At 38.3% G+C, this 72089-nt stretch overlaps 1 protein-coding gene across 1 annotated transcript; it reads right to left on the bottom strand.

The window, feature by feature from the left end:
- Positions 1 to 47545: 47545 nt before the first annotated feature.
- On the bottom strand, positions 47546 to 64365 carry Gm14596 (predicted gene 14596). Its single transcript, NM_001359701.1, has 6 exons — positions 64307 to 64365; positions 62674 to 62808; positions 56684 to 56809; positions 56310 to 56373; positions 50699 to 50798; positions 47546 to 47758 (listed from the first exon to the last, which is right to left on the bottom strand). The coding sequence occupies exons 2-6, from the start codon at positions 62780 to 62782 to the stop codon at positions 47690 to 47692; spliced, it is 468 nt and encodes a 155-aa protein (NP_001346630.1). The 5' UTR covers positions 62783 to 62808; positions 64307 to 64365; the 3' UTR covers positions 47546 to 47689.
- Positions 64366 to 72089: the final 7724 nt, after the last annotated feature.

The following is a 72089-nucleotide window of genomic DNA, read 5'->3' as shown; positions in this document are numbered from 1 at the left end:
TAAAGGCCAAATTTTGGATATTGCATTAACTGTGGTAGAATTAGGACTGTCTATATTATAGATGTCAATGAAGTCCAACTTGGAGGACCCATGAGTATTACTGGGATTCCTTACAGGAATATGTGTGAGGGCTTACTTACAGGAGCACAAATGACTCAGAGGCAGCGACATCACCAAAGGTCACCCAAGGATGGGTGAGAGCTCACAAAGACTGGGACCTGGAGCATACTGCACAGCCTGCAGAAAGCACAACAAGTTGGACAGAGTCTTTTCCACGTGTCTCAGTGGGTCTAAATCTCTTCCAGGCATGTTAGCTCCAGATCACCTGATTTCTTCCTCTTTTGGACAACTAGTCTCATCTTCACTGAGACTCCTCAATTGTAGGTCAGCTTTCTGCATCTGTTAGGGACTCTCAGCTCTTAGTGACTATTGACAGGTTGGGGGACTCCTTGAAGCTCTTTGGAGACATTTGCCATCTGCTTAAAGAGCTTCCTGAAGCTCTTTTGAGTTGTTTATCTCCCTGCTTAAAGAGATGGTGGAAGGTTTCGATTCTCTGAGGACACTATTATACAAAAGTTTATTAAGAGCTTTTGGAGTTATATTAGAAATAATTTCAAATGTACTTGTATTTTACACTTAATAATAATTTTATATGTCACAATGCAATTTATATTAATAATTATTTCAACTGTGCCTTACCCTGATAACATGGTTTCTCATATACATGGGAGTATGGTAGCCTCAGGACCCATCCTCTGTCCAGGTAGCTGGACCATGATAATGAATTTTATACTCTAAATTTTATTTCTAGTTGTCAATTTGTAGGGCACACCATTTACTTTGAGACTCCCAGTACTTAAGATTTCTAAATGGTTCCCTCTGGTAAGATGGAACAGGAAGAAAACTATACAGCTAGACCCTAACACACACAAACCTGATGAGTTGAGCAGAAGTACAATCTAGGCTGTGTCCCCCATATATCTAGTATAGTACACAGAGGGCATGGTACCTGATATCTGCAGTGACATTATTTCTGGCCATTCAGAGATGAGAGAAACTAGACAAGGGAAAGATGTTTTGTTCAAAGTGGTTTGGGGATCCACACCATTGGATCTCCTAAGTGACTAAATTATAGAATTGTTGGCCCAGGCATGTGGGGCTTCCAGAAGAAGTTTAAATCACACTTCCACTAGGTAGGACAGTTTCCCTCAACAATTGATATATTATTTCGGTTTTGGTTTCAGTTTTGGACAGGGTCTCTTTATGTACCTCAAAGTAACCTGGAACACATTGTGTAGACCAGGCTAGCCTCAAACTCACAGAGGCCTCTGACTCTGGGTTACTAGGTTTAAGGCTTGTGTTATTACCACACCCAGCCCCAATAATTGAAGTTTTAGGGAGTCAAACCTTTGTAGCAAGACTGGGACATCTGGTCTCATACCAAGGATTGCAGGAATCCAGTTCTTTTTTGTTTCTCCAGTCCATTGAACTTCCATATTAGTTTCTTCACATACATGCCCAAAATAGACCCTTAACTTCTGGACTCTAGTGTCTACCAGGACCAAAACCAGATTTCTTGCTATGGCAGCGATGAGAAGTGTGATAATTTTTATTTCCTCATAAAAAGAATGGAAGGCCTGGATGTGGCTTAGTGCATGATAGAAACTCTCTTGAAATATAACACAGTCCCTGTATTCATGCCCTTTCCAATCTGCCAGCCAGTTTTGTATCAGGGGTTTCTTAAGTTAGGGATACTGAAATTAGAAGGTTACCAAGTCCTTCGTTGACAATATGATGCAGCAGGCTCCTTTTGAAGGAGCAACATTTTTGCACTTTTCCTGCAGGGTGATTTATAAGATGTGCTCCCAGTACGAACAGTAAAAAAAAAAAAGGTTTTAGGGGTGCATCTGACCAGAGTTGAAGGATGTTCAGACATGCCAGACATGCAGTTATCATTTTGCCTGAATTCCCACTCTGAAACTATATGTCTATGGTTGCACAGACATTTAAAAATATTTACACTGGTTGTCCTAGGTTAGAGATAGTATCTTTTTGATTATTTGTCCTTGATTTAGGGGATGGCTCTGGTCTTCTTGTCATTCCACTGTTGGAGAGCAATGTGTATCAAAACATAGTGTCTCCCATGTTGGTAGATGTAGTAGGTGATTTTGTTACACTTGAAAAGTGGATGTGGTAAATAAAGCAGGGTCCACGTAACTCCTTGGCCCAACTGAGTCATACAAATACAGTAGATAACAGAATAATCAGGCTGGGCCCACAAAGCAGGGCCAGGTCAAACCTAGCAAGTAGTGGCTATGTATCCTATCCATAGAAGGTAAAGAAATGCTGATAGATACTTTCAGAACAGGTCCAGTTAGCTGCCTATTTACTCCTGATAGGGCAACAGTGACAGAGATTGTTCTACCTAAGTAAATTACTTTGTGAAACAGTGAGTTGGTTTTTTGTTTGTTTTTTTTTTTTGTGGGAGGGGTCATTTCTTTACAGGAACAAGGCTGACTATAAATGCAGCTATATCACAGAGAAGGAACCACATCATGAGTGCTAACTCATGTGACCTTGGGCCCCAGGAGCTCTCTTCTCAACCAGCAGGTAGATATATCAAAGAGATAATCTATTCATCACAGCAATTGTTTTAATCTTTCCCAGCCTTTTGTAGGGCCCAGCAAACCTTACAGCTTTCTGAGCTTCCTAAAACTTGCAAGTTTTATTTAGTTCTGAGTTGTAGGATCCTCCATCCTCCTTATTGGTAGGAATGTGTGATTAATTTACTAAAAAAAAAAAAACACATTAATATTATATGAGTAATATGAGTACGTTTTTGTTTTGTTTTGTTTTGTTTTGTTTTAATCTCATGTGTGGGATAAGAGGCTGCTTCATATTTTCCCCAGATGCAGATACTTTATGTTTAAAATTCTAGGGACTCTTGAGAGGATATGAATGCAAGAGCTCCTGAGAGGACCTGGGGCAGCTGCTGCTCCTGCTGAATCTGCTTTTGTTATGGCTGGATTAAATGAACAATGCTCTAGCTTCTGGAGCAAGGTTGTGGATTTATGTGTGTCAAAGGGCAATGATAGACCTACATTGTTGCAAGGAGAAAAACAAGTCTGTATTTCAGTGCACAAAATAGGGTATGACTTTGATATAAAAACTGTTTAATGTTAATTAAAAAATAGTTTAATAAGGGCTAACAAGTTGGCTAACTGGGTAAAGTGCTTGCACTCACAGTAAATGCTAAGTTTGCCAGCACTTCTCTGTAACCCAGCCCTGTAGGAGTGAAGAGAGATAGATACCAGGGCTTGCTGAAGTACCAGTGTAGCTGAAAGGCCAGCTCCAGGTTCAATGAGAACAACTTCCTCAAAATAAGATGGACATAAATAGAGGAAGTCACTCAACAGCTTATCTTGAATGATTAATTCATTTAAGTAAGGTTAGAAAAAGTATGATTGATTTAAAAGAAAAGTTTAAATACTGAATATTTTGTAAATCAAATATTTCAATAATTTCTGTCTATAAATGAATATTTCAAATAATGAGGAATGAAGATTAACAGCTTAAGAATGAATCTAAATAAATTGAACAGACCACTGACTCAGTGTGTACATATTTGTGAGTTTTAATTATGATAATGAAAATGATTAAATATGTTTAAAATAAAGGAGTTCGATTTTGACTCTAAAGGTATGCCTCCTACTTATCTTTGTAATCATTTCACTGGGGGTTAACTTCCTTCTTAGAATCATCAGAATTACAAGGATTAAAGAGCCTTTCAAACTGTGTTTCATATGAAACAAAAATTTAGTGAACTTTTTATTTGGTTGCAAATGTACCAGCATGTGTAAAATATGCATGCTTCATTAGTCTGAAGATGGGAAAGTAGAAGAGTACTTCAGAGCATGCTTCATGAGGTATTTTTTAAACACTGTCATTTCTTTTCTCAGTTCACCTTCTACATCAAAATGCATATCGTAGTTGTTGGTCTCCAAGTTCATCAAACCCTAAATCAGAGAAGCATTTTTTACTAAAAAAACTCCCAAGGATACAAACGCGAAAGATTCTGTGCAAATGGTGTATAGACTTGCTATGTTTAGTTAGGCAGGATAATTGTAGAGTTAATAAACTATGAGGTACATCTGAGGTCGAATTCCCAATTTATCATTTCAGGTCTTGAATAATTCCTACAAAGTCATAAGGATGTTACAGATAATATCAGTGACTTCAGTCAGAAACAATTGAAAGTAGTAAGTAATTTGTGTCTGTGATGATAAGGAGTCTCGCCAGAGAGGTCACACAAACAGGACACACTCAGATCCTTCTGCAGCATAGCTTTAATGCATCTTGAGAGAAAGATGATTAGCTTCTAGGGGAGGAGGACCAGAACACAGGAAACTCGGTCCTTAAATAGACCACAAGAGGGGTTGGAGACATATTTCACCCTGACTGGCTGCTCCCAGATGATGCCACGGGACAGGCAGGGCACAAGGAATGGAAAAACACTACAGCACATGCGCAGACTACTTGTTTACCAATTAGAACACCAGATATCAGCACCATCTTCTAATGGTAATTGCAAGGCTGGCTCCTCACATCTTTCCTTTTTCTTTTATTTAAAAGGCAACAGACCACCCAGTGCTGAGAGTGGAGATAGAGGTCAAATCCCCAGTGTGCAAAATAGGGGCATTACACAGAACCTTCTCCCAGGCTCATCACCTGGAGGGGTCTTGGTCCGCTCCCATGTCGTTTTTCCTGGCGGAAGGACATTTGAACACTCAACCTTCATACAAGATGACATGTCTCCCTAGAATAGGCTCATTTTATGCCACAGAGCCTTTCTACTGCAGTGCTTAGCTGTGCAACTCTCATGGGCTGCTGAAGCACACTCAATCTATCCCGTGCAATGAGACTAGGCTCATGGGGTGCAAGAGCTGAGCGGCCAGCAACCTATTGCTTAAGTATAGATAACCATATATCTGGAGAGGCACCGTGTTCTAATGCTGCAAGTGCTTGGGCTATCACCATCTTGTCCCTTTTTGTTTGGACTTTAAGTTTACAGACCATCTAGAGCAAAAGCAATGCTCCACCGCATAGGATCACGGCAAACAAGCCTACCCCCACCCACTCCTTAAAGTAGGAAATTGCAGGGGAAATCTAGGTGGAGAAGCCCTTCATCAGCGAAGGGTCAAGATGCGAAGAATTCACTTGTAGAATAGCAACTCTCAATTCTCGAAGCGTTTGCTCAAATTCCATGGTCCAATTTTGTATCATATAACGAGACAAAGTTTTTGACAAATTTGCTGCTCTTGTAGAATTTTCAAACTGAACAGAAGTAACACAAAGGCCAGGCATCTTGCAATCACAGCCCAATTGAGCCAACTGCCCAAGAATATCCACTTGCTCTTGGACTAGTTTGATGCATTGATTTATCAACATTAACCCTCCTTGTATATGTGAGTTGGTTGTGGCCTGTTTATCTAAGGTCATTGTTACGGTCATAGAAAGCTCATTAATAGTTTGTGTTGTTTGAACAGTATTTTATAGAGCGAGTGCCAAGGCCATGACAGAGGCTGCAACCACCGCTGTGGCCACCAGTACAACTATGATAGCAGAAATACCAAAATTTCTTTTCCCTTGAAACAAAGTCAAGCTTTTAGGGGCGTCTACATGAACAGAAACAAATCTAGGCCTGCGGGTAACCAAAGCAAAAGGATATTTCTTAGCATCCCAGCATAAGGCATTAAAACATTTTTCTTGTGAGCAATCTATCTCTATCTGATTCTGATTTAAGCTTGTGTTACTTACCACCCACAAAAAAGGGGGCCATACACATACCGGGGTGGCGGTAAAATTTACCTCTCTCTGTTTCTTATATCTAACGTTGGAGGTGGTCCATTTAAAAGAATTTGAACTCTGCTTATCAGACCAACTGGTCTTCAAGGTACTTTTCCAATCAAAGTTCAATTCTCCTTTCTCACTAGAACCTCCTCCAATCATTTCCATGGGGAGAGAACAGTACAGCTTCCATTAACCCCACAAAGAAACCACTGATCAATAGGGTTAGTATTAGTTCGGATGGGGGTCCATATTACTAAGATTATATCCAGCAAAAGTATCATTATACTCTCTACTAATATATGGGGAAAAGGAAAAAAAAATCCTCTACTGTCCAAGTATATTTTTCAGCTTGGCAACCTGTCCAAGATAACATTAAATCTTCCATGGACACTTCCTTGCAAAAGGGTGCCATTCTTGGTTGTGAAGGCGGCTTATTTCCAGGATTTCGGCTAGGCCAACATCCACTAATAACTATGGTATCAGCCTTTATATCAGATGTTATGCCCAAGAGCTCTTTCTTAACCAGGCTGCTGATTGATAATGCAAGGATATACATTGGCTCTTGTCTTGTAATGAGGAAATTATCATAAAGCACAGGCTTCCGTGTAGGAAGAAGGTTCTATTTTCTAGTAAAGCCTGAATCTGTTCATCTAAGGATAAATAAGCAAGTCCCAGTTCTTTATCTGCAGTGCAAAAGAGTGGAAATATTTGTGCATTATGCATAACTGGCATAGGAAAAGAGAAAGTTGACATAATTCCCCATCTTAACTCCCCAGATATACTAGGAACCAGAATCTCCAGAATGAGAAGTATGATCCACTGATGTCGTGGGATCTTCTTCTTGTGACTCATTGTCCAAGAGCTGGATCCTTCGAGTGAGGCGCTCCAGAATCCAAAAGGGATTATCTTCCTCCTGTGGAAAAACACATATAGCTCCCCTGGATCTTATTAAAATCGGATCCGGGCCATATCATTTATTATCAAGGACATTCTTCCACATGATCATTTCATAGAGTGATTGAAGCCATTGTCTGTGCCTTTCAGCTGGTGATCTACCAGCATTATCCAATTTTAAGAAATTAAGAGAAATTAAGAGTAAATATTATAAGAAATTAAGAGTAAATATTATAAGGGATAGAGCCATCTTTGGCGTCATAGTCTTTATCCCCCCTTTTTGTTTAATTAAATAGGACTTGAGAGTGCGATGGGGACCTTCTACAATGCCTTGTCCTTGAGGATTATAAGGAAGGCCAGTTAGATGAGTCACATTCATCTGATGGCAAAACTGTCATGAATGTTTTTGACTAACAAGAACAGAACATTTGTTTCTAGGATGGCTATTCAGCCCAGTCATATATACTATTTAGATTTACAAAATAAACAGCTGGGACTTATCTGTTTAGTCTTTCTTGTCACTGGCTAACTTCAGCTTAGGAATTTTTCCCTTGAATAGGAGCCAGGTAATGATGCATGTGCTCTAATATGTTGAATATAAAAAGGGTGCTCACGCATCAAAATACAATCTTGTATTTTCATCAAAATTTTAGAACTAAACTGAAGGTCAGTTTTAATATAACATTAACAGTGACTAATTACACTTTCAGTTGTTTCTCTTGAAGTTAGATTGTACCTAGAATGCTTGAAAGGTCATTGTAGTCACATGTGTAAAATTTATTTATTTATTAATCAGAAATTAGAGAAAGTCTTTAAATTGTCTCCCCAAATAACTACCTTTTAAAACCCAAATAAATATAAGAAACATAATTAGTATATTTTCAGGAGCTATCTGTAATCTTTATTAGTTAAAGCTTTATGTAAACCTCCATAACAGAAAAGCAAATCCTGGGGGTCTTTTCCAGGCAACTTAGAATAATTTCTTAACTGCCCAAAAAAAATTTTCTTAAAGAAACAGTATTTTTCTTATAAGTTGCATAAGTGCCAGTGCACTCCGGTAGAGTCAGCTTGTGAGGCAGAAATGCCAGAAAGCTGCTCATGAGAAATGAATTTCTAGGACTCTCCTCCTGGAAGTCTGACGAAAGTCAGCTCTCCAGTTTGGGTCACTTTGACAGGCGAAGAGCCTGGAAGCTGTTCACGAGGATAAGAGTTCTATGGAAATTCCCCTCCCAGTGTTTGGCGTTTTCCCCTAACCCATAATAATCAAATATCCACCGGGTTAGTCTAATGTATAGATTCACATGCACTCTATTAAGCATTACCTTATAGTAAATGCCTTTTAAGATTGTATTCTAACATAGCTAAAGCCTTTTCCCAGTGTTCTTAGGTTCCAGATAGTAGCAAGGAGTTTAACCTATTCAGTAACTAATTACGTACTACCATAAAACAATAAAGCACTAGCCATTGATTCAGTTGTCTGTACAAAGAGTCTGGAATTCTCACTGAGATAGAAATTCATATTACAGACTACATTTCATTCCAAGAGCAAATTAATATACTATACTGATAAATGGGAATTCTCCAGACATAGATAAGAATTAAAAGGCCTAAGAATTCCAAGGTTCATGACACTATTTTATTCCTGAAGCCAGGCAATAGTTTATACCCCCCTAGTCCAATTAACACTAAGGTGTGAAACTCTTGCCTGGTGCAGGGCTGATCTGAAGCAGGTGCTAATCTCTAGTGTAAACACAGACCTTTTGAAGTCACTCCTCTTGCATCTGGAGATATACTAATCCCTAGCGTAAACATTTATCTGGTTCCTGCAAATTCTTTTTCTAGTCACTCCTCTGGCACCTGGAAAACTTCATTGTACCGTATCTGTTATGTTTTACAATTTATGATATTCGCTGTAATATAATTAGTCTAATCTCAACCAGAAAATTACATTCAGATCCAACACCACTCTTGCATGTTTGTCTATTTGTCACCCCATCCGACTCTTTGCACATCTGCTTCAGAGATCCCGCTCCATGCACACACAGGGACCCAGAGTGTCTGTGGCAATTGGCGCCTGAACAGGGACATCCCGGCAGATTAGTCTTTTTTTTTTCTCTTTCTTTTTTCTTCCTATTCTTTATTTTCTCAGGCAAAGATAGGTACTTGCCGTGACCATGCTGTAGACGGGCAGACCTGTGTAGGCGTTAAAAAGACGAGTAAGTTTTTATCATGGGGCAGTCAGAATCAAAAGGGAAAAATTGTTCCTCTCAGTGTTTAAGCACATGTTGTCTGGAAGAAGCCTAAAGGTCTCGGATAAATTTTATAATTTCATGCAAAAAATCAGTTCCTGGTTTCCACAGGAGGGAAGCTTAACATTGCAGGATTGGAAGCAAGTAGGTAGAATGCTTCCTCCCTCAGAAGGGACTAATATATTAATAAAACAATTGGCTTGGGGATATGTGAATACCTTGTGCCAAAACCTGAACAGACCAATCCATAAGACAAGTTCCCTACCAGATTATATTAAAACATGTGTAGATGCCTTACCGGCCATAATGCAGGAGATTGCTTAAGCCACAGCAAGGAAAGGGAAGAAATTAAGCGCTATGTGTGGAATTACATGTTTCGGTTTAAAAAAACCAGGGCACCTGAGAAAAGATTGTAAGAATCTCTCAGGAAATAAGAAAAACGTTCCTTTGGGTCCCTGCCCACGATATGGCAAAGGAAGACATTGGAAAAATGAGTGTAAATCAAAGTTTCACAAGGGTGGTACTCCACTCACTAAAAAAGCAGGTAAGGCAAAAAACTAAAGGGGCAGTCTCTTAGCACCGTTCAGGAACTGTGGAGCTCATTATAGGACACAGCTCCAGTTATAGGAAAAACTTCAAGTTGTGGATTCTGATACTTTAGATAAAATTAAGAGTTATGGTTAAATTATGGTCAAAGTATAAAAAAGAGACTTCATAAAAGTCAAAATATAGGTCACTTCTTACTGTTACCTTATTTACAATTTCCCAATCCTACATTGTGCTAAAAATTCATTAAAAGGCTTTATTAAAAGTTAAGTCATCTCCAAAAACATATATAATTCATTCCATAAATGGTATTTTTGTTGGTTACAGAAAATAGCATTTTTAGAGATGACTATAAAATATCTGACTTATTGTGGACCGATGATGGCTTCAAAAAAGCTTCAGCATGGTAAACCTTTAGGCTATTTGAGACATTCAATGTATAGTGATTGTGTGTTTTCTCAAAAAAATAGCCCTCAGATTGAATAAATTAGAAGTTTGGATGCTTGACAGAAGCTGTTAGAAAATTTTGGATTTTAACCTTGGTTTGACAACCTGTCTCTTACAAGCAGAAAAGGAAAAGAAGGGCTAAAAGAAAATGGATTTTAGAATTTTCCCAGGGACAGAGAGAAATCGGGGGATGCCCTGTTTTATTCTCTCTGGCCCCTACAGGAGGAATTCTCTACCCTCTTTAAATTGTCTAACGTTTGGTGCACCAATCACGTGTCAATTTGTGTATGTCTTTTGTTTCATTGTCTGAATGATTGTGTCGTTGTCTGAATTATTGTGTTGTTGTCTGAATGACTGTTTTATGTTTCATGTTGAAAAAATAAAACAAAAATAAATGGTTAAAACTTTACCTGCTGATTCACTCTCAGTTTGCACAAAGGAGGCTGAGACAGAGCCTTCACTTTAGCCAAAAATCAAGCACAGCAAGAAAAGTACTACTGAAAAACTTGTTCTAAGGCAAATAAGCTAAAAGTGGTTTTTCCTAAAAAATTCTCTGCAAGTTTGTGATTATTGTGTTTTGCAAATGACAAATTGTTTTTTTATCATATAGTACAGCTATAAAAAGTAAAATTCTTTGATTAATCTAAATTTATAAGATTCATGTAGCCACTTCATTTGGTTTTTGATTTGTCTTAAAAGTATAAAAATGATCTGCATATCTTAGTCATAGAAAATTGGTTCATAAGTTATTTGGGTATGATTAAAAAGATGTAACACTGGTTACAAAGTTAACTTAAAAGTAGTAACTCAGAGATAGAGTCATTTTCAAACAAAAGCACCTGGCATAAACCAGCCCAGAAAACTAGTCCTCTAAAGATACTTCTAAATTGAGATAAAATTTTGTTTAATTCTTATCCTAAAAGGTAGACTTATAAAGATAAAATTTTAAAACAATGTCTGTTTAATGAAACATTAAAATTTAAACTGTCATACATTAGTGAATTGGCACCCAAATTTTGTAACGTGGTAGTGATGTTTTTAGTATTGATTTTAAGGAGAATAAATTGTTTAAAATTGGGTCCTGCTTTCTAAAAGTTATAGATATATTCTAATATTTCAACAAAAACTTAAAAATTATGGTTAAAATTGCCATTGACTACAGTTTGCAGTTTAATCAAAAGCTTAAGACTTTTAACTGACCCATAATTAAGTTTATTACAAGAATAATCAACTTATAAGAGTGCTTATGCTGCTCACTTGGACCATTCAGCCATACAAAGCAAAGCAGAATTAACTAAATATATTCATCTTTGTGCAGAAATTAGATCCTCACACAATCAGTTTGACTATGGCTGTGGCCTTGCAGGACCATAAAAAGTCATAAAAGAAAATGTTTATGGTATAAGTCATCTTAAGAAAGATTGTCCAAAATCAGAGTCATGGTCAGACAGTTAAATTGCTGCTCTAGAATCTGTCCTCATTGCAGGAGGGCAAGATGCTCAGATTAGAAAATATATACATTTGGGTTGATACAAAGCTTAGAGCAGCCTCAGGGAAGTTTGTGTAAAGTTTCCTGTGTTTTACAGACTGTGCCTAAGGAAGATCTTAAAACATCACACCTCCCTGCCTTGAGGAAGATTAGCTAAACAATTATTTTTTTCTTTTCAGATCTACCCAGGTGTTGTTCAAGATAAAGTCTAAATTCAAGATTTATAAAAGGTCAATCAGGCTATAAAACTTATAAAGGCATTACAAGAAAACTTGCCTACTTCATGTAAAATTATTATAGATTTGATTGAAGGCCTATTTTTTCCATTTGTAAAGAGTTCACTTCTAGTGAACTGGTGACAATTAAAGATTTTTGTCCCTAGGTATGGCTAACATAGCTTTATATTATGCAAGAAATTTTCATTGTCCAAAAATTTTCATTGTTCATTGTTCTATACAAGAAGCAAAAAGTTTAAATTTTTCAGTATATATTGATACCTAAGTGGAAAATATTTTATTAGCTAATGTCTCTAAAGAGAAGTTTAAACTTCCGGGGAAATAGTTGTTGCTTCATAAGATTCAGAGGCAATATCTTTCTTAATAATTAAAGTTTTATTTTTACTGGAATATTGGTACAAATTTACTTCAAAATTTTATTTTCAAAAGCTTCCAAGAGATCTTAATTGGCTAAGAACTCACCTTAAATTCATCACAAGAGAACCTAAGCTTTTGTTAGGTGCCATCAAGTGAGATTCAAATTAACTGGAATAGAAACAAAAAGGCTTTAACAGAAAGTAAAGGAAACTTCTGTAATCTATTGGTATCGATTGTAATTGGTGGTAATCAAATATTAGCTACATATTCTAGTTATTGTTATTAAAAATGTCCACAGCTATTTTTGGCAAGAATAAACATTAATGTAAAATCACCTTTCTCCACCTCAAAGTTTTAACATCCTGTTATATATAAGGATCCTATGGTGCTCATTTAGAATTAAGAATTCCTTGTTCAAAACAGCTATTAGTTATTACAAAATATTGATATTTGACCTATTGTATACCATTATTTTAAATAAAATTGATATTCATCCTAAAAATAAGTTAATTGCTTATTATACATGCTTTTGTAAATTCATACATGCATGCATCCCATTTACTGTATTTAAAGCAACTCTTCTATGGGAGAAAAGTATATGTGAATTGGATCACATGTTTATTCTTTTGTGTTTCCACCTGCTTCAGTACAGATAATTAAATTATGTGCTATAGATGGTGTTTTAAAATGTTGAAGATTGCCTAGAAAAGACCTCTTAAGGCAATGCCACAGTAGATTTATAGCCCAGGTAGATTATGGATCTTATAAAAAATAATTGGCCATATAATCTCATTCTTTACATCATCAAAATAGTAATGGCTTAAGATTATGATTTGGTATTTTAAATAAATAAATAAATAAATAAATAAATAAATAAATAAATATCCATGTCATATTGTAAAGATTTACTCTCAGTGTCCTCATTTCTACCTTTCCCACACATTGGTGTTAATTCTCAAGGACTTATACTTAATCAATTATTGCAAATGGATACTCCTTTTTTTATTTTAGAAAAATAAAATTATGCACATGTGACTATTGATACCTTTCTAGTCTTTCTAATTACAACTGCTTTAACAAGAAAAGCAACTAAAAGTATAGTTCGTCATTTCCTATGTTGATTTTTTCTTAAACTTGGTGTTCCAAATCAAATTAAAACTGGCTATTACAGCCAAGCATTTGAGATGTTTTGTCAACAATTTAATGTTATCCATATTACTGAGATTTTTATAATTCTCAAGGAGACAGTACTGTGGAACTTTAAATCTATATCTTTTTAATTTATATGCCAAAAAACTCTCTGAGTGTCTATGATACCCTATAATCAGACATACTCATGAGATGAAGGAATCCACTTATTGGCACATGGCATGATCCTGTTCAGATACTTAATATGGGGGAAAGGGGGAATGTTTCTGCTTTTTCACAGACTGCTGTAAGAGCATGCTAGCTTCCAATGTGACAGGCTAACCTGTAACCTGTGAGTGCCCTGACAGTGGTGATGAGAAAGCTGTGTTGAGCGTACAGAGAAGGAGAAATCAGAGAGCAGCCACTTACAAACAAATGAAGAAACTCTTCCTATCTCCGCCATGTGCTACAGCAAGGAGTGCCGACCTAGTGTCAACTTGGGGACAACTAAAAAAGCTGACTCATGAGGCAGAAAGACTGCTACAGAATATTGGACAAAATTTCATCAGAGACATTGTTTTTGGCCGTTCAGGCCAACTCCCCTATAACTGTGAAAGCTGTGTACCTTACCTGTATGCTTATTGTTAAATAATTTTAGAAGTCAAGATCACCAATCTTGGCAAGTCTTTCCATATTCATTGTAATTCTTGGTCAATCAACTAATTGTGTAGATCCTAATTTAAATAAGGAATCTACTGTTATGATTTTGTTAAAAAGATCTGCTTATGCTTTGCTGCCTGTAGATTTTAAAAATGATCCTTGGTTTAAAAATTCTAAATTACAAACTTTAAAAAGACTAAATGAACTTATTGGACCTAAGAGAATTGTAGTAGCACTGATCTTAAGAATTACAACCTTAATTACAGTCTTAAATTCCTTTACAATATCCACCACAGCCTTAGTACAGCAACAGCATACCACTCATTTTCTTAATGGCATGCATAAGAATATCTCTGTAGCCTTGTCAGAGTTGAATCTCATAGATAAAAAATTGGAAGCAAAGGTTAACGCCCTGGAAGAAGTAGTACTGGCAATAAGGCAAGATATTGCTAATATCAAGACCAGGTTAGCTACTAAATGTCATGCTTTTTCCCAGTACATTTGTGTCACTCCCTTACCTTATAGTACAACTACTGAGTGGCTTAAGACAAAAACACATTTACAGGGGATTTGGAAAGATACTGATATTTCTTATGACTTAGAAGTGTTAAAAATAAAAATTTCAGATATTAGTAAAAGCCATTTGGAACCTTGGAACATTGATGAATTGGCCAGAGACTTGAAAAACAACTTAAGTGCACTGAACCCCCTTGATTGGGTTCAATATATAATCCTACATGTTATTATTTTTGGCATTACTTTATTAGTAATCATTGTGTTTCCTCACATCTTTAGAGTGCTCCTGAGATCTGTAGCTATGACGAAGTGGTACATCCTGGAACATTGGCTGAGAAATAAAGATAAAATATTAAAAATTAAAAAGGGTGAGATGCCAGGGCACTCTGGTGGAGTCAGCTTCTGAGGCAGAAATGCCAAAAAGCTGCTCATGAGAAATGAATTTCTAGGACTCTCCTCCTGGAAGTCTGACGAAAGTCAGCTCTCCAGTTTGGGTGAGTTTGACAGGTGAAGAGCCTGGAAGCTGTACACGAGGATAAGAGTTCCATGGAAATTCCCCTCCCGGAGTATTAGCGTTTTCCCCTAACCCATAATAATCAAATTTCCACCAAGTTAGTCTAATGTATAGATTCACGTGTACTCTATTAAATATTACCTTATAGTAAATGCCTTTTAAGATTGTATTCTAACATAGCTAAAGCCTTTTCCAGTGTTCTTAGATTCCAGATAGCAGCAAGGAGTTTAACCTATTAAGTAACTAATTAAGCACTTCCATAAAACAATAAAGCACTAGCCATTAATTCAGTTGTCTGCACAAAGAGTCTGGAATTCTCACTGAGATAGAAATTCATATTACAGACTACATTTCATGCCAAGAGCAAATTAATATACTATACTGATAAATGGGAGTTCTCCAGACATAGATAAGAATTAACAAGGCCTAAGAATTCCAAGGTTCATGACACTATTTTATTCCTGAAGCCAGGCAAGTGTTTATACCCCCTAGCCCAATTAACGCTAAGGTGTGAAACTCTTGCCTGGTGCAGGGCTGATCCGAAGCAGGTGCTAATCTCTAATGTAAACATAGTCCTTTTGAAGTCACTCCTCTTGCATCTGGAGTGATACTAATGCCTAGTGTAAACATTTATCTGGTTCCTGCAAATTCTTTTTCTAGTCACTCCTCTGGCACCTGGAAAACTTCATTGTACCGTATCTGTTATGTTTTAGAATTTATGATATTCGCTGTAATATAATTAGTCTAAGCTCGACCAGAAAATTACATTCGAATTCAGCACCACTGTTGCGTGTTCATCTGTTTGACACCCCATCCGAATCTTTGCCCATCTGCTTAAGAGATCCCGTTCCATGCCGACACAGGGACCCAGAGGGTCTGCGGCACATAAGCAATTGTAAGTTCTAAGATATAATATTATCTATTAATATACTACTTAAAGTTTGGTTGTTCAATATTTTTAAACACCATCTTCAGCACACAATTTAATTATCTGTGCTGAAACAGGAGGAAACTCAAAAGAATAATCATGTGATCTAATTTACATATATTTTCTCCCATAGATGGGTTGTTTTTTAATACAGTAAATGGGATGTAAGCATGCATGAGGATACAAAAGCATGCATGAGCAATTTTTATCTTATCTTAAGGTGAATATCAATTTTATTTAAAATGATGGTATGTAATAGGTCAAATATCAATATTCTGAAATAACCAATTGCTGTTTGGAACAAGGAAATTTTATTTCTTAATTAGCACCACAGCAGCCTTATATATAATAGAATGTTAAAACTTTGAGGTGAAGAAGGATGATTTTACATTAATGTTTATCTTTGCCAAAAAATAGCTGTAGACACATTTAATAAAAATAACTAGAATATGTAACTAATATTTGATTACCACTAATTACAATTAATACTAATAGATTACAGAAGTTTCTTCTACTTTCTGTTAAAGCCTTTTTGGTTCTCACAAGTTAATTGGAATCTCACTTGAAAGCACCTTACAAAGGCTTAGGTTCTCCTGTGGCTTAGGTTTAAGGTGAGGTCTTAGCCAATTACCATATCCTGTAAGCTTTTGGAAATAAAATTTTGAAGTAAATTTGTACCTATTTTCCAGTACAGCTGAAACCCTAATTATTAAAAAAGATATTGCCTCTGAATCTTATGAAGCAACAACTATTCCCCAGGACTTTACACTTCTCTTTAGAGACATTAGCTAATAAAATACTTTTCACTTAGGAAACAATATATACTGAAAGATTTAAACCTTTTGCTTCTTGTATTGAAGCTGATAATAATTTTTTTTTTTTTACATACTGTTAAGCTATGTTACCCATACCTAGGGGCAAAAACCTTTAATGGTCACCAGTTCACTAGAAGTAAACTCTTTACAAATGGGAAAAAATTAAACTTTAAAATCTATAATAATTTTATATGAAGTAGGCAAGTTATTTTGAAATGCCTTTATAAGTTTTATAGCCTGATTGACCTTTTATAAACTTTTGAATTTTAATTTTATTTAGAACAACATCTGGCTAGGTCTATAATAAGGCTCTAAGAAGTGCCACACAAGCTGCGCTGAAGCTGCTCCCCTCTGAGCTCTGCCTCAACCCAGATGTAAACTTTTCTCAATCTGAACACTCTGCCAGAGTCTTGGCTCAAAGATTATCCCTATGTTGAAGTATCCTTAAAGACCTGTTTTCTTGTGTTTGTTCATGTTGTTTAGAAAGATTCTAACCTTGATTTCCCAATTTTAAGCTAACTTTTTGTTACTAGCAAAAGGCTGCCTGCCCCCTTTAAGAGCTCTGTTTGTAATCGGCCCTCAGCAAGGCTTATCCAGCTGTACTTGGCTCCCACCCTCAGTGCAGCTAATTTATCAGCTTGTACTTGTGCAAATTGAAACTACTTTTAAAACAAGATTTTACCACTTATATTTTTCAACATGAAACACAGAACAATAGCCATTCAAACCACAAAACAAAAACAAAGAGGAATTGACAGACATATGGGCAATTTGTTTTGGTGCACCAAAAAGATACAATAGACAGACAGCAAATAGAACTTGGTGTCTCAAAGGGACACAAATATTTTAACCAGAGCTAAGAAAATCTCCATAGGAGCCAGAGTGAAAGCAGGACACCTCCCATCTTTCTTCTGTTCTCCAGGAGCGCTCTGAAATAGCTTATTTTCATTTCCTTTCTTTTTGGCTAAAAGATCCCAAACAGGGGACAACTGCTCTTTTAAAACTCATCCTCTCTCACTCATGTTCAGACTCTACTTTCTTATCTCCTTCTTCTGGGAATATTGCCAGTGAATGAGAGAAGGCGCAGTGACACTGAGAGCTATCTCTAAGACTTTAATGAAAGCTGCCTCTTTAGTCAAAGTCTTTGAGAGGAGGGTAAATTGACTTAACTTTATATTATCCTTTGTATCTTTATAATTTATAATATCTTTTGTATCTTTATATTTAATATTATCTTTTGTTTTTTCTCTTTTCTCCTTTTCTAAACTCTCCCCTTTTCTAACTTTGTAGGGGAGGTGCTTTTTCCCTTAGACATGTCTTTTTTTTTTTTCTTTTTATGAGCTCCTTATCTCTCGCACCATTCAATTTCTGGCATGCTGTCTTGAACCTCTTCTAACATTTCTTGTCCCTCAACCACTGCAGGTTGGTAGGTCTCATCTTCCAAGCAATTCTTTATTAATTTCCAAATTGCCTTAGTGCCTAGGCATAAGTCTACTTTCTCAAATTTTCTATCTAGGTCCGTCCCTGAAGCAAAAGTCTGTTCTCAAAACAGAAGCCTGCTCCCAAAACAGAAGTCTGCTCCCCGAGCAGAAGTGAAAGTAAGCTGCCACGTTCTGCTCTCTTATCTATGAGAGACTGACTGAGCTTGTCAGTGCTGCCTTTTATTTACCTAGGACTGAACGCACCTCAAGGTCACACTAACCACTATAAACACAATAAAATACCAGAAGAAAGAAAATAAACGCCAGGGTTACAAAATCCAAAGCTTCTACCAACCCGTCCTACAGTGCTTCTAGATTGAGACCAAAGTTAAAGGGAACAACAGGCTCAAGGTTAAGCATGTCTCTCTGAACTTACGTTTTCCACTGCAGTTATGGCCCCGCCCCATTTCCAGGGGACTTCCTCCATCCTGGCGATGTTGTAGAATTCCGGGGAATTTTGGCACCAGATGTTCCTATGTGATATGGAGTCTCGCCAGCAAGGACACACACACAGGGCACACACGGGTTCTTCTGCAGCATAGTTTTAATGCATCTCGAGAGAAAGATCATCAGCTTTTGGGGGAGGAGGCCCAGAACAGGAACCTCGGTCCTTAAATAGGCCACAAGAGGGGTTGGAGACATATTTCACCCTGACTGGCTGCTCACTATTAGCCCAGATGACACCACGGGACAGGCAGGGCACAAGAAATGGAAAAATTACCCCAGCACAAGCGCAGACTATTGTTTGCCAGTTAGAACACCAGATATCAGCGCCATCTTGTAATGGTGATTGCAAGGGCGGCTCCTCACACACAATAACAGAAATGCCAATTTTCAATACAATGAAACAATTAGGAAGTATACAATCGATTTAATTTACATTAAATAATGTAGAAGAAATAAAAGTTATTTTAAAATGACCAATTAATAATAGATTAGGAACCTTAACACATGCACTAACATTTGTTCAAAGTCATATCCTGCCCCAATTCTATTAATAGACAGTGTAAACTCATAGATAACTGCAGCTAACCTCCAAATATGCCTGTGAAAATGTCCAGAACAAGCCATCCAAATAAAGACTGTTATTTACAATATTTGATTGCTTTCCAGACCAGTACCGATAGAATCAGATAGGTCACATTAAGTGAAACAGAAGAGTCATTTTAATTTCTTTGATTAATTTTTTGAAGGCAGTATTCAAATATTCCATGTTTTCTGTCATATGAAGTCTAAAAGTTTGAGGCAAGGCAGCTTGTCCACTCTGAGATATAGGCAAATAAAAGTGGTTCAGGAACATATGTCTAATACAGCTTCATAGTCACCATTGTCAGGGCTCTCAGCAAGCCCACAAGTCAGCATCATTCTTTGTCCCAGCATCAGTATGTCACACCAATCACCCTGGCAGCTAGAATGCTTCTTCAGCATCCTGTAGAAAAAACACAAACATGTCCTCTTCCCCATATTTAACACCTGATCAAGATCATACCATATGCCAGCATGGTGGTCTTTCCATTTCACCTAGACACAATTATGCCTAGTTGTAGGGTGCCATAGACACTCATAGAGGTCCTTGGCATTTAAATTCAAATTTTAAAATAAACAGATCATGATTTAAATAAATTTGAGGTGTATGGGGATATTGCACCCCCATTTTTATTTTATGAAGATATTTGTTTTAAAGTTCTACAATACTTGTTTCTCAATACTTTGTCCTTGAAGATTATGAGGAAACAAGCAATATGTGTAATATTAAATCATCAAAAAAAAAAAAACCAAAAAAAAAACCAAAAAAAAAAAAACTCAGATGCCTGACTCCAATAGCAATTCCATTATCTATTTTAATCTGATTTAAAACAAACCACCTAGAAAAAAATAGGAAATGATTAATTACATTTTTACATGTTTTTCCTGTTAAGGCAGTTGCAACTAATAAGCCTGAAAAAGTGTCAATAATCACATGTGCATATTTCAATTTTCCCAAATCAGAAATATGAGTAAGACCTATTTCCCATAATTCATTAGGTATAAGTTCATGGATTAAAACCATTATGTGCTATAGGAAGAAATTGAAGACATTGTGGACAAGTCTTTGAAAATTGACATGTACATTCTCTAGAAACACTAAGTTGTTGTCTCAAGCTATTGCTATTTTGATGATGTAAAGCATGAGATTGTTTTGACTAATTGTTCCAGTGTAAGGCCTATAAAATTCCCGGTATAGAAATCTCTTGTGGCATTGCCCTCACTAAGGAGTCCAGGCAATCCAGTATGAGCTCTTAAATGTCCTACAAATAAGGAAGTGTATGTTCTCTTAAACTGAGATGTATTTACAGAAATAATTGCAAAATTTGAGAATAAGCAGTATTTAAAATGGGAAGAATTTCAAGCAATTGCAAACAATAAGCTATATAATGGTTATCAGTATGCAAATTTAAAGCTGGATTTTTCAGCATTTTATAAACAGTGGCTACAGAACGTAATTCAATAATTTGTGCTGAAGCAGGGAGAAACTCAAGAGAATAAACTTGTTATACAATTACATATTCTGCATTCCCTTTAGATGAACCATGTGTAATACAATAAGCACATTTTATATAGGCTGCATGCACATACTTACAAGAAATACAAAAACATGCATAGAGGCAAATTGTAAAAATTAGTCTTTTGGATAATGATTATCAATTTTCACTGAAAAGTTTGCATATGCATAGGCCAAATATCATTAATTTGCAATAACCAATTTAATTACTCTTTAGAATAAGAGATATATATTTCATCTGGTTCTTTCCCAAAAGACTTTTGTGGTTCCATTTTACAATTTGATATTAACACTGCAACAGCTTCGTAATAGAATCTTAAAAAAATCTTCTTTGGTGATTGGGTTACCACACTCAGGATAATGTTTTCTAGTTCCATCCATTTGTCAAAGAACTTCATGAATTCATTGTTTTTAAGTACTAAGTAGCACTCCATTGTGTAAATATACCATATTTTCTGTGTCAATTTCTTTGTTGAATTGGAACAGAACATCTATGTTCTTTCAGGTTTCTACCATTAAAAATAAGGCTGCTAAGAACATAGTGGAGCATATGTCCTTATTACATTTTGGAGAATCTTCTGGGTAAGTGCCCAGGAATGGCATTGCTGGGTCTTTAGGCAGATTTTCCGAGAAACCATCAGACTGATTCCCAGAGTAGTTGTATTTGCTTGCAATCCCACCAGCAAGAGTGGAATTTTCCTGTTTCTTCACATCCTCACCAACGTCAGCTGTCACCTGAGTTTTTTACCTTAGCTATTCTTTGTTGGATCTTTGTGTGCTTTAGGTATCAGAGTAATTGTGGCTTCATAGAATGAATTGGGTAGAGTACCTTCTGCTTTTATTTTGTGGAATTGCTTGTGGACAGTTGGAACTAGGCCTTCTTTGAAGGTCTGATAGAACTCTACACTAAACCCATCTGGACCTGGGATTTTTTTGATTGGGAGACTACTGATGATTGATTCTATGTCTTTAGGGGAAATGGGACTGTTTATATTGTTAATTTGATCCTGGTTAAACTTTGGTACCTGGTATCTGTCTAGGAAGTTGTCAAATTCATCCAGTTTTTCTAGTTTTGTTGGTTATAGCCTTTTACAGTAGGATATGTTGACATTTTGGATTTTCTCAGGTTCTGTTGTTATGTATCCTTTTTCATTTCTGATTTTCTTAATTAGGATACTGTAACTGGACCCTCTAGTTAATATGGTGAAGGGTTTCTTTATCTTTTTTATTTTCTCAAAGAGCCAGCTCCTGGTTTGGTTGATTCTTTGAATAGTTCTTTTTCTTTCGACTTGGTTGATTTCAGCCCTGAGTTTGATTATTTCCTGCTATCAACTCCCCTTGGGTGAATTTGCTTCCTTTAGTTCTAGAGCTTTTAGGTGTGCTGTCAGGCTGCTAGTGTATGCTCTCTCCAGTTTCTCTTTGGAAGCACTCAGGGCTATGAGTTTTCCTCTTATGTCTGCCTTCATTGTGTCCCATAAGTTTGGTATGTTGTGGATTCATCCTCATTAAGCTCTAAAAAGTCTTTAATTTCTTCCTTTATTTCATCCTTGAACAAGCAATCATTGAGTAGAGTTTCATTCACTTTTCATGGGAATGCTGGCTTTCTATTTTTTATGTTGTTATTGAAGATCAGCCTTAGTTTGTGGAGGTCAGATAGCATGCATGGGATTATTTCAATATTTTTGTATCTGTTGAGGCCTGTTTTGTGACTAATTATCTGATCAGTTTTGGAGGAGATACCATGTTTCGCTGAGATGAAGGTATATCCTTTTGTATTAGGATAAATTGTTATATAGGTATCTATTAAATCCTTTTGTTTCATAACTTCTGTTAGTGTCCATGTGTCTCTGTTTAGTTTTCATTTCCAGGATATGATAATTGGTTAGAGTGGGGTGTTGAAGTCTCCCATTATTATTGAGTGAGGTGCAATATTTGCTTTGAGCTTTACTAAAGTTATTTTAATGAATGTGGCTGCCCTTTTATTCAGAGCATAGATATTCAGAATTAAGAGTTCATCTTGGTTGCTTTTACCTTTCATTAGTATGAAGTGCCCCTCCATTTTTTTTCTTTTTCTTTTCTTTTCTAGTTTTTTTTTTTTTTGATAAGCTTGGGTTGGAAGTTAATTTTATTCGATATTATAAGGGCTACTCCAGACTTTTTCATCGGACAATTTGCTTGGAAAATTGCTTTCTAGGTTTTCACTCTGAGGTAGTGTCTTTCTTTTTCTCTGAAGTGGGTGTCCTGTAAGCAGCAAAATGTTGGGTCTTGTTTGTGTAGCCAATCTATTAGTCTATGTCTTTTTATTGGGGAATTGAGTCCATTGATGTTAATTGAAATTAAGGAAAAGTAATTGTTGCTTCCTGTTATATTGTTGTTAAAGTTGGTATTCTGTAAATGTGGCTTTCTTGTTCTGGTTTGTTGAAGGATTGCTTTCTTGCTTTTTCTAGGGTGTAGTTTCTGTCCTTTGTGTTGGTGTTTTCCCGTTATTACCCTTTGAACGGCTTGATTTGTGGAAAGATATTGTGTGAATTTGGTTTTACCATGAAATAGTTTGATTTCTCCATCTATGGTAATTGAGAGTTTTGCTGGTATAGTAGCCTGGGTTGGCATTTGTGTTCTCTTAGGGTCTGCATACCATCTGTCCAGGATCCTCTGGCTTTCTTACTTTCTGTTGAGAAGTTTGGGGGTAATTCTAATAGGCTTAGCTTTATATGTTATTTGACCTTTTTCCCTTACTGCTCTTAATATTCTCTCTTTATTTAGTGCTTTTGTTGCTTTGACTTTTATGTGTCTGGAGGAATTTCTTTTCTGGTCCAGTCTATTTGGAGTTCTCTAGGTTTCTTGTATGTTCATGGGCATCACTTTCTTTAGGTTTGGTAGGTTTTCTTCTATTATTGTGTTGAAGATATTTACTGGCACTTTAATTTGAATATCTTCATTCTCATCTACTCCTATTATCCGTAGGTTTGGTCTTCTCATTATCACCTGGATTTCCTGGATGTTTTGAGTTAGGATCTTTTTGCATTTTGCATTTCATTTTATAGTTGTGCCCATGTTCTCTATGCAATCTTCTGCACCTGAGATTCTCTCTTCCATCTCTTGTATTCTCTTCCTGATGCTCGCATCTATAGTTTCTGATTTATTTCATAGGGTTTCTATCTACAAGAGTTGTCTCACTTTGTTTTTTTTTTGTTGTTGTTGTTGTTTTGTTTTTTGTTTTTTATGGTTTCTACTTCCCTTTTTTTGCTTTTTTTTTTTTGTTTTATGTTTTGTTTGTTTTTTTGTTTTGGATGGTTTTATTCAATTCCATCAACTTGCTTGGTTGTGTTTTCCTGTAGTTCTTTAATTTCTTTAAGATTCAATGCAATCCCCATCAAAATTGCCACTCATTTCTTCACTGAGTTAGAAAGGGCAATTTGCAAATGAATCTGGAATAACAAAAAAAAAAAAAAAAAAAACCTAGGATAGCAAAAACTGTTCTCAACAATAAAAGAACTTCTGGTGGAATCACCATGTCTGACATTAAGCTGTACTACAGAAAAATTGTGATAAGAACTGCATGGTTCTTGTACACCGACAGACATGTAGATCAATGGTATAGAATTGAAGACACAGAAATGGACCCACACACCTATGGTCACTTGATCTTTGACAAGGCAGCTAAAACCATCCAGTGGAAAAAAGACACCATTTTCAACAAATGGTACTGGCAAAACTGGAAGTTGTCATATAGATTAATGCAAATTGATCCATCCTTATATCCTTGTACAAAGCTTAAGTCTAAGTGGATCAAACACCTCCACATAAAACCAGAGACACTGATATTTAGAGGATAAAGTGGAAGAAAGCCTCGAAGATAGGGGCACAGGGGAAAAATGTCTATACAGAATAGCAATGGTTTGTACTATAAGATCAAGTATTGACAAATGGGAATTCATAAAATTACAAAGATTCTGTAAGGCAAAAGATACTATCAATAAGACAAAAATGCCAACAACACATTGGGAAAAGATCTTTAACAATCTTAAATCTGATAGGTGACTAATATCTAACATATACAAAAAGCTCAAGAAACTGGGCTCCAGAAAATCAAATAACCCCATTAAAAAATTGGGTACTGATCTAATCAAAGAATTCTCAACTGAGGAATACTGAAGGGACAGTAAAGAATACCTCCATGGCCTCTACATCAGCTCCTCCTCCCTGACCTGCTTGAATTCCAGTCCTGACTTCTTTCACTGATGACAAACAATGTGGAAATGTAAGCTGAATAAATCCTTTCCACCATAACTACTTCTTGGTCATGATGTTTGTGCAGGAATAGAAACCCTGACTAAGGCAAGTACAAAAAAAAAATTCCTTAAAGGATTCCAGCAAAACACAACCAAACAGGTGATAGTGTTGAACAAAACCATCCCAGATCTGAAAATGGAAGTAGAAACAATAAAGAAAACGCAAATGGAGACAGATCTGGGCATTGAAATCCTAGGAAACAAATCAGGAACCAGAGATGCAAGCATCAGCAACAGAATACAAGAAATGGAAGAGAATCTCAGGTGCAGAAGATTCCATAGGAAACATGGACACAGCAATCAAAGAAAATGCAAAATGCAAAAAGATCCTAACTCAAAACATCCAGGAAATCCAGGACACAATGAGAAGACCAACCTAGGGATAAAAGTATAAATGAGAATGAAGGTTTTCAACTTAAAGGGCCAGTAAATATCTTCAGCAAAATAATGGAAGAAAACTTTCCTAACCTAAAGAAGAGGTACCAATGAACATACAAGAAAGCTACAGAACTCCAAGTAGACTGCAACAGAAAAGATATTCCTTCCAACACATAATAATCAGCACAACCAATTAACTAAAATAAAGAGAGAATATTAAAAGCAGTTAGGTAAAAGGTCAAGTAACATATAAAGGGAGAAGTATTAGAATTACATGAGACTTCTCACTAGAGACTATGAAAGCAAGAAGATCCTGAACAGATGGTTGTTGGAGATCATACCATAAGAAAGTAAGCCTTTCTCAGTTTCCCACCCTAATAAGCCAAATGGCCTTGTTTTAAGGAGATGGTAGCCTGCTCCTCCCTATATCTTACTGGCAACAAAGAACCTAAAAGATTGAATTATAGTCCCATCTTCCTTATCTCTTCCTGTCTCCCAAGACTTCTAAGGCCATGAGTTATTTGATGAGCCCAGCTTGACACCCAGGACTGTTAAGGATGAAATTACATTCCAGAGATAAAACTCAGAGTGCCTCCCACATGCAGTCTAAATTTGCCCTCAGATGCCCACTACTTTGTTCTTTGTTAATTCCCCCTCAGCCCCTCCCTATTTCCCCTCATTGTGTGCTTATAACCTGGCATTTCAGCCTAATAAACTGTGATAGGTATTCTCATTGTTCTCCACTCTACTTTCTCGCTCATTTCTCTTTCAGGTTTGTGTTCCCTCTCAAACCCACGAATAACTGGGTCCTGCTGGACAGGACAAGTGGTGCCCAACATGGGCCCAAGGTTCCGACCTTTACTTTAGGCGGAGATTATGGAGTTTGACTCCCCCAGAGAAGTTTGTAACAACCCGAAGAAGAAATAAGTAGTGGAGGACAGCTCTTACACATCATGGGAGAAACTAGCTCTCTTTAAATGATTCATCTCCAGTGAGAAATGGGAACTAAGCTTTTGAAAGAGGCAGCTTTTATAAAAGGCTTAAAGATGTCTCTCCAGGAAAGAGGAGTTAGAGATAAAAAGAAAGATTTGATAAACTTTTTTTTTTATTTTCATTCATCAGGCATGTCCATGGTTTATTATAGATGGAGCAGAGATACATCTCAAGAAATGGAGAAGAGTAGGTAGAGAATAAAATGAAATTTTAGCAAAGCAGGGCCACGATGCTGTTCCTGCAAATATATTTACTTATTGGAGTCTAATCAGTGATTTGGTAGAGAGTGCAGTCGATGATCTGGAGAAAGAGCAGCTTTTTCAAGTAGCAGATTACTGCCTCTGTCCCCTGTCTCATGAAGCTTCAGAGAGCTCCCTCCCTACCAAAAAGCCTCCAATAGATGCATACAGGTCCGAATTCCGTGGGCTGCTCTCTACCCCCGCATCTCCTTCTGACCTGCCACTAATCAATCCAGTCTTTAAAAAACTTTTGGCTGAAGGCCCTTTAGTTTCTGTCGACCAGATAATTTAGAAGAAGAGGCAGTCTATCCCTGTAAGCCTGAGCGACTGCCTCATGCTTCAGCTCCTTCCTGCAGTGCTCTGCCCTATCTGCCACCTATCTCTGTTCCCCAGCCATGGCCTGAGACATTGCTGTTCTCTATTCTCATTGATGCTAAAGACAAACTCTTGTCTCAGGTAACAGAATTACAAGAATTTTTAGAGCTCCAACAATAATAAGCCCGCCTTTCTACAGAGCTCCCTTCACTCCAAAATACTTTAAAAGAGACTATCCTTGCCCAACCCCCAGCCACAGCCTCAGGTAGCATAAAAAAGAAAGTGCCTTGGCCATAAAAACTTAACAATGGCTTTCCCATAATCACTTGTTCCACAAGAGCTGCTAGGTCTGACCCGCCCACTTCTACAGCAAAGGAACACCCCCAGTCATCCATGCCGAATTTGCTTCTGCAGAAATTGGGTCTTTAGAAACGCCACAGGCCAACTTCTCCACAGAAACTAACAGCAAAGGTGGAGAGGAAAATGAGAATGAAAACAAAGTGGGACATGAGCCAGAGGAACAAATATTTGCTCCTGTCCAACAGACAGAATTCTGCAGATTCCATTGTAAGTACTTAAAAGAGCTTAATTCTGCAGTTCGAGCTTATGGCCCATCTGCCCCCTATATGCTTTCACTCCTAGAAGTTCTTCCAGGAAGCAGACATATGCTCCCCAGTGAGTGGATCAGAGTAATTCAAACTGTGTGAACAGTTGGATAATTTTTCTCATGGAAAGCCGATTTCATTACACCTCTAACTAAAGTTATTCAAGGGGCTGAAGAGGACTATAGTGAATTTGTGAGTCATTTGTTTGAGGCTGCAGAGAGGACCCTCGGTCATGACGCAGATAACAAACTAATTAGACAATGTGCTTATGCAAATGCTAATTTGGCCTGCAATGTTGTCTTTCACAGTAAGAAAAGTGACAAAGATCTTAATGAGATGATTCACCTTTGCCGTGATGTAGATATGTTCACTCACAAAATGTCTCAGACAGTCAATCTTGCTATGGGTGCAGCTCTCCAGCTTGTCATGGCAATCAGCACAGCTCTTAAGTAAGCCAGGCCACAGAAAATCTGTTTTAAATGTGGCCAGCTTGGACACTTTCCATGACAGTGTCCACTGCGCCTTCCCTTAATGGTGCTCCAGCGCCGTCTATTGGCCATTCTTTTCGGCCTACACGGCCCAATTTTCTTTGTCCACACTGCAAAAAAGGCAGATATTGTGCCAACACCTGATGATCCCCAACAGGTGTTTCTGGTAATTTCCTGCCTCCCTTTCAGGGAAATGGCTATGGGGTACAGCCCTGAGTCCCCAAGACCATCCCATTTCTTCCGGCCATGGGGAACAGCCAGCAAACAAACCAGCCACTGGTCTCTCCAGAGCCACTGCACAGGATTATACTTGTGTTCCACCACTGACTCAGTTTTAACACCTGAGGATGGAGTTCATATCCTTCCTACGGGGGTCTTTGGGCCTCCTCCACCCAATACATATTTTCTAATATTAGTTCGTGTTTCTGCAACTTTAAAAAGACATACTGTCCATCCCTCATTGGCGCATATAGATTACACTGGAGAAATTAAAATTTCAGTTAGTGCCTCTCAAGGTTCAATATCTATATTCAAAGGGCAACGTCTAGCACAAGCCCTGCCTCTACCTTTAGACACTTCTTATCCAGCAATGGGCACATGCCGTGGCTCCACACAGCCAGGGTCGTCAGACCTTTACTGGGTCCAAGCAATTACCAAAGACCGCCCTACACTCTGCCTTAAGATAAATGGCAAAAGATTTGAGGGCCTCTTAGTCTCAGGTGCTGATACCACTGTAATCTCACAAAGTGCCTGGGCCACTGCCCGGCCATTAATTGTCTCCTTAACTCATTTACAGGGAATTGGACAATCAAAAATACTCTCCAGAGTTCACAGCTGTTGACTTGGGAAGATGGTGAGGGAAACTGGCTCAATTCAGCCTTATGTTGTCCCTGGTCTGCCTGTTAACTTGTGGGGAAGAGACATTCACTCTCAAATGAGAGTCGTTATATGCAGTCCCAATGAAGTCATTACTCAACAAATGTTCGCCCATGGTTATCTCCCTGGACAGGGACTAGGTAAAATTGGACAAGATGGCCTGAGCCAATTGAGATCCCTCCCAAGATCGAACATACAGGCCTAGGTTACAATTCCCATTTTTTCTTAAGGACCAATGCTCTCCCTGCATGCCAGGCAGATAAGATTACATGGACAGATGACACCCCTGTCTGGCTTGACCAATGTTTCCTTCCTGCAGAAAAAAAAAATGTCAGCAGCCATAGACTTGGTGCAGGAACAGTTGGGAGCTGGACACATTGAATCTTCCACTTCGATTTAGAACACCCCTATCTTTGTTATAAGAAAACGAAATGGTAAATGGAGGTTGTTACAAGATCTTAGAGCAGTTAATAAGACCATGGTGCCCATGGGGGTCCTACAACCTGGGATCCCCTCTCAAGGGGCTACTCCTAGGGGATATGCCAAATTAGTAATTGATTTAAAAGATTGTTTCTTTTCCATTCCTCTCCATCCTGAAGATTTTAAACACTTTGCATTTACCCTCCCAGTAATTAATTTTATAGGGCCTTCTCCTCTCTTCCAATGGAGGGTCCTTCCTCAAGGCATGTCCAACAGTCCCACCCTTTGTCAGAAATATGTGGCACAAATTATTGATCCATTCAGAATATCTTACCCTGATCTATACGATGTCCACTACATAGATGAAATTTTGATTGCTGGACCTGATATAGACCAATTATATTTTGCAGGTCGAAAACTTGTTAATGCCCCTCAGAATCAAGGACTCCAGGTTTTTCCAGAGAAAATTCAGATCCACCATCCTCACATGTTTTTGGGTTTTGAATTATTTCCTAACAAAATTCTCTCTCAAAATGTTCAGGTAATTACAAGATCCCTTGCAGACTCTTAATGATTTTCAACGTGTGTTAGGAGATATTAATTGGATCTGCCCTTATCTTAAACTTACAAGAGGAGAACCAAAACTTTTGTTTGACATTCTGCTTGGAGTCCCAGATCTGTCCTCTCCATGCATGTTAACTCAAGAGGCACAAGAGTCACTAGCTAGAGTAGAACAGGCCATCAGTGAATAAAATATTGTATATTTCTCCCCAGAACTTCCCCTTCAGTTCCTTGTCTTCCCTAATCCTTTTTCACCCACAGGTCTGCTGTGGCAACTTAAACCTCTGTTTTGGGTCCACATGCCAGCCTCTCCCTCTAGAGTGCTGCCCACATATCCTCAGGTGGTTGCTAATGTTCTGTGCCTGGGCAGAGAAAAAGCTGCCTGTAAGCTTTTTGGCATAGATCCAGATGTTATTGTTTATCCCTATGATACCTCACAAGTTCAGTGGTTAATCAAAATAATGATAATTGGGCAGTTAATAGTATCTCCTTTCCAGGTGTGATTGACAATCACCCATGAACAGGCTTGACAAATTTTCTGCAGTGTAAGCTCTGCCTGACACTTTTACCTGAGCCACATATGAGAGATAACCCCCACGGAGTAATTCCTGGTGACTGTGGTAAATGGATGTTACCCCCTTTAGAAAGCTAAAATATATTCATGTCGCTGTTGATACCTTTAGTGGTTTTATCTGTGCATCTTTACAAACGGGAGAGGCCACCAAACATGTTATCAGCCATGTTCTTTCCTGCTTGGCAGCTGTGCCACAGCCTAAGATCCTCAAGACAGACAATGGCCCAGGATATGCTAGTGCCAGCTTTAAACAGTTTTGTGCTCAAATAAGCATTAAACATATTACTGGCATTCTCTATATTCCCCAAGGCCAAGGTATTGTAGAAAAAACTCATCAAACCCTTTAGAACATGCTTTTGAAATTACAGTCTTGGGAGGGGGGATTCTACATCCTCAGTCTGGTAACTCCAAGACACTTTTAAATCATGAATTATTTGTCTTAAACTTTCTTACATAAGACAATGCAGACACTCTGCTCCAGATCACCTCTGGCATCCTTGTATTGCTAATAATTATGCACAAGCTATGTGGAGAGACCCTTTGTCCAATAAATGGCAGGATCCAGACCCAGTCCTTATATGGGGCAAAGGACATGCTTGCATCTATGATTCAAGAGCACAAAATGCTAGATGGCTCCCTGAGCACCTCATAAACCATATGACTGTCCAGGGAAGAAAAACACTGAGGAAGTTTCTAAATGTGCTTCTTTGCAGAAAAATGAAAGTGCCTCGAAAGAAACCACTCCTGATCATCAAGATTTGGCTGTGTCTTTGCCTGATGAGAAGTATATCGCCAGTGGTAGGCCAAGCTAAGAAAACTCCTTACTGACTCTATAATTACACCTGGCTGATCATTAACAAGGCTGGTAACAGAGTTAATGCCACCTCCATAATTGAAGGTTCTATCCCATGGCCCATCCTGAGGGTCGAACTTTGTAAATTAGCCCCAGGAGGCCACAATGACTGGGGAACCCTCTCAGTATCCATGCCCCAAGAACTAGCTGTTGACGATCCAAGACAAGTTACTGCTCCCGCCCCTGGATGTGCTAGCTTAAGTCGAAGGAGAACACTCATCAGTGTTTTAAAAGGATGGGGCATGTATATTTGTCCTGGCCCCAGTCACAGGAGCCACACTTTTAATTATAAATGTGGTTTCCTCCCTGATTATTTCTGTGCTTCCTGGGGCTGTGAGACCACAGGAGACATCTGTTGGAAACCCACCTCTAACTGGGACCTAATAAAGGTCCAGTGCAGGCCCGATCATGCAGCCTGTAATAGTTCCAACCAAACTTCCCTAGGGTTGTGCAACACCTTGGAGAGTTCCTTTACTGACTCAGGAAAATAATTTAATTGGGAAAATATATGAGGGGGCTGAGTGGGGATTACACATCTATAGAGAAGAAAGAGATTTCAGAGTAATTTTCAAAATCCAGATACTTAAGAACACCCCATTCTTAGGGTCGGCTGCTATAGGCCCCAACCTTATTCTGCATCCCAAATCACAAAAAAGATTAAGTCTCCCACAGGCCATTACCCTGGGTCCACTTGGGACTACTATATTACAGCCTATTTTACCTGTTGGATATCCCTCCTCCTCAGAATTGATTTTATCCTTGGTAAATGCATTAATTGCTACTATGCATGCCGCTAATGCTACCCAATATGAAGAATGTTGGATGTGCTTTTCTCCTCAACATCCCTTTTACAAAAGAGAGGCAACATTTGTATTCATTATTGCAATCAATGATTCCAACAGACTTAGATGGAACCCGAAGAACCATGACAGGCTCACTCTGAGTCAGGTGTCTGGCCTAGGCTTATGCCTTTTGGGGCCTTCCACGCTTCCCCCTCAGGCCTTCTTAGAGGTATGCAATCAGACTATAATTATAAATGCTACCTCTTGATACCTGGGAGAACCTAATGGTACTTATTTAGCATGTTCTACTGGGCTTACTAGCGATGTAGTTACCCAGACCTTTTTAAATGAAAGAGATTATTGTGTTCTGGTTCAGCTTCTCCCAAAACTGACAGTACACCATGCAGAGGACCTCCTCCGATTCTGGGAGAGAGGCACAAACCTACCTTTTGATAAGACAGAGCCTATCTCTGCAGTGAACTTAGCAGTAATCCTGGGCTTAGGAACCACAGGTACAGGAACTGGCATTGCCTCTTTGGTCACTTTCCAACAGCAATACACCCAGCTTAGCCTTGCTGTGGACAGAGATATACAAGAGTTAAAAAAGGGTTGAAATTTTAAAAGACTTCTTGGTCTCTCTGTCTGAGGTAGTATTACAGAACAGATGAGGCCTTGATTTAATATTCCTATAAGAGGGATGGCTAAGTGCAGCTCTCAAAGAAGAATGTTGTTTTTATTCTTGTAAGACTGGCTTAGTTCAAGATACCATAAATAAAGTTAAAATTAGTTTAGAAGAGAGAAACCGCAACAGAGAGAAACAAGAATATTGGTATCAAAATTGATTTTCTATTTCTCCTTGGCTCACTACCCTACTTCCCAGCCTTTTGGGAACTTTCGTGTGTATTTTGCTGCTTTTATCTTTTGGCCCTTGGGCCTTTAATAGATTATCCAGCTTTGTTAAGTCACAGATTGAAGCTGCTTTAAGCAAGCCGGTTGCAGTTCACTATCATTGACTAGTATCTAAGTCTCAGACAAAGATCTTCCTTCCACCAACACAGAAAGAGCAGCGGCTGGCCTCCAGTTTTCTTCCCTTGCTGCAAATGCAGAGTCCCCTTGGTTCCTCAAGCCATGGAGACAATAAAGATGAAGAAGATGATCTCCATCTCTTAATATAGCCTGAGAGCCAAAAATTGTGGTGTTATGATTGGCATAATTGTTGTAGGAACAGCCCACAAAGGCCTTACTGAATCAGAGGTTGACAATTCTCCTTTAGGAGCTGCACAGGACTCAGAACTGTGTATGCTGGTTCCTGATAATATGAATTCAGTATGGGCACCAGCTTGGGTATGAGGTTAAGCACTGCAGGTTAAGGTCCAATTAGACCATTTCTGACTTCCCTGAGAGACACTCCCGGTTTACAAGGAGATTGGTATCTAGTTCCAGTTACAACCGAAGAATCTTTCTAAGGCTCTGCCTCCCCTCCCCAAAAGGTACCAAGAGCCATGAGTGTGGGTCATGACAGCACCCACGGGAGGAATCAGGTCAATGCTCCCCCAGCCATGATTAATGCCAACTCATCCAAGGATGAGAAGAACATTTAGTCACCTCAGTTAAGTGTGGCCTAATAAATTAATTCAAAAGGGGTAGATGTTGGAGACCATACCATGGGAAAGTAAGCCTTTCTCAGATTTTATACAGACCCTGAGAGCAAACTAATGCAAGTCCAGGCTACTATATGCAGCAAAACTCTCAATTACTGAAGATGGAGAAATCAAAGTTTTCCCTTACAAAATCAAATTCCCACAATATCTTTCCATGAATCCAGACCTTCAAAAGATAATAAAGGGAAAACTCCAAAACACGGAGGAAAATTATGCCCTAGAAAAAGCAAGTAAGTAATCCTTCAACAAACTTTAAAAAGATAGCCGCAAGAACAGAATCCAATTCCAACTCTATCAACAAAGATAACAGGAAGCAAAATTACTTTTCCTTAATATCTCTTAATATCAGTGGACTCAATTCCTCAATAAAACTACATAGACTAACAGAATGGCTACATAAACAAGACCAATAATTTGCTACATACTGGAAACTCACCTCAGGCACAAAGAAAGCTACTACCTTAGAGAAAATGGCTGGCAACATATTTCCAAGCAAACAGTCCAAAGAAAAAAGCTGGAGATCTTTCTGTCTTCTTTAATTTCTTTCTTCAGAGTTTTGAAGTTATTATCATATAGATCTTTCACTTCCTTAGTTAGAGTCACACCAAGATATTTTATTTTATTTTTGACTATTGAGAAGGGTGTTGTTTTCCTAATTTCTTTCTCAGCCTGTTTATTCTTTGTGTAGAGAAAGGCCATTGACTTGTTTGAGTTAATTTTATATCCAGCTACTTCATTAAAACTGTTTATAAGGTTTAGAAGTTCTCTGGTGGAATTTTTAGGGTCATTTATATATACTATGGTATCATGTGCAAAAAGTGATATTTTGACTTCATTTTTCCAATTTTTATCCCCTTGATCTCCTTTTGTTGTCGAATTACTCTGGCTAGGACTTCAAGTACTATGTTGAATAGGTAGGGAGAAAGTGGGCAGCCTTGTCTAGGCCCTGATTTTAGTAGCATTACTTCCAGCTTCTCATCATTTACTTTGATGTTGGTTACTGGTTTGCGGTAGATTGCTTTTATCATGTTTAGGTATGGGACTTGAATTCCTGATCTTTCTAAGACTTTTATCATGAATGGGTGTTGAATCTAGTCAAATGCTTTTTCTGCATCTAAGGAGATGATCATGTGGATTTGTCTTTGAGTTTGTTTATATAATAGATTACGTTGATGGATTTCCTTATTTTAAACCATCCCTCCATCCCTGGAATAAAACCTACTTGGTCAGGATGGATGATTGCTTTAATGTGTTCTTGCCTGACCTAAAGCTTTACTACAGAGCAATTGTGATCAAAACTGCATGGTACTGGTATAGTGACAGACAAGTAGACCAATGGAATAGAATTGAAGACCCAGAAATGAACCCACACACCTATGGTCACTTGATCTTCAACAAGGGAGCTAAAACCATCCAGTGGAAGAAAGACAACATTTTCAACAAATGGTGCTAGCACAACTAGTGGTTATCATGTAGAAGAAATCGAATCGATCCATTCTTATCTCCTTGTACTAAGGTCAAATCTAAGTGGATCAAGGACCTCCACATAAAACCAGAGACATTGAAACTTATAGTAGAGAAAGTGGGGAAAAGCCTCAAAGATATGGGCACAGGGGAAAACTTCTTGAATAGAACAGCACTGGCTTGTGCTGTAACACCGAGAATTGACAAATGGGACCTCATGAAACTGCAAAGTTTCTGCAAGGCAAAAGACACCGTTAATAAGACAAAAAGGCCACCAACAGATTGGGAAAGGATCTTTACCTATCCTAAATCAGATAGGGGACTAATATCCAATATATATAAAGAACTCAAGAAGGTGGACTCCAGAAAATCAAATAACCCCATTAAAAATGGGGCTCAGAGCTAAACAAAGAATTCTCACCTGAGGAGTACCGAATGGCTGTGAAGCACCTGAAAAAATGTTCAGCATCCTTAATCATCAGAAATGCAAATCAAAACAACCCTGAGATTCCATCTCACACCAGTCAGAATGGCTAAGATCAAAAATTCAGGTGATAGGAGATGCTGGCGAGGATGTGGAGAAAGAGGAACACTCCTCCATTGTTGGTGGGATTGCAAGCTTGTACAACCACTCTGGAAATCAGTCTGGTGGTTCCTCAGAAAATTGGACATATTACTACTGGAGGATCGAGCAATACCTCTCCTGGGCATATATCCAGAAGATGTCCCAACCAGTAAGAAGGACACATGCTCCACTATGTTCATAGCAGACTTATTTATAATAGCTAGAACATGGAAAGAACCCAGATGCCCCTCAACAGAGGAATGGATACAAAAATGTGATTCATTTACACAATGGAGTACTACTGAGCTATTAAAAGGAATGAATTTATGAAATTCCTAGGCAAATGATTGGACCTATAGGGCATCATCCTGCTTGAGGTAACACAATCACAAATGAACTCAAATGATATGTTCTCACTGATAAGTGGATATTAGCCCAGAAACTTAATATACCCGAGATATAAGATACAATTCTGCAAAACACATGAAACTGAAGAAGAACGAAGACCGAAGTGTGGACACTTTGCCCCTTCTTAGAATTGGAAAAAATCACCCATGGAAGGAGTTACAGAGATAAAGTTTGGAGCTGAGACAAAAGGATGGACCATCTAGACACTACCATATCCAGGGATCCATCCTATAATTAGCCTCCAAACAATGACACCATTGCATACACTAGCTAGCTCAGTTATAATACAAGTTTCACCTTACTTTCTAAATTGGAAAATTCATGTTCACAACTGAGAATTCATCAGTATTCAAATAATGTTAATTATTAATTCCAATATTCAAAAAATGTAAATTATATAAGAATAATCTGTAATGAAGTGAAATATACCAGACATGACTACAATGTTGTTAAAGTGATGAAATTAGCATATTTCTCTAAAACAACAGTTCAATGACCTGGTAATGCCAAAAGGGAGCAAAAATGTTGTGCATTGCTTTAAATGATTTCTAGGTACTCTTGAAGCTCAAGAAGGACACATATCTAAGATAAACCTGAGGAACACAGTGAGATTTGACTCAAAAAAGAGAAGAATTAAAGTCATTTTAGCTTCACCCATTCAAGGTGGTAGAATTCTGGATATAAAGATGGCTCACCTTGTATAGGTGCTTAGTGCTAAGCCTAAGGACCTTAGTTTGATCCCTAGTATGAAAATAGTAGGAGAAAATCAATTTCTGCAAGTTGTTCTCTGACATCCACACATGTGTACTGTGGCATGAGATTATGCACACACAAACACATTAAATAAACAAATGAATTTGAATAAATAAATCCAAATAATTTGAACTTTAGGCCATTGCCTGCTGTATGCATTAAAGATGGCAAAATCAGAGCTTGCAAGAAGGTTGAACCAGTCAAATGTCTTGTTTCCCTGCCTGCCACCTGGATTTCAAGCCCTGAATCCACATGGGAGAAAGGGAGAATTTCACTGAGTTGTTCTTATACACAATAAACAAGCGAATATAAATAATCTGTAATAATAAAGGCAACTTTTTGACTATTGCATTAACTGTGGTAGAATCAGGACTGACTATATTATAAATGTCACTGAAGTCCACCTTGGTGGACCAATGAGTTTTACTAGGATTCCTTACAGGAATATGTGTGAGGACTTACTTACAGAAGCAGAAATGACTCGGAGGCAGCTGCACCACCAAAGCCCACCCCAGGATGGGTGAGTGCTCACAAAGCCTGGGACCTGGAGCACACTGCACAGCCTGAAGGCAGCATAACAGGTTGGAGAGAGTCTTTTCCATGTGTCTCGCTGAGTCTAAACCTCTTCCAGGCATGGCAGCTGCAGCTCCCCTGGTTTCTATTTCTTTTGGGCAACTAGTCTCATCTTCACCGAGACTCCTCTTTTGTAGCTCAGCTTACTGCATCTGAGAGAGAATTACAGCTTTTAGTCCTTCCTCTGGCATGGAGGAACCTAGTGACTGTTGTCAGTTTGGGGGACACCTTGAAGCTCTTTGGTGGCATTTGCATTCCTGTTTAAAGAGCTTCCTGAAGCTCCTTTGAGTTGTTTATCCCTCTGCTTAAGGAGATTCCTGCACGGTGGAAGGTTTTGATCCTCTGAGGACACTATTATACAACAGTTTATTAAGGGCTTTTGGAGTTATATTAGTAATAATTTCAAATGTACTTGTATTTTACACTTAATAATAATTTTATATGTCACAATGTAATATTATAATAATCATTTCAACTCTGCCTTATCCTGATAACATGGTTTCACATATACCTGGGAGTATGGTAGCATCAGGACCCATTCTCTGTCCAGGGAGCTGGACCATGATAATGAATTTTATACTCAGGTGATCATTAATTTTATTTCTAGTTGCCAATTTTTAGGGCACACCATTTACTTTGAGACTCCCAGAACTTGAGATTTCTAAATGGTTCTCTCTGGGAGTTGGAACAGGAAGAAAACTATACAGATAGACCCCAACACACACAATCCTGATGAGCTGAGTGAAAGTATAATCTAGTCTGTGTCCACTATTTATCCAGTATAGTCCACAGAGGGCATGGTACCTGATATCTGCATTGACATTGTTTCAAGCCAAGCAGGGATGAGAGAAACTAGACAAGGGACAGATGTTTTCTTTTGTTCAAAGTGGTTTGGGGATCCACACCATTGGATCTCCTAAGTGACTACATTATAGAATCGTTGGCCCAAGTATGTGGGGCTCCCAGCAAAAGTTTAAATCACACTTCTACTAGGTAGGTCTGTTTTCACCAACAAGTGAAGAATTATTTCAGTCTTGGTTTTGGTTTTGGACAGGGTCTCATTATGTAGCTCAGAGTAACCTGAAACACACTGTGTAGACCAGGCTAGCCTCAAACTCACAGAGGCCTCTGACTCTGGGGTACTAGTTTTAAAGGCTCGTGTTACTACCACACCCAGCCCCAATAATTGAAGTTTTAGGGAGTCAAACCTTTGTAGAAAGACTGGGACATCTTGTCTCATAAAAAAGGATTGCAGGAATCCAGTTCTTTTTTGTCTCTCCAGGCCATTGACCTTCCATATAAGTTTTTTCACATACATGTCCAAAATAGATCCTTAGCTTCTGGGCTCTAGTGTCTACTAGGACCAAAAAAAGATTTCTTGCTATGGCAGCTATGAGAAGTGGGCTAAATTTTATTTCCTAAGAAAAAGAATGGGAGGCCTGGATGTGGCTTAGTGCATGATAGAAACTCTCTTGAAATATAACACGGTCCATATGTTCATGCCCTTTACAGTCTGCCAGCCAGTTTTGTATCAGGGGTTTCTTAAGTTAGGGATACTGAAATTAGAAGGTTACCAGGTCCTTGGTTGACAGTGTGATTCAGCAGGCTCCTTTTGAAGGAGCACAATTTTTGCACTTTTCCTGCCAGGTGGTTCATAAGATGTGCTCCCAGTAGGAACAGTAAAAAAAAAATGGGGGGGGGGCTTTAGGGGTGCATCTTGCCAGAGTTGAACGATGTTCAAAAATGCAGTTATCATTTAGCCTTCATTCACACTCAGAGACAATATTTCTATGGTTGCACAGACATATGAAATTATTGACAGTGGTTTTCCTAGGTTAGAGAATAGTATCTTTTTCATCATTTGTCCCTGCCTTAGGGGACAGCTTAGGTCTTCCTGTCATTCCACTGTTGGGGAGCACTGTGTATCAATACATACTGTCTCCCATGGTGTTAGATGGAGAAGGTGATTTTGTTACACTTGAAAAGTGGATGTGGTAAATAAAGCAGGGTCCAAGTAACTCCTTGGCCCAACTGAGTCAGACAAATACAGTAGATAACTGAATAAGCAGGCTGGGCCCACAAAGCAGGGCCAGGTTAAACCTAACAAGTAGTGGCTATTTATCCTGTCCATAGAAGGTAAAGTAATGCTAATAGACACTTTCAGAACAGGTACAGTTAGCTGCCTATTTACTCCTGATAGGGCAACAGTGACAGATATATTTCTACCTAAGTATATTACCTTGTCAAACAGTGAGTTGACTTTTTGTTGTTGTTTTTGTTGTTGTTTGTTTGTTTGATTTTTTGTAAGGGGGGCATGTCTTTACAGGAACATGACTGACTGTAAATGCAGATGCATCACAGAGAAGGAACTCTATCATGAGTGCTAAATCATGTGACCTTTGGCCCCAGGAGCTCCCTTCTCAACCAGCAGGCAGATATATCAAAGATATAATCTATTCACCCCAGCAATTCTTTTAATCTTTCCCAGCCTTTGGGATGGCCCAGGAAACCTTACAGCTTTCTGAGCTTCCTAAAACTTGCAAGTTTTATTTAGTTCTGAGTTGTAGGATCCTCCATCCTCCTTATAGGAAGGAATGTGTGAGTAATTTGCTTAAAAAAAAACAGTTATTTTATATGAGTACGTTTTTTTGTTTTGTTTTAATCTCATGTGTGGGATAAGGGGCTGCTTCATAATTTCTCCAGGTGCAGATAGTTTATGTTTGAAATTCTAGGGACTCTTGAGAGGATATAAATGCAAGAGCTCCTGAAATGATCTGGGGCAGCTGCTATTCCTGCTGCATCTGCGTTTGTTATGGCTGGATTAAAGAACAATGCTCTAGCTACTGGAGCAAGGTTGTGGATTTATGTGTGTCAAAGGGCAATGATAGACCTATGTTGTTGCAAGGAGAAAAACAAGTCCATAATTCAGCACACAAAGTAGGGTATTACTTTGATATAAAAACTGTTTAATGTTAATTTAAAAATAGTTGAATAGGGGCTAGGAAGTTGTCTAACTGGGTAAAGTGATTGCACTCACAGTAAATGCTAAGTGTGCCAGCACTTGTCTTTAACCCAGCCCTGGAGGAGTGAAGAGAGATAGATGCTAGGGCTCCAGGTTCAATGAGAACAACTATCTCAAAATAAGATGGATATAAATAGAGGAAGTCACTCAACAGCTTATCTGGAATGATTAATTCATTTAAATTAGTTTAGAAAAACAATATGATTGATTTAAAAGAAAAGTTTAAATACTGAATATTTGGTAAAACAAATATTTCAATTCTTTCTATCTATAAATGAATATTTGAAATAATGAGGAATGAAGATTAACAACTTAAGAATGAATCTAAATATATTGACTCAGTTTGTTCGTATTTGAGTGTTTGCATTATGGTATATTTTCAATACACATAAGATTATGTTGGATAATATATATGTTGGATCTGCCTGAATAAATAAAATACTAATACTAAAAAAAAATGAACCTAAAATCAAACTTCTGTATGTTTGCTGAGCATTAAAATAGACGGCATTCTTGATTATTTATGAAGAAACATGTGAATCTTGCTTAATCATTATGTAAGTTTAGGTGTCATTTATCTGAAGGCCAAGCTCAATGAAATGATGTTTTGATGACTTCATGGGAATACAAAAATCCATGTCTCAAACTAATTATTTATAGGTTTTTTTTTCAGGTGCATTCAATGTGTTAGTGTTATGTAATATAACATAGCAAGGGAGTACCTTTGTTGGGCTCATGAAAGGTGTGCCCCTGAGAAATTACACCATGCATCAGACTTGGTATAAAATGGATTTATTGGGAGAGGGGAGAGGAGTGAGGAACTGGGGAAGGGATAGAGGCACACAGACAGAAGCAAAGCCATTAGGTCAGAAAAAGTGGGACAGAGAACAGATAGAAGGGAAGCTGGGAACAAAGACAGAGAGCTCAGAAATAAGAACAATGGGAAAAGAGAGAAGGGGCTGGCCCTGGAACAGTGAGATGGGACTAATCAGTCATTTTATCCTTCCTCACAGTTAGCAGTTTAGTTTCTTTCAAGAGACAAATATACTTTCTGTCAATGAATTTTGTAAGTGAACAGGAAATATTTTCTTTTTTTTTTATTTTTTCCATTTTTTATTAGGTATTTAACTCATTTACATTTCCAATGCTATACCAAAAGTCCCCCATATCCACCCACCCCCACTCCCCTGCCCACCCACTCCCCCTTTTTGGCCCTGGTGTTCCCCTGTACTGGGGCATATAAAGTTTGCAAGTCCAATGGGCCTCTCTTCCCAGTGATGGCCGACTAGGCCATCTTTTGATATATATGCAGCTAGAGTCAAGAGCTCCGGGGTACTGGTTAGTTCATAATGTTGTTCCACCTATAGGGTTGCAGATCCCTTTAGCTCCTTGGCTACTTTCTCTAGCTCCTCCATTGGGAGCCCTATGATCCATCCATTAGCTGACTGTGAGCATCCACTTCTGTGTTTGCTAGGCCCCGGCATAGTCTCACAAGAGACAGCTACATCTGGGTCCTTTCAATAAAATCTTGCTAGTGTATGCAATGGTGTCAGCGTTTGGATGCTGATTATGGGGTGGATCCCTGGATATGGCAGTCTCTACATGGTCCATCCTTTCATCTCAGCTCCAAACTTGGTCTCTGTAACTCCTTCCATGGGTGTTTTGTTCCCAAATCTAAGGAGGGGCATAGTGTCCACACTTCAGTCTTCATTCTTCTTGAGTTTCATGTGTTTAGCAAATTATATCTTATATCTTGGGTATCCTAGGTTTGGGGCTAATATCCACTTATCAGTGAATACATATTGTGTGAGTTTCTTTGTGAATGTGTTACCTCACTCAGGATGATGCCCTCCAGGTCCATCCATTTGGCTAGGAATTTCATAAATTCATTCTTTTTAATAGCTGAGTAGTACTCCATTGTGTAGATGTACCACATTTTCTGTATCCATTCCTCTGTTGAGGGGCATCTAGGTTCTTTCCAGCTTCTGGCTATTATAAATAAGGCTGCTATGAACATAGTGGAGCATGTGTCCTTCTTACCTGTTGGGGCATCTTCTGGATATATGCCCAGGAGAGGTATTGCTGGATCCTCCGGTAGTACTATGTCCAGTTTTCTGAGGAACCGCCAGACTGATTTCCAGAGTGGTTGTACAAGCCTGCACTCCCACCAACAATGGAGGAGTGTTCCTCTTTCTCCACATCCACGCCAGCATCTGCTGTCACCTGAATTTTTGATCTTAGCCATTCTGACTGGTGTGAGGTGGAATCTCAGGGTTGTTTTGATTTGCATTTCCCTGATGATTAAGGATGTTGAACATTTTTTCAAGTGCTTCTCTGCCATTCGGTATTCCTCAGGTGAGAATTCTTTGTTCAGTTCTGAGCCCCATTTTTTAATGGGGTTATTTGATTTTCTGAAGTCCACCTTCTTGAGTTCTTTATATATGTTGGATATTATTCCCCTATCTGATTTAGGATAGGTAAAGATCCTTTCCCAATCTGTTGGTGGTCTTTTTGTCTTATTGACGGTGTCTTTTGCCTTGCAGAAACTTTGGAGTTTCATTAGGTCCCATTTGTCAATTCTCGATCTTACAGCACAAGCCATTGCTGTTCTGTTCAGGAATTTTTCCCCTGTGCCCATATCTTCAAGGCTTTTCCTCATTTTCTCCTCTATAAGTTTCAGTGTCTCTGGTTTTATGTGAAGTTCCTTGATCCACTTAGATTTGACCTTAGTACAAGGAGATAAGTATGGATCGATTCGCATTCTTCTACACGATAACAACCAGTTGTGCCAGCACCAATTGTTGAAAATGCTGTCTTTCTTCCACTGGATGGTTTTAGCTCCCTTGTCGAAGATCAAGTGACCATAGGTGTGTGGGTTCATTTCTGGGTCTTCAATTCTATTCCATTGGTCTACTGGTCTGTCTCTATACCAGTACCATGCAGTTTTTATCACAATTGCTCTGTAGTAAAGCTTTAGGTCTGGCATGGTGATTCCGCCAGAAGTTCTTTTATCCTTGAGAAGACTTTTTGCTATCCTAGGTTTTTTGTTATTCCAGACAAATTTGCAAATTGCTCCTTCCAATTCGTTGAAGAATTGAGTTGGAATTTTGATGGGGATTGCATTGAATCTGTAGATTGCTTTTGGCAAGATAGCCATTTTTACAATGTTGATCCTGCCAATCCATGAGCATGGGAGATCTTTCCATCTTCTGAGATCTTCCTTAATTTCTTTCTTCAGAGATTTGAAGTTTTTATCATACAGATCTTTCACTTCCTTAGTTAGAGTCACGCCAAGATATTTTATATTATTTGTGACTATTGAGAAGGGTGTTGTTTCCCTAATTTCTTTCTCAGCCTGTTTATTCTTTGTATAGAGAAAGGCCATTGACTTGTTTGAGTTTATTTTATATCCAGCTACTTCACCGAAGCTGTTTATCAGGTTTAGGAGTTCTCTGGTAGAATTTTTAGGGTCACTTATATATACTATCATATCATCTGCAAAAAGTGATATTTTGACTTCCTCTTTTCCAATTTGTATCCCCTTGATCTCCTTTTGTTGTCGAATTGCTCTGGCTAATACTTCAAGTACTATGTTGAAAAGGTAGGGAGAAAGTGGGCAGCCTTGTCTAGTCCCTGATTTTAGTGGGATTGCTTCCAGCTTCTCTCCATTTACTTTGATGTTGGCTACTGGTTTGCTGTAGATTGCTTTTATCATGTTTAGGTATGGGCCTTGAATTCCTGATCTTTCCAAAACTTTTATCATAAATGGGTGTTGGATCTTGTCAAATGCTTTTTCTGCATCTAACGAGATGATCATGTGGTTTTTGTCTTTGAGTTTGTTTATATAATGGATTACATTGATGGATTTTCGTATATTAAACCATCCCTGCATCCCTGGAATAAAACCTACTTGGTCAGGATGGATGATTGCTTTAATGTGTTCTTGGATTCGGTTAGCGAGAATTTTATTGAGGATTTTTGCATCGATATTCATAAGAGAAATTGGTCTGAAGTTCTCTATCTTTGTTGGATCTTTCTGTGGTTTAGGTATCAGAGTAATAGTGGCTTCATAAAATGAGTTGGGTAGAGTACCTTCTACTTCTATTTTGTGAAATAGTTTGTGCAGAATTGGAATTAGATCTTCTTTGAAGGTCTGATAGAACTCTGCACTAAACCCATCTGGTCCTGGGCTTTTTTTGGTTGGGAGACTATTAATAACTGCTTCTATTTCTTTAGGTGATATGGGACTGTTTAGATGGTCAACTTGATCCTGATTCAACTTTGGTACCTGGTATCTGTCCAGAAATTTGTCCATTTCGTCCAGGTTTTCCAGTTTTGTTGAGTGTAGCCTTTTGTAGAAGGATCTGATGGTGTTTTGGATTTCTTCAGGATCTGTTGTTATGTCTCCCTTTTCATTTCTGATTTTGTTAATTAGGATTTTGTCCCTGTGCCCTTTACTGAGTCTAGCTAAGGGTTTATCTATCTTGTTGATTTTCTCAAAGAACCAACTCCTCGTTTGGTTAATTCTTTGAATAGTTCTTCTTGTTTCCACTTGGTTGATTTCACCCCTGAGTTTGATTATTTCCTGCCGTCTACTCCTCTTGGGTGAATTTGCTTCCTTTTTTTCTAGGGCTTTTAGATGTGTTGTCAAGCTGCTAGTATGTGCTGTCTCCCGTTTCTTCTTGGAGGCACTCAGAGCTATGAGTTTCCCTCTTAGAAATGCTTTCATTGTGTCCCATAGGTTTGGGTACGTTGTGGCTTCATTTTCATTAAACTCTAAAAAGTCTTTAATTTCTTTCTTTATTCCTTCCTTGACCAAGGTATCATTGAGAAGAGTGTTATTCAGTTTCCACGTGAATGTTGGTTTTCCATTATTTATGTTGTTATTGAAGATCAGTCTTAGGCCATGGTGGTCTGATAGGATACATGGGACAATTTCAATATTTTTGTATCTATTGAGGCCTGTTTTGTGACCAATTATATGGTCAATTTTGGAGAAGGTCCCGTGAGGTGCTGAGAAGAAGGTATATCCTTTTGTTTTAGGATAAAATGTTCTGTAGATATCTGTCAGGTCCATTTGTTTCATAACTTCTGTTAGTTTCACTGTGTCCCTGTTTAGTTTCTGTTTCCACGATCTGTCCTTTGAAGAAAGTGGTGTGTTGAAGTCTCCCACTATTATTGTGTGAGGTGCAATGTATGCTTTGAGCTTTACTAAAGTGTCTCTAATGAATGTGGCTGCCCTTGCATTTGGTGCGTAGATATTCAGAATTGAGAGTTCCTCTTGGAGGATTTTACCTTTGATGAGTATGAAGTGTCCCTCCTTGTCTTTTTTGATAACTTTGGGTTGGAAGTCGATTTTATCCGATATTAAAATGGCTACTCCAGCTTGTTTCTTCAGTCCATTTGCTTGGAAAATTGTTTTCCAGCCTTTCACTCTGAGGTAGTGTCTGTCTTTTTCCCTGAGATGGGTTTCGAACAGGAAATATTTTCATCTCTCAGAGCTGACAGTTTTAATTTTATATTGTTTATAGGAGATTTTTTGGGACTATTTTCTTAAGAACAATGTAAGCCAGGTATGTTGTCACATACCTGTATAGCACCTACATGGAATGCTGAACCTAAACATTCTAGACCTTCCTAGACATACAAAACATACTATGTGCCTATCTCAAAAATCAAATAAATGAAGTAAAACCAAACCAATGTGCCTTCGATATTTGTATCTTGTACCTTCGGGAACTAATAAGATAATGAATCAAAAAATGTTTCAACTATCTTTATGAATAAAAATAATTAGAAATGTTAAGGTTCAAAAATCACTACAGGGAGGGGGAAGGAGGCACTTGGATGGAAAAGGGGACAAGGACAGGAAGAAAGGAACATGATCAGGTATTGTGGGGGTGGGGAGCAGGACTGAAGCACTGAGGACCAGCAAAAAGAATGGAAACAGAAAACTTTGTTAGGTAGGAGGTGAGAAAACCTTCTAGAATGTACCAGAGACCTGGGAGGTGAGAGAATTTCAGGATTCAAAGGGAGGGACCTTAGATGAAATATCCTGCAGTGAGGAGAGGGAACTTATAGAGTCCTCCTCTAGTGGAGAGACAAGACATCAAGTGTAAAGTTGGGGTGGTCATCCCACAGTCAAAAGCTCTGACTCATAATTGTTACTGTCTGAAAGAACAGCAGGGACAAAAATGGAGAGAAGCCTGAGGAAAAGGAGATCCAGTGACAGGCCCAAACTGGGATCCAGCTCAAAGAGAGGCATCAAGGCCTGATACTATTACTGATGCTATGCTGTGCTCACAAAAATGAGACAATCATGACTGCCCTCTGAAAGACCTAACCAGCAGGTGAAAGAGTCAGATGCAGAAATTTACATGCAACCAATGGACAGAATCTGGGAACTCCTGTGGTTGAATTAGGGAAAAGCTGGAAGAAGCAGAGGAAGAGGGAGAACCTGTAGAAAGACCAGCAGTCTCGACTAACCTGGACCTTCCAGGATCTCTCAGACACTGAACCACCAACCAGGAAGCATATACCAGATGATATGAAGCCCCCCACCACATATACAGCAGAGGTCTGCCGGGTCTGGACTCAGTCGGAGAAGGTGAATTTAACCCTCAAGAGACTTAAGTCTACAGGGAGAAGGGATGTCTGGTGGAGTGGGGTAGGATGGTGGGGACATCCTCTTGGAGATGGGTGTGTGGGGGGGGGGAGGTATGGGATGTGGAACAGTCAGAGGGTGGACAAGGGAGGGGATAAAGTCTGAACTTATAAAAAAAGATTAAAGAATAAATTTTAAAGAATTCACTACATTAGTGTGTGGAAGTTCCGTACAAAAGGACTATTTGCCACTCACTCATTTATATGGATTTTGTTTGGAATTTAATATAAAAATATCTTAACCTTAAAGAAAAAAACAATTAAAGATGTTTAAAAATAATGGAGTTCTATTATGTCTCTAAATGTATACCACCTACTTATCTTTATAATCACATCAGTAGGGTTTAACTTCCTTCTTAGAATCATCAGAAATACAAGGATTAAAGAGACTTTCAAACTCTGTTTCATAAGAGACAAAAAGTTAGCGGATTTTTTATTTGCTTAGAAATGTACTATCAAGTGAAAAATTTGCATGCTTCATTAGTCTCAAGATGGGAATGTAGATGAGTACTTCAGAGTATGCTTCATGATGTCTCTTTTAAACACAGACATTCATTTTCTCAATTCACCATCTACATCAAAAAGCATATCGGAGTTGTTGGTCTCCAAGTTCATCAAACCCTAAAAAAGAAAAGCACTTGTTACTAAACAAGCTCCCAAGGATACAAATATGAAAGATTCTGTGTAAATGATATCTAGACGTGCTATGTTTAGTTAAGCAGGATAATTATAGTGTTAATAAACTATAAGGTACATCTGAGGTCAAACTCCCAATTGATGATTTCAGGTCTTGAATAATTCCTAGAAAGCCATAAGGATGTTACAGATAATATCAGTCAATTCAGACAGAAACAATTGAAAATAGTAAGTAGTTAAACTTTATGATTCCCAAAACATATTTAGTTTCCTAAGGACATTTTATGGACCATGAGCAAAATACCTTCAAGTACCTCTTATGCATGTCTTTAATTGCTTCCAAGAAGTGGCTCTGACTACATTTGGACAGTTTTAATGCTTGTTCTTCTTTTTTATAATTGTTCTCCAAATGTAAAAAGAAAACATTACTATAACAATTCTGTTAATTTTGTTGTTACTACCATGCAGCATGAACGCTAGACTAACAGTCAGCCATTTAATGTATCTCCAATACTAAAATGTTACATGAGCAAACATAATTCCATATGAAACTTAAAAGGAATAGTTTTCCACCTGATTTAACACTTTAACAAATATTATGAATAAATATACTTATATTTTTACAGTAACATTAAATGAATTTATACTACAAATTGTGGGGTAACATTCTTTTTTATAAAAAGGGTTTGCCATGCTACACATATTGGCCTTTGCCTCCCAAGTTGTTATGTTTATATGAATGCATGATGTAAACATGAACTTGGTAAAATCCTAGCCCGGGAAGTTTAACTCTAGGTAATGTTAATGCTTTTACCATAAGATGGCCTCCTTTTAATTAATAGCAGAAGCAATCCCAGGAGGTGGTTCACTACCTCATCTCTGTATCTACCCTCCACCTAAGGTGTATGTGCCATGTCTTCTACTTTCTCTTCCTTTCTTAAGGATGCCTTATACTTGTTCTTTACTAAGCCCAATGTCTTCACTTGTCTCAACTATTCTCAAGAATTTCATCAATTGTAACTGTTATTTTAAATATATGACTCTTGCTTGCTGTCAGTGTAATGCCTATACAACTAACTTTTATAAAGTTTGAGTTAGAATGATCACAAGATCATGAACAGTCTTGATCAATTAAAGATACCCTTCCTCAAAATAAAGCCTAAAAAATGTCTGTGGACAAAGTTTGGTGGTAGATTGGTTTTCTCTAAGTTCCAATCTCAGTAATACAGCGAAGTACTAATACAAATTTCTCTTTGTACTCTTTATCTTAGCACACAACCATGGTAATTTGCATTTTTTAAAAACTTAAGACAAGCCCTTTACTCTTTTTCTCCCTGGGCTACTACATTCCTTTTTTTTTTTCTTTATTCACTGTGATCAGCTTTGTACCTCACATTTCCACTCAAATCATCCTGATTAAGTACAATGACCTCCACTTTGTGAAGTTTATCTTAAAAAACCTGCACATTTAGATATAATGAGACAACGGATTAAAATTGGGTGTCTTCTTTGGTTGAACCCCACTGTTGGGAGAAAGTGTCTCATTGAACCTAGAGCTCATCCATTAGGCTACACCTGGTGGCTACGAAACTCTGGGAATCTTCTTATCTCTGAACGAAATCTCAGTTGGTGGTTATGAAATACTCACCACCCAATGAACTTTCATTTTTGTGGTAGTTTGTTTTTAGTTTTGCTAATTTGTTGTTGTTGCTGATAGTGTCGGTGGTTTGTGTGTTCATGCCTATGCAGGGAATATAAGCTCGGGTCTCCATGCCTACAGTGAAAAAGATTACCTACTAAACCATCTTCCAGCCCTGCAAATTTATCTTATTTTGCCTATTAGTAGCATATGACACAGTTACTGATCTTTTCTTCCTTAAAAGTTTTCTTTCACTCATTATAGTTTTCTTTCTACCAATTATTATGTTCCTTTACTAGTTCCCTCTCACCTCCGCCCCATGCAGAATTACAAGTATTGAAATACTCTGGGGGTCTGTCTTTAGACTCCTCATTTACACAGATGAGCACACCCCTGAAATTTTATCCAGAGTTCAAGGTTTAAAAATTGCCTTCAATTGGAGTATTTATTTATTTTCTATCTTTAGTCCCTATCTCTTTTCTGAACTGACTCATAAGGTCGGCTACATCTGGTGGCTACGAAGCTCTGGGAATCTTCTTATCTCTGAACGAAATCTGAGTTTGGTGGTTATGAAATACTCACCACCCAATGAACTTTCATTTTGGCTTTTTTTTTTTTGAAAATGGCTTTTCAGGTAGGAATGGATCTCCTGTTCATTTCAAATTGAATACTTCCCAAACTATTAACCAATCAAATAAAATTTAGTTACTATGGTCATCATCTCAGATCTTACTTGGAAACCATGTGATGACTACAGTAATTGGTACATTAATCGAGAGATGATTTAAAATAGTTAGTGATATTCTTTCACAGGAATATTCTGCCAGGGCTGTTGAGAAAGGTTGTTTCCATCCACTGTTGTTAGTAAATTTGTACTAAGTTTAGGATTGTGAGAACTGATTTTCCAGTTTGATTTGGTTTTCTAATATTAATAACAGAGTCCAGATGACACCAGTAAGAAAGCTTTCTCTCTCTTTTCGACTGTACCTGAGGCTGACATATTTTGCTTCCTTTTGTAGAAACTGGTAATCCTCTCTTCATCCTTCAGCAAATGTCTGCCTCTTGAAAATTTAAGATCTGGTCTACCATAAAGTGCCTAGTGGTTTTCATTTATATAGTATGTGACCATATCTCTCTGGTTTACAACTCAGTAGGACTAGAACAGAGCCAAAGATAGATAATGAAACTTGATTATGTTTTGTGTGCCCAACACAAGGCTAGTTTCTCTATTCCTACATGATACATAGTTATACTAGGTTAATTATAAAGGTAGTTATGATACAAACCACTGATTTTTCTTGCTGTTCATTGAAATTCTGGACATCCATATCAAACTTCTGAAATGTAGTTTTATACTGCTCACACGACTTGTTGTTGATCATCTCCCTGTAAAGCAAAGTAATGATATCAATCATATTTCAAACCAATATGAAAAAGAACATTTAAAACAAATTAAATTGACCATTTCATAGTAAAAAAGAAAAAAAGCAGTATAAAGTTATCTAATGGGAAATCAGCATAGAATTTTCCCTAAAAGATTATCAGAGAAGTCTTATTTTATGTTCTAGCTTTTCAAAATTAAATACGTTCTAATACATATATATCTTATTTTAGAAAATTGACTGTATTTCAAAGTATTTTTTCATTATTTTCTACCAAATATAAGGTCTAATTTATTTTCCTATATTGATTCAGTTAAGAATTTGTGCAAAACATAAGTCAATTAAAATATACCAATTGTCTGCATATGTAATTGATCCTTTTCCATATTGTTAAACATAATAAACCAGAAATTACATTTCTAAGATTTTGTGCAAGATTTCTTTGTTTCCACAATGATTGTTAATCAAAATTTAAAATCTCATTAACAGCTACTTAAAGTAGAAAATAATAATTTTCACAGACTTCTAAGAGTTAGATTTAGTTTCCTTCAAGGCATGAAGTTATAAGGTTAAATGCTTAGACAAAATCAAAGTCACGCATTTTTACTAAAGGCTCAGACATGACTTTTTTTTAAACTTCAGCCACATATAATTTTTAAAACTATACAAGTGTGACCCTACAAAACTAACAACTCTACCTCTCCCTTTTGTTCATTTGCCAAAGTTGTCCTAACTTCTGGTTGCTTCCTTTGAAAGAATCTTTGATATAAGTTTCCATGTGTGTTCTCTTTATGTGACTCCAGGTCCAAGGTAACTGAAATAATCATCTGATATCTATGGGAAACAGGCATATATGTGCTGCACATATATGCCTGCAAGCAAAACACTAATACACATAAATAAGTCTAAAAAATAGGTATTAAGAACATTGTTTCCTAAGTCATGGAGGAAGTTTTGGGTCTATGATCCTAGTTTAGGAATCTTAAGCAGGATATGTCCAGTGTATAGGACAAGGTAGGTTACATGGCAAAATTCAGGCCAGCTTGAACTACATGGTGAGACCATATCTCAAAGACAAATTATTGTCTTCTAAGAAAGCTCATGTAACATTCAAAAATATATAATTTAAAACAGATTATTTGAGATCTGAGTATCAATCTCTCACTGGTTAGTAAAGTTGTCTTTACTTTCAGTTATGTAATTCTTTTAAAAAAAACAAAAACAAGACAAAAAAACAAAAACAAAAACAAAAAAGCAGTGAGGGGATTGGAGAGATGATTCATCAGTTAAGAGCACTGGTTCCCTTCCATAGATCTGAGATTAGATTCCCAGCACCTCTAAGTTTGCTCACAACCTATAACTCCAGTTCCAGGGGATTCAATGCCTTCATCTGGTCTCCTCAGTTACCAGACATACAAGCTGTGAGCATACACACATGCAAGGAAAACAAACATACCCATAAAATGAAATTTTAAGAAAAGGAATAAGGGTTTCATTAAAGAATTTTTTTTGCACTGTGCCATATAAAGACAGAAGCACAGAGGAGTCCTAGAAAAGAAAATGACTTAATATAAAATTAACACTGGGTCACATAAAAACTGTTGCATGTATAGAATTTGTATACATATCACTTAGCTTTGAATACATGGAACAATAAAAATGTTTACATCATTTTTGTTCCCCTAAAAATCCCTGTAAAGCAGTTACAAAGATGCCACAGAAGTTAAGAGGGTTTACTCTGAAAGGAGGAGGTTCGCAAGTTTGAATCTACTACCCATCTACAAAAGCCACCATTAATGGTTGCTTTTACAATAGCAGCACTGTGGTAGGCAGAGTGAGAATTCCTAGGACTTGCTGGCTGCTTGTCTAGCTGCATGTTCAGTGACAGAACATGTCTTAAGGGAATAAGGTAGAAAGTAAAAGAGCAACAGCCAACAATCTCCTCTGCCCTCCACATATGTATACATGTACCACAGACACAAACATGCAAAAAAATAAAATAAAAATGAAGTTTCATTAATGTCACACCTCTTCAAAAAGCACCATTTTCACCTCTATACCATAGAAAAAAATAAGTCCATGGGGCTAAATCAAAAATATTTGCAAGAGTCTGTGTCATGGGTAGACTTTGTGTGCTGACTCTGCACCTAGTCTCACAATACCAACAGGAAACTCAACTCCCAGGTGCTCTAGTACTCCCAAGATCACAAGAATGGCTTTAACATCAGAAGTAACTGAGTCCCCAAGGATCCAGGGACACAGGAACTCCTACCTTGCCAGATGCATCCCCAACATCTGGAGTAACTCAGTCCCAAAGGATCCAGGGACACAGGCATTCTTGCCTTGGCAGTGGCATGGTTCCCTATTGGTCTGAAACTATAGCTGGATCAGACCTGGGGTACTGCCTTTGTACCCACTCTTAAAACACCCAGAAGGAGCTCAACTCTCAGGTATCTGAAATGCCCAAGATCACAGGATCACAAAAGAAGCATGACTCCACGGAGATCAGACAAACCAAGGGACACTCCAGTTCTGACAGAAGATCACAGCTGAGGGCACAACATCTTGCCCAACACCCTGTGTATCTGACACCCCCCACATAAACCAGGGAAAGAAAAACACCCTCCCAGACAGAGGCATGGGTTCCTTGCAGCTTGCATCTGTGTCCAGAGAAAAACTAGTGACTTGGCACCCCACCAAATCTTGCAACACCAAGAAAAATCTTCACTCCCCGGAGCTCTGACACAGGATCTCAGGAGATTGGTTATACCAGGGTTTGAGGATCCAAGAGGCAGCTTGACTTCCACGAGCTTAGACATACCCAGCATATCAGGATCCCAGGATCCCTGGATCCCAGAGACAGCTGGACTCTGATGAGTTCTGTCACAACCAGGGTTACAGGAGGGAGAAGCTCCAGTCAGAGACTGCAAGGGAAAGTAGTACCAAAGAAAATGAGATGGTGAGAGGTAAGCACAAGAATATAAGCAATAGAAACCAAGACTAGTTGGCATGATCAGAACACAGTTTGGCCACAGCAGCAAGTCCTGGATAGCCCAACATATTAGAAAAGAAAGATTCAGATTCAAAATCACATCTCAAGATGATGATAGAGTTCTTTAAGAACAAAAATAGTTTACTTAAAGAAATACAGGGAACACAGGTAAACAGCTAGAAGCCCTTAAAGAGTAAACACAAAATTCCCTTAAAGAATGAAGGAAAACACTATAAAACAGTGAAGGAATAGAACAAAATCCATTTAGTATCTAAAAATGGAAATAGAGGTAATAAAAAATCACAAAGAGATGAAACTGGAGAAAGAAAGAAAAAAAAAAACTTAGGAGAAATAGATGCAAGCATCTCGAACAGAATACAAGAGATAGAATAGAGAATCTCAGGTACAGAAGATACCATAGAAAACATTGGCACAACAGTCTAAGAAAATGGAAAATGCAAACATCTCCTAACCCAAAACATCAAGGAAATCCAGGACAAAATGAGAAGACAAATCCTAAGGAAAATAGGTATAGACGAGAGAGAAGATTCACAAGTCAAAGGGCCAGCAAATATCTTCAACAAAATTATAGAAGAAAACTTCCCAAATCTAAAGAAAGTGATGCACATGAACATATTAGAAGTCCAAATAAACTGGACCAGAAAAGAAATCATTCCCCAAACATAATAATCAGAACAACAAATGCAATAAAGAAAGATAGACTGTTAAAAGCAGTAAGAAATTCAGCAAAGTGGCTAGATATAAAATTAACTCAAACCAATCAGTAGCTTTCCTCTAATCAAAGGATAAACAGGCTGAAAAAGAATTTATGGAAACAACACCCTTCACAATAGTCACAAACTATAAAACCTTGGTGTGACTCGAACCAAGCAAGCGAAAGATCTGTATGACAAGAACTTCATGTCTCTGAAAATAGAAATTGAAAATCTCAGAAGATGGAAAGATCTCCCATGATCATAGGTTGGCACAATTAATTCAGTAAAAATGGCCATCTTGCCAAAAGCAATCTATAGATTCAATGCAATCTCCATCAAAATTGAATCTAAATTCTTCATTGAGATATAAAGAGGAATTTGAAAAATCATTTGGAATAACAAAATTCCAGGATATAAAAAAATATTCTCAACAATAAAAGAAGTTCAGGCGGAACCATCCCTGACCTCAAGCTGTATTATAGAGAAATAGTGAGAAAAATGTATGGTAATGGTACAGAGACAATGACTTCATGAAATTCACAGGCAAATGGATGGATCTAAAATATATCATCCTGTGTGAAGTAACCCAATCCCAAAAGGACAAACATGGCATGCACTCACTGATAAGTGGATATTAGCCTAAATGCTCAGAATACCCAAAATGTAATTAACAGAACATGAAGCTCAGGAAGAAAGAAAAATAAAGTGTGGGTGTTTCAGTCCTTCTTAGAATGGGGAACTATATAAACCTGGGAAAAATATGGAGACAAAATACAGAGCAGAGACTGAAGGAATGACAATCTAGAATCTGCCTAACATGTAGATTCATTCCATACACAGACAGAACACAAACCCAGTCACGATTGTGGATGCCAACAAGTACTTGCTGACAGGAGCCTAATAATGTTGTCTCCTGAGAGGCTCTTTCAGAGAAAAGAGGCTGATGCTCATAGCCAACCATCAGACCAATCATAGGGTCCCCAGTGGAACAGTTAGAGGAAGGACTGAAGGAGCTGAAGGGGTTTGCAATCTTATAGGAAGAACTACAATATGAAAGAACCAGACCACCCCCAGAGCACCCAGGGACTAAGCCACCAACCAAAGATGGGGTCCCATGGCTCCAGCTGCATATATAGCAGAGGATGGCCTAGTCAGACATCAGTGGGAGGAGAGGTCCTTGGTCCTGTGAAGGTTCGATGTCCCAGTGTAGGCAAATACAAGTGTGGGGAGGTGGGAGTGGGTGGGTGGGAAAAACCCTCATAGAAGCACAGAGAGGTGTAATGGAATAGGGAGTTTCTGGGGTGAAACCAAGAAAGGGCTATTACTTGAAAAGCAAATAAAGATAATATCTAATAAAAATAAAAATGAATTAAAATAAAAATTATTACAAAAATAGGAATAACTCATTAAGATATAATATAGTATATTAACTAATATTTCCTAATATGTAAATTATGTTAATACTATATAGTTTCAAACAAATTATATATCTAAAATGTTCCTTCAAATTTTCCCAGAATATTTTGTACTGGATATCTGTGAAGTAATTCAAGTTCTAAAAATTAAGGATGATGGGGATACAGTTTGATGGCTCAGCTTTTGTCCTACAAGCAGGATGATGAGAATTTGACCCACAGCACTATACCCTCCAAGAAAACCACTCAAATTACAGATTAATCTTACGGAAACATTGTTTGTAATATACATCACATTCCAATTATTAATACAGATTACTTGCTATACAATCAATTAAAATTTTCTAGAAGTACTTACACTAAGAAGGAAATAATAAGTTTGAACATATTACCGTGTATCTCCAATGATTTCTTCAGGAATTTCATTCTCAACATCATGAGTTACTGGATTCTGTTCTGGGTTGATAATAAAACATGATATTAAAACAATTATTTTATTTTGCAAATTTTAATGAAATACTTTGTGATCATTCAGGCATAGTGCCAACATTAGGTTTCAAACAGATCTATTATTTGTCTAGAACTTAAACAAAATGAAGTAATGTCTAATTGTCATCTAAAATATGTTTTAAGTTCTTTATTTACATGTTGTGTTTAAAGACAAGAGATACAATATGAGATTTTCGATCTCCTTTACAAGCCTAATTAGAATAACTGAGAAAAAAAGGAAGTGTAACATCAATGCACAACATTAAATATCTGGTACCTTCCATAAGATCCAATTTTGAAGCATTCCCATCTTGCTGTTCACCACTTAACAAATTCCTGTTTTCTATTGGTGTCTCTACAGAACTTGCAAAACGCTGCCATTCCTCTGAGAAACTTACGTTTTCTGAATTAAAATAAAAATGAATAAATAAATTTTCTCAAGCCATTTGAATCCAAAAAAATATTTAAACTAATAAAATTGAAATATAAAATAACATTAAGGAATGATTTTTATAAAAACAGTACTTCATAATTGCATGAAGGGTTTAAAGATAAAACCATATTTCTATTACCCTCTTATTTAATCCAAAAGACTTTAGTATTTGAATATGGAACACAATAGTTGCCTTCAAAAATAGCCATTATTAACCTTGTCTTTAATATATACAAATTTTTACAAAGAATTATTTAAGTTGAATAAAGTATCTTGGGCTTCCTTACTATAAAGGACTAAGAGGTTGTTATTTTTCAGTTTAAAAACTCTCTCTCTCTCTCTCTCTCTCTCTCTCTCTCTCTCTCTCTCTCTCTCTCTCTTTCTCACACACACACACAAAAACGCTATGGTGGCTTTAACTGTGACTTCAATTTGGTTTATATCTAATCATAGGAGGATCTGCATTTTGGTCCGATTCCTGCAGGTTTTTGATAAAATTAAGCAACTTTGTCTGCATTTCAATCTCCAAATAAAATCATAGTTCTTATTATCACAAGCAAGTTCCTCAATCTTTTTCATTGCAATACAAATCTAAAGCAAATGTAAATTATAAAGTTCTGCCTGGCTGGACATATATTTTACTGCTACAGCAAGAAACTCTGGTTTCAATCTTCAACAATGAAAATAAAATTAAAAAAAAATAAAGCAGGCATGTTCCCTCAGGCCCCAGTACATTTGTAAGGCTGAGGACTTCAGTTTCAAGGCAAGTCCAAGCTGCACATGAGGTTTCTGACACTCCTGAGATACAAAGTTAGAGTTCACTTCCCTAAACCAAAACAATGCATAAATAAACACAGCCTGGCCTGAATTATGTCTGAAGACCCAGAACTTCTCAGGCTGAGAGGAGCCTCTGGTTTTGGAGGCAGTTTGCGGCCTATATATACAAATGTCGGCAATCTGGACTTTCAATACCAGGTAGAGGACAATGAAGACTGGTCTTCAGTTTGTTTTTCATGAATTCCTGGCAGGCAGCAGCAGCAACAACACAGAAAATGTTCTAGTCTGTTTCCACCACTAATCGACCTCCAGTTTACTCACACCTCACATCCCCAGGCCCCAAAAAGACTTTCAGGGTCTCCAAATCCCTGGACTTCCTGCTTTCTGCTAGGTGCTGTCTGTTTAAACTCCTGCCCTTAGCGAATTTCTCTGTTTTTCTCCACAGAGGTCTAGGTGGGTAAAGTCGATTGTGAACCCAGAAGTGGTATAATCCAGGGTCCAGTAAGGCTCACCTCCTCTCCTTACTCCTGAAGTAACACCTCTGCCCCAACACCTTCACCCCACCTTGACCCACAGCTGAACCATAATTAACCAACTTTCAACAGGTCACTGACAACCTCCACAGAGACTTCTCCCTACCATGCTTCCTCAAGAACTAGTCTTGGTAGCCACCACAAAGCATACTGGTAACAGGGTTTGGACAGTGGGAAAACAATCTCAGACATGACCCTTGCTGATTGGCTGTGATTGCACATGCGTACTCAATGTGATATAGGCTCTATCAGACATCTGTCATTGAACTAGCAAAAAAGAGCTAGTATTTTAGCTGCCACTGCTACCCAGAAGCCTTCCTTTTTCAAAGGTTGCAATACTAACTTGAAAGATAAAATAAAATGAACCCCAAAGAAGACTCTCCTACTTTGTTTCAGTCGAAGGGGCTGTTGTGTGCAATTCTGATTTGTTTTATTATTAAACTAACGTGATTGTGCATGTTTGTATTTGTTCAACATGCATGTTTTGTGCTCATAGAAACTAGAACAGGATGCCAAATCCCCTGGTTCTAGAATTACAAATGGCTGTGCGCCATTATGTGGGTCCTAGGAACTAAACCTTTGTTCTCTCCAAGAGCAACAAGTGCTCTTAATTTCTAAGCCATCTTTCCATCCCTGTCTTGTGCATGTTTTAGGGTATGCTGGATCATTTCTCTTGATAGGTGTTTATTTTTACTATACAGTGGACATTATAAAAACATGACACTTTCCTAATATTGTGTATTTCCATAAAAAGAAGAAAAAAAACACCATAATTTTAATGGATTGTGTAAATCATAAAAAGAGATTGAGCAAAAATGATGTGTATACATTTTAGTATATGTTTGCATATGGAGTCTAGAAATGGACATCCTCTGTATTCTCAATCATATTCCAACTTACATACACACACACACACACACACACACACACACACATTATATATATATATATATATATATATATATATATATATATATATATATATATATATATATTTGTTTTTTTGAGACAGGGTTTCACTGTGTAGCCCTGGTTGTCCTGGAACTCACCCTGTAGACCAGAGTGGCCTCAAACTCAGAAATCCCCCTGCCCCCCTGATTCTGCCTCCCAAATGCTGGGATTAAATGCATGTGCCACCACTGCCTGACCCAACTTAAATCTTGAGACAGAGTCTCTCTGAATCTGCAGCTCACCAATGTATCTAGCCTGGCTAGCCAGCTAGCTGTTTCTACCTACTCAGCACTGGGCTGCAGCCTGAATTTTTAAAGTGATTGTAAGTGACTGAATATTGATGCAAAAATACTCAATAAAAGCTTTGTAAACCGAATCAAAGAATATATCAAAATGATCATCCATCATAATCAAGTACACTTCATCCCTGTGATGCAGGGGTGGCTTAATATATGGAAATCCATCAACTTTATCCAAAATAGAAACAAACTCCAAGAAAAAAAAATCATGATCATCTCATTAGATGATGAGAAAGCATTTGACAAAATACATCACCCAGTCATAATAGAAGTCCAGGAAAGATCAGGAAGTCAAGGCCCATAACTAAACATAATAAAAGCAATAGAGAACAAACCTGTAGCCTACATCAAAATAAATGGTTAGAAACTTGAAGCAATCCCACAAAAATCAGGGACTAAACAAGGCTGCCCCCTTTCTGCCTACTTATCCACTATAGTACTTGAAGTCCTAGCCAGAGAAATTCGAAAACAAAAAGGAGATCAAGGGGATTCAAATTGGAAAGGAAGAAGTCAAAATATCGTATATCCAGAAGATATGATAGCATGTATCAGAGACCATAAAAATTACACCAGAGAAATCCTAAATCTGATAAACAACTTCAGTGCAGTAGCTGAATATAAAGTTAACTCAAACTTATCAGTGGCCTTTCTACACTCAAAGGATAAAGAAGATGAAAAAGAAATTAGGGAAACAACACCGTTCACAATAGTCACAAATAATATAAAATACTTTGATGTGACTCTAAGTGAGGAAGTGAAAGATCTGTATGAAAAAAACTGTAAGTCTCTGAAGAAAGAAATCAAAGACCTCAGAAGATGGAAAGATCTCCCATGCTCAGGAATTGGCAGGATTGATGTACTAAAAATGGCTATCTTGTGGAAAGCAATCTACAGATTCAATGCAATCCCCATCAAAATTCTAACATAATTCTTAACTGAGTTAGAAAGAGATATTTGCAAACTCATCTGGATTAAAAAAAAAAAAAAAAACACCTAGGACAACAAAAACTATTCTCAACAGTAAAAGAACCTCTGGTGGAATCATCATGCCTGACCTAAAGTTGTACTACAGAACAATTGTGATAAAAACTGGATGGTACTTGTATGGCAACAGACAAGTTGACCAATGGAATAGAATCAAAGACACAGAAATGAACCCACACACCTATGGTCACTTGACTTTGACAAGGGAGCTAAAACCATCCAGTGGGAAAAAAAACATCATTTTCAACAAATGGTGCTGGCACAACTAATGGTTATCATGTAGAATAATGTGAATTGATCCATTTCTATCTCTTTGTACTAAGGTCAAATCCAAGTGGATCAAGGAACTCCACATAAAACCAGAGACACTGAAACTTATAGAGGAGTAAGTGGGGAAGAGCTTCGAAGATATGGGCACAGGGGGGAAATTCCTGAGCAGAACAGCAATAGATTGTGTTATAAGATTAAGATTAGACAAATTTGACCTTATAAAATTGCAAAGCTTCTGTAAGACAAAGGACACTGACAATAGGACAAAACAGCAACCAAGAGATGGGAAAAAATCTTTACCAATACTAAATCAGATAGGGGACTAATATCCAATATATATATATCAAGAAGCTGGACTCCTGAAAATCAAATAACCCTATTAAAAATTTGGGACAGAACTAAGCAAAGAATCCTCAAGTAAGGAATTCTGAATGGCTGAGAAACACCTAAAAATGTTCAACATCCTTAATTATCAGGGAAGTGTAAGTCAAAATAACCGTGAGATTCCACATCACACGAGTCAGAATGGCTAAGATCTAAAGCTCAGATGACAGCACATGCTGGTGATAATGTGGTGAAAGAAGAACACTCTTCCATTGCTGGTGGGATTGCAAGCTGTTACAACCACTCTGGAAAGCAGTCTGGTGTTTCCTCAGAAAATTTGACAGAGTTCTACTGGAAGATTCAGCAATATTCCTCCTGGGCATATTTCCAGAAGATATTCCAACTTGTTATAATGACCCATGCTTCAGTATGTTCATAGCAGCCTTATTTATAATAGCAAGTAGCTGAAAAGAACCCAGATGTCCCTCTTCAGAGGAAGGGATACAGAAAATATGGTACATTTACATAATGAATTACTGCATAGCCATTAAAAATAATGAATTCATGAAATTCTTAGACAAATGAATGCATCTGGATGATATCTTCCTAAGTGAGATAACCCAATCACAAAAGAACACACATGATATGCACTCACTGCTATGTGGATATTATCCCAGAAGCTCAGAATAACCAAGATACAATCTTCAAAACCCATGAAACTCAAGAAGAAAGAAGACCAAAGTATGGATATATTTTTCCTTCTTAAAATGGGGAAAATACCAATGGCAGGAGTTACAGAGACAAAGATTTGAGCTGAGACTGAAGGAATCCAGAGACTGGCTCACTAGGGGATCAATCCCATAAACCACCACCAAAGCCAGACACTATTGAAGATGCCAACAAGAGCGTGTGGACAAGAGACTGATATAGCTGTCTCCTGAGAGGCTCTGCCAGTGCCTGACAAATACAGAAGTGGATGATCACAGACATCCATTGGACTGAGCACAGTGTCCCCAATGATGGACCTAGAGAAAGTACCCAAGGAACATGAGGGATTTGCAGCCCCATAGGAGGAACAACAATATGAACTGACCAGTACCCCCAGAGTTCCATGGGAATATATCTCCAATCAAATAAAACAGATGGTGGGACTTACCATACCACTTGCCTATGTAGGAGAGGATGGCCTAGTCAGTTATCAATGGGAAAAGAGACCCTTGGTCCTGTAAATGTCCTATGCCCCAGAATTAGGGAATGCCTAGGCCAGGAAGTGTGAGTGGGTATGGCGGAGAGCAGGGGGAGAGGGGAGAGGAGAGGGGATTTTCAAAGGGAAAATAGAAAAGGGAATAATATTTGAAATGTAAATAAAGAAAATATATGATAGAAAAAAAGGAATGAAATAATTTATTTGCAGGTTTTATAAAATAAACACCCTTTCTGCTAACATATAGGAAAAACATCAGGTCTTTTCCTGGGGTAAAATCATAGCTAGTTATTGTTTCTAAACATATTGTGACTACAGCGCTAAGAGTAAGTATATGTGCTGCTAAAACTCAGGTATAGGAATATATAGATATAGGTAAAATTAGAAAGGAAGTATATGAAAACTCTTAGCAAAGAATTCTTCAATTTCAGGTGACTAACTTAAAGTCTAAATATCTGCAGGACACAATACCCAACACTGGATATACTAGACCTTCAGAATGAGCCTCCTCCAAAAAATTTATGTCATCGTCTTCATCATCATAGTCAAGAAGTAATAAGTAACCGTCCTTTGGTATCGCCCACAGTTTCTTAAGAGCCATTTTTCTCTTAAGCACTCAGATGTCTTCTTAGTTAAAAAAATAAAATAAAAAGGAAAAAAGAAAAAAATTAGTTATCTGAATCCAAAGGTATCATTTTAATAGTTAAACATGTCAAAAGGTCAAATAATTATCTTAGCTCAATGAAAGATTGTTTCTTTTGTTTTATAACAGTTATATTTTTAATAATTTGTCTTTATCAGAGCATTTTGTATACATATTCCATATGGTGACATATATATACGTATATATATTCAATATGGTGACATATATATATATGTGTGTGTGTGTATATATGTATATATATATTTATATGTATGAATGTATATATATATATGTGTGTGTGTGTGTGTGTGTGTGTGTGTGTGTGTGTGTGTGTGTGTGCTTCCCCTTTCGGTTTCCTCCATGTATCCCATTTATCATGTCCTTCTCCCTTGCAAATTTGTTTTAAAATCTTCTTTAACTTACTTAACTTAGTTATTTAAAAACCTTCTTTAGAACCAAAGTTAACAATCTGCCATTTCTCAGTTTTAAAAAGGCAAAAACAGGCTAGCCTTTAATATGTGAGTCCTCCCCTTCCCACCAAAACAATGAGCAAAACGTGTTTGCATGTAACCTTTGAGGCATCTGAATTTTGATACTATCCCCCAAAGATTCTTTTTAAACAATACATCACCAATTCTGTTTCTCAGTGTATCTCAGTATTAAAGTAAAATCACAGTACTATGCAGAAAGATAATGAACATGGTAATTATATATCCATGTCAAGAAACCCCAATGCTCAGTCTACAACAAACACTCACCACTGCCACCCACACAGAAAATTCTTATATTGGAGAAATTTGGGATTGGGGGAAGCCCAGGATTTCAAACATCTATAGATTGCAAGTTCAAAGCCAGCCCAAGCCAGGCCAGCCTGAGCTACAAAGGAAGATCCCATCCTACGGAACTAAAATTGAGAGAAAAAGCTGAACTTGGTGGTCCAAGTCTTTAATCCCAATACATGGGCGATTGAAATAGGAGAATCTTTGGTCTGAATCCATCCCAGATTACTTATTAAACTCTTTCAATGTCTCCTCTTCTTCTTTACTTTCATTCTTCCTATGCCACTTCCCTGTCTGCAATTTCCATACAGTCTGTACCAAAGGAACACACCATAGAGAAAACAACGAAGAGGGAGGAATCCTCAGTGTGTTTCTAACGGTTCTAGGACAGCACACAGGACAAGTGCCAAGGCTCCTCACCCAATGGCTCCCTGCTCCCTTGACCGCCAGTCCTGCAGCCAGCTCTCTGATCCTATCCCGGGGACCCAAGATTGTGTCCTCCTAGGGTTCACAATTCTCTAAGGCCCTGGGCTGTTCAATCCTCTGCCATGAATACAGTAGTCCACCTTCATTTTACCCTCAGAAGCCATAGAAATGGCGATGAGGAGGCTTTTCCCCACAGAGTGGCCTCCTGGGCCTGAGATGCCCTGTCACACCTTGATTAACTGTCCAACAACCCTGACCAGAGCCGATTATCACTTACAGGTTATCTCAGAGGTGAACACCTTCACAACTGCACCCTTCCACGCTCAGATCCTCAATGGTAAAAAAACCGTTGTCAGCAACGATGCCCGGACAGAGGATTCTGAGGACCCTTTGTGATGCCAGCTGGAGAAAATAGGTCTCACCCAGGGACTGCGCTGATTGGCTGAATATACCCTGCACATGCGTACATGGAGTACCAGACACCATCACTTCTAAGGGAGTTTTCAGGAGGTGGGAATGAGTTACTACTGGCTTTAAGACAATTTCTACATGTATAAGCCCTTACAGACTTGAAAAACTTGAACAAACTTGAATACATGTGAAACATATGAAACACTGCAAATGGCACTACTTTATTTCAACTGTAGAGGCTCTTGTATGCAATTTTGTTTTCTATTTATTTATGTTCATAACATTTAATGTGTGTGGACTTTTTCGGCATGTACATAAGCACACCACACGTGGATATTCTGTCCTAAGCGATCAGAATGGAGCATCCAGATCCCCTATAATTCTGATACCATCCTGTCTCCACCTTCCTGGTACTGAGCTTGATTACAAGAGTGTGCTAGGCCCTGCAGGCCCTCTCTCTCACTTATTACTCTGTTGCCTACAGAGGCTGGAAGTGTGCACTGATTTTCTGAAACTTTAGCTGTGCATAAATTGTGAGCCACTATGTGGATGCTTTGTGCCTGGTCACCTGCATAGAACAGGTGCTTTTAACAGCTGAGTCATTTTTCCAACCACTGTTTTTTGCACTTATTTGCACTCCTCTGGCCTCTTCAGGTACAGGACATACATGTGGTGTGTTTAAATTTATGTTAACCCAACACACATACACACACACACACACACACACACACACACAGACACACACACATACACAAACAAACACACATAATGATATATTTTTTAATTTGCATATTTCTCTTTTACCCCTTTTGTCCTATGTCATAACTTGTCCAGTTTTCTTGTGAGGGGTATTCCTTTTCATTTTGTTTCTTTGTTCTTTGTTTATTTTTTTCAGAATTTTCTACTAGATATTTTCTTCATTTGCATTTCAAATGCGATCCTGAAAGTCCCCTATACCTTCCCCCTAATCCTGTCCTGCTCCCCTACCCATCCACTCCCACTTTTTGTCCCTGGCATTTCCCTGTACTGCAGCAAATAAAGTTTGCAAACATAGGAGCCTCTCTTCCCATAGTTGGCCGATTGGGCCATCTTCTGCTACATAAAAAACTAGAGACACAAGCTCTGATGGTACTGATTAGTTCATATTGTTGTTCCACCTATAGGGTTGCAGACCCCTTCTGCTCCTTGGATGCTTTCTCTAGCTCCTCCATTGGGGGCCCTGTGTTCCATGCAATAGCTGACTGTGAGCATCCACTTTTTATTTGACAGGCACTGGCATTTCCTCACATGAGACAGCTATATAAGGGTCCTTTCAGCAAAATCCTGCTGGCATGGTCAGTAGTGTCTGCATTTGGTGGCGAATTATGGGATGAATACCTCGGTGGTGTAGTCTCTGGATGGTCCATCCTTTCACCTTATTTCCCAACTTTATCTCTGTAACTCTTTCCATGGGTATTTTGTTCCCTATTCTAAGGACGCATGAAGTATCCACATATTGATTTTACTTCTTGATTTTCTTGTGTTTTGCAAATTGTATCTTGGATATTCTAAATTTCTGGGTTAATGTCCACTTACCAGTGAGTTCATTTCAAGTGACTTCTTTGTGATTGGATTATCTCTCTCAGGGTGAAATTTTCCAGATACATCTATTTGCCTAAGAACTTCATAAATCCATTGTTTTAATAGCTGATTAGTACTCCATTGTTCAAATGTACCACATTTTCTATATCCAGTCCTCTGTTGAGGGGCATCTGGGTTCTTTCCAGATTCTGGCCATTATAAATAAGGCTGCCATGAAAATACTAGTGCATGGTGAAGGATGTTGAACATTTTTTCAAGTGCTTTTCAGCCCTTTGGTATTCCTCAGTCGAGAATCCTTTTTTAGTTCTGTACCACATTTTTTTTAAGGTTTTTTTTTCCATTTTTTATTAGGTATTTAACTCATTTACATTTCCAATGCTATACCAAACGTCCCCCATATCCACCCACCCCCACTCCCATGCCCACCCACTCCCCCTTTTTGGCCCTGGTGTTCCCCTGTACTGGGGCATATAAAGTTTGCAAGTCCAATGGGCCTCTCTTTCCAGTGATGGCCGACTAGGCCATCTTTTGATATATATGCAGCTAGAGTCAAGAGCTCCGGGGTACTGGTTAGTTCATAATGTTGTTCCACCTATAGGGTTGCAGATCCCTTTAGCTCCTTGGCTACTTTCTCTAGCTCCTCCATTGGGAGCCCTATGATCCATCCATTAGCTGACTGTGAGCATCCACTTCTGTGTTTGCTAGGCCCCGGCATAGTCTCACAAGAGACAGCTACATCTGGGTCCTTTCAATAAAATCTTGCTAGTGTATGCAATGGTGTCAGCGTTTGGATGCTGATTATGGGGTGGATCCCTGGATATGGCAGTCTCTACATGGTCCATCCTTTCATCTCAGCTCCAAACTTTGGCTCTGTAACTCCTTCCATGGGTGTTTTGTTCCCAAATCTAAGGAGGGGCATAGTGTCCACACTTCAGTCTTCATTCTTCTTGAGTTTCATATGTTTAACAAATTATATCTTATATCTTGGGTATCCTAGGTTTGGGGCTAATATCCACTTATCAGTGAATACATATTGTGTGAGTTTCTTTGTGAATGTGTTACCTCACTCAGGATGATGCCCTCCAGGTCCATCCATTTGGCTAGGAACTTCATAAATTCATTCTTTTTAATAGCTGAGTAGTACTCCATTGTGTAGATGTACCACATTTTCTGTATCCATTCCTCTGTTGAGGGGCATCTAGGTTCTTTCCAGCTTCTGGCTATTATAAATAAGGCTGCTATGAACATAGTGGAGCATGTGTCCTTCTTACCTGTTGAGGCATCTTCTGGATATATGCCCAGGAGAGGTATTGCTGGATCCTCCGGCATTAAACATTTTTTGTAAGATACCTTTATCTGAATCTGCCAGCAATACATCCTTCACATAATGGTAAATTATAGATAGAGGAAAACTTTTAAAAATCATTTCCAATGGTCATTGCACATAATATTGACACCAGGTAGAATTGTTTAACATTCCTTGTGGCAAGACTTACCAGTTATCCTGCAGTGGATAAATGGGGGCTGAGGTGCTGAGAAGAAGGTTTGTAGTTTTGTTGCAGGATGAAATGTTCCATAGATATCTGTTAGATCCACTTGGTTCATAACTTCTGTTAGTTTTATTTTTTTCTCTGTTTAGCTTCTGTTTCCATGATCTGTCCATTGATGTGTGTGAGGTGTTGATGTATCTCACTGTTATTATGTGAGGTACAATGTGTGCTTTGAGCTTCAGTAAACTTTTTATGAAGAGGGTGCCCTTGCATTTGGAGCATAGATGTTAAAAATTGAGGGTTTATCTTGGTAGATTTTATGTTTGATGAGGGTGAAGTGTCCTTCCTTATCTTTTTTGATAACTTTTGGTTGAATAACAATTTTATTGGATATTAGAATGGCTATACCAGCTTGTTTCTTGAAACCATTTGCCTGGAGATTCTTTTAATAGCCTTTTACTCTGAGGAAGTATTCTATCTCTAGGATTGTCTCCCTTTGTGATTTCTTTATTATTTCCATTTTTAGGTACTGGATGGTTTTGTTCAGTTTCTTCACGTGTTTGGTTGTGTTTTCCTATATACTTTTTTTGTTTCCTCTTTGAGGGCTTCTAGCTCTTTCTTTAACTGTATTCTCCTGTATTTGTTTAAGGAAGTCATTTATGTCCTACTTAAAGTCCTCTATCTTCATTAAGAGATGTGATTTTAAGCCAGAATCTTGCTTTAACAGTATGTGGGGGTATTCATGGCTTGCTGAGTGGGAGAACTAGGTTCTGATGATGCCAAGTAGCCTTGGTTTCTGTTTCTTAGATACTTGTGATTGCCTCTTGCAATCTGGTTATCTCTCATGGGAGCTGCTCTTGCTGCTTCTGACTGGGGCTTGTTGCTTCTGTTAGCAGGGAACTTGATAATCTTAGGTGTGTTGGCCTTCTGAAAGAACAGCTCTCTCTGGGAAGTCCCTGGCTGCTCCATAGTTCCTGTGCCATGTGGGCTCCTGTCCATATTCTCTATACTTTAATATAGAAAATACTTTCTTTTTAATTTCTCGACTGTGGGAACTAAAAAGTGCCTGGATAAGAGGGGAGGGGGGATAGCCCATGTCCATCCAGAGTTCCACCCATGCACTGGGCAGGCTGAGTTGGGCGGCTGCCAGATAATTTCCACTCAGACGAGGGTTGGCATCCAAGATTCTGACATACTCCCGGAGGGGAGGATTGACAAGGGGCAGCCCCCAACCTGGAGGCCATGGTGCTACAAAATATAGCCCCAACAGTAAAGGAGACAGGGCTGTGGGAAGAGGTTTACACACAGTAAGTACAGCCTTGAATGGAGCACAGGAAGTTCTTCCATCCAGAGATTTAAAAAGGCTCATTAAGAGAAAGCTTATCCCAACCTCCACGTTTTGCAGTCCTTGATGAACAGAGCAGTTGTCTATGGTTTAGGGGCTTTATTATAGAAAGTTAGGGGAAAGGGAAAAGGTAAAAGAGAGAGAGATGGGGCAACCATGGCATAGAGGAATAAGCAGCAAAGGAGAGAGAAAAGAACGGTTAGAGAAAAAGAGGGAGAGAAAGGAAGTGAGGAGACAGCAGAGGAGAAGAGAAAAGTGGAGTAAAAGGGTGAGAGAGAGAAGAGAAGGACAAACAGCCCCCTTTAAATTATGCTGCTATCTTTTCTGTTGCTAGTTACCTGGGGAGTAGTATAGCCTGAAGGTCAGAAGCTTGGGACATATTCTATGTGACTTCTAACCATGCTTCTCTTGTGGGGGCTAATTGGGCATGGTTATTTAGAAAGGAGCCAAAGTTGCAGGAGACATGAGAGAACTCCTTCCATCCCATGTAGGTGTATTATCACCACAGGGTCCCGGGGTTCAGCATATCACCTCAACTGAAGAGTAGGAAATCTGTGTATAGACCAATGCCCCACAACTCCCCCTTCACTTTTTTTTCAATTAAGTCTTGTGGGTAGTGAGACTGAGGAAGATTAAAGCATTATGTATAGTTGTTATAGTTGGTTTTAAAAAAATGCAAGCTTAGAGTCATGAATGAGGGCCTCGGGAACCTGATAATATCAGTTATCAATGTACAGGGTTGAAATTCTATTCACCTGCAAATGTAAGACAGAGATAATCAAGAAACAGACACTTTTGTGGTCATTTGAAACTCAGTGACAATTTGACACTCTTAGGTGTGTTTCCACAGCATGGAGTTCCCTGAAATTGAGGCCTAGGCCCAAGGTGAGTTTGTTACCTTCCTTGGCTGATATAGGAGTTTTAGTTATTGCACACAAAAAGGATGGCTGGACAGAGGCAACCAGGGACTCAAGATTTTAGTCAAAATGCTATTTATAATGCCTGGAGTCCCATGAGTGAAAGACTAAAATTGTTTAGTGACATCTGGTAGTGGCCCACTTCAAAGAATTGTCTCCCACTTTGGGAGAAATAAGGGAGAAGGAGGGCTATTTCAGCAAATCCAGGAATCCTGAACTGTAATGAAATCACCATGCCTACCTCTTGGACTGGAAAGAAGTGACCCTGTGTATCAGCCACTGAGAGCTCTCCTATCTAGACCAAGCTTGTTTCCAAGCTATGAGACTAGTTTGGCAAATCATGGGAGATGTTATATCCCAACATCTAAAACAGTTAGAGCAAGTCCTTTGTGCCTTTCAAACAGGTGGTGGTGTTGACTGCTGCCAATAGAATATCATGTAAATAGTGGAGAAGAGATGAATCTAGGTGTGCCACCTGGAATATTGTTAAGGATTTTTAAAAATATTTTATAAAATGTACAGGGACAATTTTGAACCTTTAGGATAGTCCTGTTCAGGTTTGCTGACTAGACACAATAGACATTTGATCAGTACAGTCAAAGGCATATATAGACTCACTCAGTGGTGCCAGCCAAATGGAAAAGTAATTATACTTAAGGTCTGGGAATTAACTATTTAGATCAAGACAGGGAGCTACAGACATGATGCAGGACTATCAACTCACACATAAAAGTACAGTTTGCCTGGGTCACAAGTAGGTGAATCACTCCTTTATGGTGGTCCTAGATTATCTATATCTCTGTCTAGCCAGAGATCCTATTTGAAAATCATCACCTTTACCCCTCAAGAAAGTAAAATGTCCTTTGTACCTGCCTACCAATTCAGCTGAATCATACCTCTCTCTCTCTCTCTCTCTCTCTCTCTCTCTCTCTCTCTCTCTCTCTCTCTCTCTCTCTCTCTCCCTTCCTCCCTCTCTCTCTCTCTCTCCCTCTTCCTCTCCCTAGCTCTCCCCCTCCCCTTCCCCTTCCCTCTCTCTCTCATTAGAATATTTCCTAGTAATTTTAGACTCCAAATTAGAAACAAATTTAGACCTAGGGATCCCACTCGCCAAGATCTGCTTCTCCTCTGTTTTCTTTCAGAAAGGAGCAGGCCACTGAAAGACAACGAAGCACAACAAACAAGACACAACAATACAAGATGAAAGGCCTTATGCAGTGTTTGGACAAGACAGGGGTAAATTATGAAGAAAAGAATACCAAAAACAGGCAAGAGTGTCAGAGACAAACCTGCTGCCAGTGTTAGGAATCCCACAGATACACCAAGCTATCAACCATAACATATATGCTAAGGACCTGGTACAGACCAACACAGGCCCCATAACATTAGACAGAGAACCTGATGCAGACCCACACAGACCTCATGCTTGCTGCTTTTGTCTCTGTGAGCCCATATGTGTGCTGCTTAGTCAAGTCAGTGGTTCGTGTTCTCCTGGTGCACCCAGTTGCTTCTGACTTATAATCTTTCATTTGGTACTTCTGTGTAGTTCCCCGAGATATGAGATGTGGGACACTATGGGGATCTCCAAATTAGACTCTCTCCACTTTTGGCTGTGATGTCTATATACTCTCTCATATGCTGCTGTAAGAGAACTCTCTGATGACTCTGACTGGACAAGGCATCCATCTATGAGTTTAGCAAAATGTCAACAACAAAAGTTTTGTTTGTTTGTTTGTTCATTTCCTATCTTGTTTGGCTCTACCCAAGGTCTCTGATCTATCTAGTGTTCCATTCCTGGCAATCCAGATACTGTAGGGCATGAGAGTTCACTTTTTCCTAGGGACCTCAAGATAAAGCAATCATTGGTTGACCACTACCACAATTTCAATGTCAACCATTGCCTCCCTTGCAGGCAGATGGTAAATTGAAGTTTTTGTGCCTGGCTTGGTGACTGGGTTTTTCTTTTTATAGCCTTTAATGAACTTACCTGCACCAAAGAGCCTAAAATGTACGAGTGAAGGCTCTACATGGGCACCAGCTTGAAATTCCTATGTTCATGAGCTGTGTGGATGTTGTCCTCTGTAATGGGAATCCCACTGTCCATATTTGGAAAGAGATCCTCTATCCTACCATCATCCTTGCTTATATGAGGTTCTCCTTAAGAGATCCTGAACTGAATTCAGTCCTAGCCCATCACTAGAAGCTTACCTGACTACAAAAAATGTAGTTAGTTCAGACTCAATATTCTCCCATAGTAGGTTCACCCATAGAGAGTCCAGAAATTTCAACTGCACTATGTTTCCTAATTCCAGCTGTACC

Source organism: Mus musculus, chromosome X (assembly GCF_000001635.26).
Source record: "Mus musculus strain C57BL/6J chromosome X, GRCm38.p6 C57BL/6J".
Taxonomy (NCBI): Eukaryota; Metazoa; Chordata; class Mammalia; order Rodentia; family Muridae; genus Mus; species Mus musculus.
This window is presented reverse-complemented; position numbering and strand designations above follow the sequence as displayed.

What these genes read in the sequence shown, in the direction of transcription:
- Gm14596 (NM_001359701.1), bottom strand. Translation starts at nt 62,782, where the DNA reads ATGGCTCTTAAGAAACTGTGGGCGATACCAAAGGACGGTTACTTATTA. An exon ending in GAAATCATTGGAGATACACG is followed by an intron (nt 50,799 to 56,309) that starts GTAATATGTTCA and finishes TTTGCTTTACAG; the next exon opens with GGAGATGATCAACAACAAGT. An exon ending in AACAGCAAGAAAAATCAGTG is followed by an intron (nt 47,759 to 50,698) that starts GTTTGTATCATA and finishes TTTCTTTTTTAG; the next exon opens with GGTTTGATGAACTTGGAGAC.